Source organism: Vipera ursinii (assembly GCF_947247035.1).
Source record: "Vipera ursinii genome assembly, chromosome: 3".
Taxonomy (NCBI): domain Eukaryota; kingdom Metazoa; phylum Chordata; class Lepidosauria; order Squamata; family Viperidae; genus Vipera; species Vipera ursinii.
In genome coordinates this window covers 144,316,427-144,388,515 of record NC_139516.1, presented here as the reverse complement: position 1 = coordinate 144,388,515, position 72,089 = coordinate 144,316,427, and the positions used below count along the sequence as shown (strand labels likewise).

At 40.9% G+C, this 72,089-nt stretch overlaps 3 protein-coding genes across 3 annotated transcripts in view; 2 read left to right on the top strand and 1 right to left on the bottom strand.

The window, feature by feature from the left end:
- Nucleotides 1-8,026, bottom strand: part of RIOK1 (RIO kinase 1) — a 22,278-nt gene extending 14,252 nt beyond the window's left edge. The window contains exons 1-6 of the mRNA XM_083359350.1: nt 7,905-8,026; nt 5,644-5,792; nt 4,237-4,432; nt 2,954-3,044; nt 1,384-1,453; nt 964-1,006 (exon numbers count right to left, since the gene is read on the bottom strand). Coding sequence (XP_083215476.1) covers nt 964-1,006; nt 1,384-1,453; nt 2,954-3,044; nt 4,237-4,432; nt 5,644-5,714 — 471 coding nt within the window. The 5' untranslated portion in view covers nt 5,715-5,792; nt 7,905-8,026. The remainder of the gene's footprint in view (nt 1-963; nt 1,007-1,383; nt 1,454-2,953; nt 3,045-4,236; nt 4,433-5,643; nt 5,793-7,904) is intronic.
- A 13,523-nt stretch (nt 8,027-21,549) lies between these two features.
- On the top strand, nt 21,550-22,739 carry LOC310637282 (hemoglobin subunit alpha-A). The gene is made up of 3 exons (XM_083357633.1): nt 21,550-21,772; nt 21,872-22,076; nt 22,195-22,739. The coding sequence occupies exons 1-3, from the start codon at nt 21,678-21,680 to the stop codon at nt 22,321-22,323; spliced, it is 429 nt and encodes a 142-aa protein (XP_083213759.1). The 5' UTR covers nt 21,550-21,677; the 3' UTR covers nt 22,324-22,739.
- Nucleotides 22,740-42,111: 19,372 nt separating this feature from the next.
- On the top strand, nt 42,112-67,796 carry SSR1 (signal sequence receptor subunit 1). The gene is made up of 8 exons (XM_083357578.1): nt 42,112-42,322; nt 49,450-49,568; nt 54,255-54,342; nt 54,655-54,917; nt 55,993-56,069; nt 58,257-58,335; nt 59,122-59,215; nt 62,987-67,796. The coding sequence occupies exons 1-8, from the start codon at nt 42,235-42,237 to the stop codon at nt 63,052-63,054; spliced, it is 876 nt and encodes a 291-aa protein (XP_083213704.1). The 5' UTR covers nt 42,112-42,234; the 3' UTR covers nt 63,055-67,796.
- The last annotated feature ends 4,293 nt before the right edge of the window (nt 67,797-72,089 follow it).

The window sequence follows — 72,089 nt, the reverse complement described above, 5'->3', positions numbered from 1 at the left end:
TGAACTGTTCTCCTAGTTGTGGTTACTGCAGTGACCTTGCAGTAACATGGTCACAATCTGCAACCTTCACAACAAGCAAAGTCAATGGAGAAGCTGGCAGGAAGCTACAAATGGCAACCATATCATGTCCTTGCTTAACAACATGTGGTGATTTGCTTATGACATCATATGACAACAGGAAGTGCCATAACTGCCATCATGAAGCAACACAGTCATGTGATATTGTGCTTTAAGACCACATCACTTAGTGACTATAATTCCAGTCCCAAGTGAATGAAGGCCACTTGTACAAATACACATATAAATGTGTTGGCCTTAAAGACTACATTATTTCAGCTGAAGCAATTCTTTAAAGAAGCCAATTAATCATGGTTTATATTACTGGAAGTCTACAAATCTCTGACCTTTAATAGAGCATTTGAAGTCTTACTGAATTTTTTTCTCTGAAGGTAGAGATAAATAATGAAACTGGAGAATGAAACATCCTTTCTGAGAAAGCTTCTATTATTATTATTATTATTATTATTATTATTATTATTATTATTATTATTATTATATTATTATTATTATTATTATTATTATTATTATTATTATTATTATTATTATTATTATTATTATTATATTCAAATAATAATAATTTGGACAGAATATAGTCCAAAAGCATTAATCAATGTTGGAAGCAAACGTCTCTCCACCTATATTTTGCCCTCCCAACATCAAACCAGTAGTGCAGTAAAAAAAATTTAAGCATTTTTAGATAGGATTTTGGAATCGCCTGATAAAAATGGAGAAAAATCTAGATACATCATAACTGTATAATGTAAAAGGGGGACTTCACACTGATATTGCAATATTATGCACTGCTAATAAAGAACATAGCTGGCTGAATAGTTTCCTTTTAAAGGATAAATACTTTGAAATCTGACAATACATTTTTTACAATTGATAATTCACATCACTTACTTGTTCTACTGTTGCCCTGTCTGATTTATCTTTTACCCGGTACCTAGCAGAAACAAACATTGTATAATCCATTGTACCAGAACAAAATATAATTATCTCAACACTTAAGCAATATGTCAGCAACATGAAAATATTCCAGGCAGAAAAACAGGACAGAAAAACTAAACATTCCCCATGACTTAAAATCAGGGTCTTCATCATGCAACTCACACAGGCTTCACTCCAGCAATATTTGGGTGGTTTTCAGGAACATGAAATAGTATCACCATTAAATATGAACATGCCAAAACAAAGTTGGAAATGTAATATTATATCTCAAAACATAATGTATTAATATATTAATTGTACTACAAACCCATGCTAATCAAGTAACAGCTATATTCTCTACAACATTTATTTCTGCACATCCATATTACTTACATATCTGCTTCTCTTTGCCTAGACTTCTCTGTAACTTTATTTATAACAGAATCAGCAAAATGCAGCTTGTCTGGAAAACACACATACACACATCCCACTCTTTAAAAAGAGCTTCATCACCACTGTCAAAAAATAATGTGCATAATTTCATTGCAAACATTCCTCTAGAAAACAAGCCATACATTTACAATGTTTAAAGCACTGTTTTCAATTTATATATATATATATATATATATATATGTCTGTCAACTGTTTTTTCCTTACATTTCTGAAGCCACTCAACTTCTCAATGTCTCTAGGAAATGTGCACAATTAAAAACCACAAAATATAAAAGAACATACAAGAGAGAGAGAGACAGACAGATGGACAGAGAGTCATCCTGATGGAACAGATATAACACCATCTCAAAGGAAGTCCTCATCCTACCTTGGCCCAAAGTTAAGGGAAAGTCAGGTCTTCAAGACTTATTTAAGAGAGTTGGAGCTGCTTGAAATCTGGGGGGGGGGGGGGCGGAATTGTGGAAGGTTGAATTGTCCCAGTGAATTTGGGATTATGCAGTGGTACCAAAGGTTTTTTTTTGTGGGCCCAAATCAAAATTAATGTCATATAGACTTCAAGAAACTTGATGGCTTAATAAAACCTCTGTTTTCTAGCTGTAAACCTATAAAAGAAGCATTGTGTAATGAAGGAGTAGGTTTGTTGCATATTCTGGAATTGTTTTTGTATGGGGTGGTGATACTGGATCTACCAAGGAAGAGAAATCTGTAGTTGAAGACCCAGCAAGAGCAGGCAGGACCTGAAAGAGGGATCTGCTTAATGAGTTGGTGGTGGAATGTTTTTTGAGAACAGATCTAGATGACAGTGAGGACAGCTTGGTAATGGTGGTGGAATCCAAGAAATCCAGGTGTGGTTTGTTAGCAGTGGGCTAATGCCTCCTTAAGTAACACCAGCTGCCTGCAATTAGTGCAGGTTCGCATCCCACCAGGCTCAAGGTTGACTCAGCCTTCCATCCTTCCGAGGTAAGTAAAATGAGGACCCAGATTGTTGGGGGCAATTAAGCTGACTTTGTAATAATGCCGCTTGGGGGTGTGTGTGAAAGCACTAATAAGCAGGCATATACATAGAATGAAGGCTACTGCTAAGCTTGTAAGCCGCCCTGAGTCTTCGGAGAAGGGCGGGATATAAATGGGATTAAAAAAAAAAACCACAGTGTTTTCCAATCCCTTCTTCCTCTTTAGGGAAAGATATGGTTAACAGAAAAAAGAGAAGCTGACACACATGTAGATGGGCCTACCCTGAAAGGCACTTATGCAGGATGACCATCGCCATTTCATAATCTTATAATCCTGCTATATCGTTAGTAAAAATATGATTTGAAGTGTGAAACAGTAGACTATACGTCTATTTTTATTCTGTCAAAGAAACACAAAAAACCCAGACTTTTTGTACATCTTCCAGAGACATTTTAATAGATTTCTAGGACAGATTAACACATTAATCCATTGAATTTCATCTTTTAAAAACTATCACCTAATTCAGAACCTCTGGAACCCTAAATGGTCCACTTACCTAGACTGATTTTATTCTCATACTTTCTTAATGCTTTATCTGTAGGTGTAGACATTTTGGCTGCATTGCTGCTGGGAATCTGTTTATTTGCCTAAAAAAAACGATATGTAACTAAAACTCCATTTAAAAAACATTCTAAAGGTACAGATCACATTCACAGACTCTTAATTTGTGAAATGATAAAAAAAGGCAATTGCATGATTATATCCCCTATTATGTGCAAATTCCCCAGGCCTGCAAATCCTAGCTAGCATATATAGTCAAATGCTATTATACCTTATCCATGTATAAGGGGTGGGTTGGGGGGGGGGAGAATCTCACTAGAGAAGGAGGGAATTGCAGAATCCTGTGGCCCATTCCAAATGCATCAGTCACGATTAAAGCCACAGGAGCAAAAGCATATATACCAGCTAGCTTAAGAAACACATTTTATCAAATGCAGGAAGTATAGTAAGACATGTAACTTGACTTTTAGAAGGCTAAAGAACGTGGGAGTTTTGCACTGAACTTAGTGCTGAGCCACAGCATAACAGAATGCACCCAATGAAAAGGTACCCAAAGATTTTGACAGATGCACCTCCTTTAATTAGTTGGTGGCTTAGCAACGTATGCACCTCAAAGAACTGGGGTTTAAAATAAAATCTAGGCACATACACTAAACCACCAAAATTCCTAGATTGTTTAGCTGCCTGGAGTTTATTTTAAAATACAACTTGATTTGCACATAACAAGCTGAATTAGCTAAAATGACACAGAATTCTGGTTTACTCTTCCTCTGGGCTGTATGAATGGGAAAGAAAAGGAAGTGCTCAAGCCTCATGTTTTACATGCTTGCCATTTATACAAATAGCACTAAGCTGTGGCTCACCATCACACATTAAGACAATAATTAGCCTTACATATTATTAGTTACAAAAACTCCTGAAACTATCAGCTAGTCTCTGTAAGACGCTAGGACATTTTTTGTTGTTCAAGACAAAATGGAATACTTAAGCATTCGGACTATTGATTTTTCCAGTGCATTGTGACTACTTTCCTATAAAATAATTTTAAAGGTTCAAATTAAAATGCCCACAAGTGTAGCTTACAGCCGAACACATTGTCACATAAAGACTAAATCCACAAATTGCGGTAACCCAGGATAATGGTCTGGTTTTATAGTCATATTATGCTACAATTTGCTAGTAGGTCAAAACAAGCAATACCCACAGACATATAATTCAATATGAATCAGTGCAAATTCATCTAAAGATAACAGATACAAAAATCCACTTATGACACACCTGTAGGTTTCTTCCTCCAGCCATTGGATTTCGCTTTGTCAGCTTTCCCATATCATCATCCCAATCCCATCCCTCTTCCTCGTACTCAGAGCTGTCATCGGATTCATCCACATCTGCTTCCTCATTCAGATAGGACTGTTGCATTTTAACAACCATCTTCTCCTCCTGAGATACTTGAACAACCTGTGAGGGTTCACTATTTTTTAAAAGAAGAATATTTAATAAACTCTTAATAAGCTGATTCTATAGTGGTTTCAAAACAATGGAGACAGCATGCAATGGACACAAAGCACAACTAGTCACAAAACACCCATTTACCAGAAGACACTAACTCTCCTGGGATACTTTTTACAATCCCAGGAGGAAATTTACTAAACTCATAAGTACTGATGCAAATGTATAGAGTGATATTGGCATTTACAGTATTGTGGTTAGCTGCGAAGTCATGTCCGACCCATCGCAACCCTATGGACAAAGTTCCTCCAGGCCTTCCTGTCCTCTACCATCTTCTGGAGTCCATTTAAGCTCACGCCTACTGCTTCAGTGACTCCATCCAGCCACCTCATTCTCTGTCATCCCCTTCTTCTCTTGCCCTCAATCTTTCCCAGCATTAGGCTCTTCTCCAGTGAGTCCTTCCTTCTCATTAGGTGGCCAAAGTATTTGAGTTTTAACTTCAGGATCTGGCCTTCTAAAGAGCAGTCAGGGTTGATCTCTTCTAGGACTGACCGGTTTGATCGCCTTGCAGTCCAAGGGACTCGCAGGAGTCTTCTCCAGCACCACAGCTCAAAGGCCTCAATTCTTTGGCGCTCGGCCTTTCTTATGGTCCAACTTTCACTGCCATACATTGCAACTGGGAAGACCATAGCCTTGACTATACGCACTTTTGTTGACAGGGTGATGTCTCTGCTTTTTAGTGTGCTGTCTAGATTTGCCATTGCTTTCCTCCTGAGGAGCAAGCGTCTTTTAATTTCTTGTCTACAGTCCCCATCTGCAGTGATCTTGGAGCCCAGGAAAATAAAATCTGTCACTACCTCCATTTCTTCCCCATCTATTTGCCAGGAATTGAGAGGGCCGGATGCCATGATCTTGGTTTTCTTAATGTTTAGTTTCAACCCAAGTTTTGCACTCTCCTTCTTCACTCGCAACAAGAGGCTCTTTAGTTCCTCTTCACTTTCTGCCATTAGAGTGGTATCATCTGCATATCTTAGGTTGTTGATGTTTCTTCCGGCAATCTTAATTCCAAATTTTGATTCATCTAGCCCTGCCTTTCTCATGATATGCTCTGCATATAAGTTAAATAGGCAAGGCGACAGTATACAGCCTTGCCGGACTCCTTTCCCAATTTTGAACCAATCAGTGGTTCCGTGTCCAGTTCTCACTGTTGCTTCTTGGTCCGCATATTATTACCTGTCGGAAGTATCAGCATCATCAAATTGTCCTGGGACTACCAAGCTCATAATTTCTTCTCTGTAATTCATTACTGTTGTTACAGGATCTCTTGACGCCCTCCTGTGCTGTACTCCCAGTCTTCTATAAAATGTTTTTATATATAGATGCTATAAAGAGACAGTATATTGTACATTATAATGTATATATGGTATACTTCATTACATAGGCATTGCAAGTGATGCCTTACATAAGGTAAAGGTAAAGGTTCCCCCGCATATGCATGCTAGTCGTTTCCGACTCTAGGGGCCAGTGCTCATCTCCGTTTCAAAGCCGAAGAGCCAGCGCTTGTCCAAGGACATCTCCGTCGTCATGTGGCCGGCATGACTAGACGCCAAAGGCGCACGGAACACTGTTACCTTCCCACCATAGTGGTCCATATTTTTCTACTTGCATTTTTTACATGCTTTCGAACTGCTAAGTTGGCAGAAGCTGGGACGAGTAACAGGCTCTCACTCTGTTACGCAGCACTCGGGATTCGACCTGCCAAGCTGCCGACAAGCTCAGCGTCCTAACCCACTGAGCCACCGCGTCCCCTGATGCCTTACATAGCACATCCTAATTCTGCATGTTCTGAGTTATGTGTAACTATAACACACTATCTGTGGATAACCTGTAGAATGTAACTTGCTATATAAGCTGTCTGTTATGCACGAAGATTGATATGTATGCATTTTAATTTGCACTAAAGAGGATAATATATAAGCAAAATCCAGGCATTTTTGCAGGCTCATAAAATCATTGACCATGGCTACGTTTAAACTTTGTCAGATATAGTTTCACTTTTCAAGGGGGGAAAAAAAATCCCAACATGAAATTCCCCTCTCCCTTGCTGCTAACCTGTTTTGGTCAGGTACCTCTGATTCTGGAAGCCACTACCAAAGAAAGCATAGCAGAGATTGGTGGACAGGATATGACAATCAAGAAGCTCAAGACTTCCAGTTTGTCAATGTATTTGGGTAAGGTAATAGTAGTAATAATAATCTGCTGCCAAGCAAGAGGTATAGAGATGATCTTTTTTCCCCTTTACATTTCACCAACCTTATTCTAGCTTTGGAAATATTTATCATTATGGTCTTTTTTTCGGGAAGAATAAGTGTTTCTGTCTCAATGCTGGAACATACTGAAATCATACTAAAGCAAGCGCAAGAACTATTTTTAAGTAAACTAGAAGGAGAAGCAACAAAAACTACCTTTTCAAAAAAATATTTTCTTTTTCTTTGGCCTACAATATTCTATTTCCTTTCCAAACCTACTCATACTTCATTCCTAGTTCAAGCCGATCAGCTTGCACTGATCAGTTTTTGCCTCTGCTCCAAATTCTCAGTGTGGGTCTTCAGAGAATTGGCATTATGTCCCAAAGGCACTATTATCATTCCTTGTCATTCCTAACTCAAGCCAATGCTTAATATTTCCCAGCAGTGTACAATGGAGACTTGTATCATAAAACCTATATTCATACTGTTGGTTTGTACCTAAATTCCAATAAAATGCATTTCACAGCATATGTGTGGAACAGTGTTAACCCGCATACAATGTTTGGTGATTGAGGTTATCTGTCCTAGTGATTTACGGGCCATTGCTGCTATGACATAATTTAGCCAGACCTCTTAGCATCATATCTAAGACTGGACGGTCCTATCTCTCACTGGTGTGTGGATAACTTCAGCATCTATCGTGCTTGGAAGGAAAGCTATCAAGGAATCTCAGGGCTGAGGCTAAATTGGGAAGCAGAAAAAAAAAACATTCTGGAAGATCACTTCCGCCAATAACACTGTCCCCAAGAGACCGGTTTGATCAACACAGTATCGTAGGGGTCTTCAAACTTGGCCCTTTTGTGACTTGTGGACTTCAACTCCCAGAATTTCATGCTGGCTGAGGAATTCTGGGAGTTGAAGTCCACAAGTCACAAAAGGGCCAAGTTTGAAGACCCCTGCAGTATCGTGTGTATTCCTCTTTTCAAGACGGGGGAAAAAAACAGCTTCCCAAGGAAGTTCAAATAGGAAATTCAACTACAGAGTAGCATTCATTTCGAGTTAATGGAAAACCCTAATAGCGACCCAAAATACTTTAAATAAAGAGGAATTTACAAAGTGCCAAAGCCAGTGCAGCTTTACTCTGAAAGCAGGCTCGCTGCTGGACTTTCTGCGCTTCTCACACTGGAGGCAAGGCGGCAACTTGCCCAACATTTTAATCCAGGCACTAAAGCGCATTTTACTCACCAGCCTCGGGATCGGCTCGCCAGGAGAGATTCCGACCCACGAGGTCGGAACCCAGACGCCTTTCGGGCTCCAAGCGTCACAAGCTGCGAACTACGGCTCCTCCAGAGGCTCATGCGAGGTCGTTTTGAGAACGCGTTTCCCTAACCGCTCGCTGGGAAATACCCAATGATTTCGTTGAATTTGCGGATGACAAGTTCCCTGTTTTTGGCGAGGGCTTGGAAAGACGCTTCATTCTGAATCCTTAAAATTCGGGAGCTTCCCCCCGAATTTGGACTGCAAATACCCGAAGGAGCGCAAAATGGACTAAACTAAACTAAAGAGTTATTTCTTGCCATCTCGTGGTCATCTGGGGCTTTGCAGTTCGACGTAATTCAGATGAAGAGTGTGGGTGGTAAATAATTATGAAGGGATTTTATTATGCTTAAGGTTGATATTAGTAACATTGATATTAGTAGTGATACTTTGTAATCGTGTGTGTGTGTGTGTGTGTGTGTGTGTGTGTGTGTGTGTGTGTGTGTGTGTGTATACAGGGCTTTTTTTTCTCATAGAACACTCAGAACGGAGTTCCGGCACCTTTTTGGGATGGAACCTTGTAGGGTCCGACCCATCGCGACCCTATGGACAACGTTCCTCCAGGCCTTCCTGTCCTCTACCATCTTCTGGAGTCCATTTAAGCTCACGCCTACTGCTTCAGTGACTCCATCCAGCCACCTCATTCTCTGTCGTCCCCTTCTTCTATTGCCCTCTATCTATCTATCTATCTATCTATCTATCTATCTATCTATCTATCTATCTATCTATCTATCTATCTAGTGTGTGTAAATTTTTTGGATACTTAAATATACACACACACACACATATTTGTTTTCTGAGGTTTTCGCGGGTGTTTGTATGTAGATCTTTGGTCATTCGGGTTTTTTCCCCACATAAAATTGGAGGTATCAGGGCAACGTTTCGATGAAATCTCATCCATCAGCGTCACCAGCCTGAGGATGACGGATGAGATTTCGTCGAAACGTTGCCCTGATACCTCCAATTTTACGTGGGGAAAAACCCGAATGACCAAAGATCTACGTGTGTGTGTGTGTGTGTGTGTGTGTGTGTGTGTGTGTGTGTAAAGGTAAAGGTTCCCCCGCACATGCATGCTAGTCGCAACCGGTGCTCATCTCCGTTTCAAAGTCGAAGAGTCAGCACTTGTCCAAGGACGTCTCCGTGGTCATGTGGCTGGCATGACTAGACGTCAAAGGCGCACGGAACACTGTTACCTTCCCACTGTAATGGTCCCTATTTTTCTACTTGCATTTTAACGTGGTTTCGAACTGTTAGGTTGGCAGAAGCTGGGACGAGTAACAGGCGCTCACTCTGTTACGCGGCACTCGGGATTCGACCTGCCAAACTGCCGATCTTCTGATCCACAAGCTCAGCATCCTAACCCACTGAGCCACCGTGTGTGTGTGTGTGTGTGTGTGTGTGTGTGTGTGTGTGCGCACGCATGCAAGCAGCTTTGTAGGTGCCTTATGTTGGGCAATTAGTTATATAAAAGCAAATGTTTCATCCTTTAGGTACAGGTGATTGCTTACATGTAAAGATCAAGGTAAGGGGAGTTGCAGATGGAGCCTGGGTTGCTGTGTATGAGTCATCATCTAGGAATTATTTTTCTGTAACTTTTGGTTCCTAGTACCAAGACTGGATCTCTTTGTTCTGGAAAGGTATGAAAGGTGGAAGACATCTTTCCTGGTTGTTGCCTTCATCTCTCTACCAGCCAGATTTTTTATTTTTGATCAAAATAAAAGTTATTTCCTTGTTGAAACCTTGGCTCAGAGTTTCTTTGGCTCCTTTAAATTCCTGAGTAACACTGGAGCAATTGTGAGGCCAAGTGTAAAACCTTACTACCATAATGACACTTCAATAAAATAAAAAAATGGAAAAATATTTTAATGAAACTTTGAGTGCTTTATTGTTTTTGTATACTCAAATGGAACATATGTTCAAGTAGATATAGGATTACATTGCTTTGGGTATAAGTGCAGTTTGAAATAAATATAGGTGTGATAAAATATAAAAAATTGTATATTAATATATTAGTATAGTATAGTGTAATATTATAAATAAATATACACTATAAATATAAATATACACTATAAAATATAGTGTGGATAGTACACAATATAATATACAGTGTGATAATAAATATACTTATTTCACAAAAACTATTCCACCACACCTTTCCTTGCTTTCTTTTTTTCTTGTTGACAACAGATTGGCTGTCACGTTAAATGTCATCTGCAATGTTAGCATCCTTACTGATATTGAACTGAACCACAATGTACTCAACCCTATTTGGGGGTTTGCATAACACCCTGAATCATAATTGACAACAATGATGGACTGGATTCACAAGACAAACATGCACTTGGCTATATTGTTCAGCCAAAGCTGAACACATGTTGGCATTTCTGTTTTAGGCAACGGAGCAGTCAACCATTGCTTAGCCATACTAACTCTTGGAAAAACAAATGCAGATGTCTCTGAGCATTTCCAGTTTGGAAAGTTTACAATTTGGAATATATTTTAAGAATTCCATGCATCCCTTCTTCTAGAAAACCTTCATTCCCCCCTCCCCCAAGTTATTTGCAAGCCCCAGTAGAGTTGAATATACAGCATTGTACAGTATGGAAAACTGCCCAGCATCAAAACTCATTTTTTTAAAAAAAAGTTTTAAAAACCTGTGTCTGCTACCTAGTAAGGAGGCCAAACTAGAGTGGCAAATTTGGGTAGATATGAAGGCTTGTGACCATCCAACTACGAAATGCTACTTCTTCTTTAAGGCTGGCTTTTTTAACAATTATTTCCCCCATTTTGATTCCAGAGAAGTTCCTTAACTGAGACAGTCAGTATAAATATCAAGGTTAAGGGAAAGATTTCACAGCTGTGGCCTAAACATAAGCAATTCTGGGCTGCAGAAATTCAAAATATTAGTTGGCAGAAAAAATGATAGAGAATACTGAAGCCTCTGAACTTTCATCTAGGGGTGGTTCAGTTTTGATAGCCTTATAAAAGCACTTTAAAAATTAATAAAACAATTCACCATTTCCTATCATGAAATGTAGTGCTAGCTATCACTTTGGCTGACATCAAGGTTGGAACAATTCACAGAGGTAGTGTAACTCCCTCTGAAGGCCCTCTGCTTGAACACTAGTAGGCTTCCCTATGCAGTTGGTTGGCTTCTGTGAGACAGACCTCTGGACTAGATAGGCACCTCTCCAGCACTGCTTATCATCTGTTCTTACAAATTTTATAGCTTCCATGCACCCGCTGCTTCAGCCAAGGCTCTCAGCCCCTTTAGTCACAAAAAAAATTCAGACTTAGTTTGGTCAATAAAGGAATATCATTGAAATGTTTACTTAATCCAAGCTGCACTATAAAGATCTTTAAGGTCTATTAGCCCATTTCTTGATTACACCAACCTGACCTTGGCTGATTTTAAAAAGCTCAGCAAAGTCAGACCTCAGGGTTTTATGAATAGAAGACCAAGAGTGGGAAATCAGAAAAAATAATAATTCAGAAGCAGTAATAGGAAATATTTCTGCCAAAAACATTACAAGGGTCCAATGTCTTTAAAGTCATAAGGGACCAGATTTGACTGGATGGAATCTTTAGTGTTTCTTTATTAATATGGAGATTTAAAAAGCCAGGTAACATCACAGTAGTTTGGAAAAGTTTGGCCTGGATGAAAGACAGGATACACTCAGGATGGTCAGCTGGATTGCCAGCTGGGTGACTTTGGGCCAGTCACTCTCTCACAGCCCAACTCACCTCACAGTGTTGTTGTGAGGAAAATAGGACGAGAAAGGTGTGTTGGTTATGTTCACCGCTTTCAGTTATTTGTATAAATAATACAGAATACAAATATAAAAATGAAATAAATAAATATGAGCAGATGATCTGAGTAGCCAAAAATATTGTTTAGCCAGAAAGCCTCTGTACTTATTTCAATGCCTTTTGAGAAAAATTAACTAAGTGCTCCATAATGTAGTATGTCAGGAGTATAATTTATGCTGAGATGCAGCTCAGACACATTCAGGAGACTCAATGGAGCTTGTGTGTATATGATTTGGGGTGGCCGTGAAGTTAAGTATTGTAAAGCAAACACCTTGGGTGGTAAAGCTTAATTGATCTATGGATTAACTGAAATGAGATTTTCCTGTAGAGACCACTCATTTTTGTTTTCTTTCATTATTGTTTCTTTTGGACAGCAAAGTGTTCTGATCAGAAAAATAGTTATATTCTATGCTTAATTTTAAATGCTTAATTTTAAATGAAAACAATTTAGAATATGTTCTATTTTCTGCTTCAGGATGGGATCTGCCCTCCCTTCTCCAAGATGGAGTATGCAGAGCTGGGGTTGTGTCTAGACTGAACACGAAGCCTAAGCCTTAACAATTTTGAATCTCATTCTGAGGCCCTCTCAAAGTACAAGTGGTGGGCTTATTAGGGGCTCTGCTTCATGGTAGAGGTGCCCCACTCATGCCATTGCCAAAAAACTGGGGAGAGCCTCCTTCTCTTATCTGCTCACAACAGGAGCCTAGAACACAGCTACTCCCAGGCAGTGGCTCTGGGTGGGGCAACTGTGCCATTGATAAGCAGGTGGGGCCTGGAAGTATCTATCATGCTGCCCGGAGGCCCAAGAAGCAATGGATGTCACCAGCCAAGTTTAGACTTAGTTGCCTAACCGAATAAAAGGCACAAATGATTGGTTTCACTCAGCACAATAATCTTAACCCATACTTATAAGTCAAATAAAATGTTAAGCCATGGAAACATGCTAAATAGCTTATGACTAACTATGGTTTAATTGATTACATCACAACTGGCTGGATTGACCAACTCCAGCCTGCTGAAGGTAGACAAATCACTTTAATCCTGTTCCTGATGAGCAATGTTGCTTTCCCTTTTCCTGTTTGGTAGACAATGTTATTACTCTCCCACACACACACACACACAAAAGATCACAGACTCCGTTATTTTATACAAATTGCTTAGCAGCACTCCAGCTGGATCCTTAAATCAGAAACAAGCATGATCACGATTATATCATTACCTCCAGGAAAGGCCCAAATTATTCCCGGTTTAAGAATCACTGGACTGGATGATAGCAAAATTTCCAGTACTTCAGTGTTCACCATTTAATGGTTTTGGATTTTTGCAGGCGAAAGCTAGATGGATCTACTTTAGTCAAGTAGATGAAAACACTGACTGAGAATTACGGTAATTTACAGTCCAAGATCCACCTTAGGTCATTTGCTATACTGACACTAGCTAACCATACAAGATGTCAGAAGTATGTAATATAAAATATTCCTTTCTGTATTGGAGTAGTCACCTAATACAGCCATAATGAGAAAATCTAATTTAGCCTGCCTTTCTGTAAGTATCAGGAACCTTCAAACCTTTGAGAGTTCAGGAGTTCATGAAAATATGAGCAATATTGTCACTAGGCCTACGGACAATTGTTAATATCAAGAATACAGAGGAGATGGACCCAGCATAGCTACCACTTCCCATTGTTTGACTCTCACCATAAGAGAAATCCCAGAGCAACTGCAAAGCTAGAAAACCAAAGAAGAAAGCCATCTTTTGCTAGACAGCTTTGACACTGGTGGTGCCTCATAGAAAGCAAACTGAGAAACATCAGATGGGCTGATTGGACAAAAAGATGTAGCTTTAGAAGCAAATAGGGTTTTTTTATTTTTATTTTATTTTATTTTGGGTATGGTCAGCAAATGAAACAGAAACTCTACCTATCCACAGAGGGTAATCCAGTCCTTAAAGAATACTTCTTGTCCACTAGTTTCCATGGGACCGAATGAGGGTACTTCAACAAATGCTAGGAATGTTAATAAAATGTCTAGGCTATTTTCAGAAAGACAGTTTAATCTAGGATTACAACTTCCATTCCACAATGTAGGGTTTTTTTTCCTCACAGTCCCTCTCCCTGCCCCCCCCCCAATATATTCATTCAATATACTATGATATAATGGACGTGGTGGCTCAGTGGGTTAGGACGCTGAGCTTGTCGATCAGAAGATCAGCAGTTTGGCGGGTCGAATCCCGAGTGCCGCGTAACAGAGTGAGCGCCTGTTACTCGTCCCAGCTTCTGCCAACCTAGCAGTTTGAAAGCACGTAAAAATGCAAGCAGAAAAATAGGGACCACTATGGTGGGAAGGTAACAGCGTTCTGTGCGACTTTGGCGTCTAGTCATGCCGGCCACATGACCACAGAGATATCCTCGGACAAGCGCTGGCTCTTCAGCTTTGAAATGGAGATGAGCACCAGCCCCTAGAGTCGGAAACGACTAGCACACATGTGCGGGGGAAACTTTACCTTGACCTTTATACTATGATATACCATAATATGCTTGTATTTTTGGCTTAACTTAATACAGGGGTGACCAATATTGACAACTTTAAGACCCAGACATGCTGACTGGGAAATTCTGGGAGTTGACATCCACAGTTCTTAAAATTGCCAAGGTCAGACAGCCCTGATCTGATATAAATATAGTTCAGGTTTACTGGGTAGAATGACCCCAGCTAGCTGTAGTTTATTTCATAAAACAAGGTTAAGCTAATGATGGTTTAGTATGATGCGTGAAATCAGTCAGTGGCAGCCATTCCCTTTCACGCCTGGGAAATAGACTTCTGCTTGCTTATCAGGGACCTAGCCGCACAGTCCAGAGCCACTGCCCAGACACTGAGCCAAGCCTCGCCTTGCTACAAATTTATTTATTTATTTATTTATTTATTTATTTATTTATTTATTATATTTTTATACCGCCCTTCTCCCGAAGGACTCAGGGCGGTGTACAGGGCAATAAATACAAAGCAGGATACAAAAGTTAAAAGTGATTAAATAAATGCCCAAGGTTAAAACAATAATTAAAACGTATTTAAAACCCCAACCCTAACCCATCAGACCAGGTCAGACTGCTCAAATAGATACGTTTTTAGATCGCGCCGGAAGGAGCGAAGGTCGGGGGCCGTCCGGAGCTCAACCGGCAAGCGGTTCCATAGGTCTGGCACACCCACAGAGAACGCTCTCCCCCTGGGGGCCACCAATCGACATTCTTTGATCGGAGGCACCCTGAGGAGGCCCTCTCTGTGGGAGCGCACTGAACGGAGGGAAGTTGACGCCGGCCTTAGGAGAACTCTGCTTCTATTCAGCCTTGTTAGCCTATCCTGACCCTCATCATCATGATGTGTTCTTTACAGCTGGTGCCCTGCAAATCAAGCACATGCATATCCAGAAAAATAGTGATGGGGGAGCCATTTGTGGTATTTGTGGCCCTGAGGGCAACTTATAAAGTGTTATGAATAAGGCAGGGGGGAAAGGTAATACTAACATTGCCATGAAGTTCCAGCGATTCTGTTGATGAATGAAGACAGGTACCAGGGATATGTAGGCAGGGATATGTAGGTACCAGGGATATGTACCAGGGATATGTAGGCAGGTGAATAACTATGTCCCCCAGAAATATCTCCTTGGCGTATTTATTTACTATATTTATATTTCAGGTTTCTAAGCCATCCATCTCCCTCAAGGAAGGACTCTGGGCAATGATGCTTGTGCACAGCCTAAAGCCTTTACTTCTTCTTCCTCCGTATAGCAAAGAGTCCCCAAGTGAGATTCTCTTTCTTCTACCACATACTGTGCCTTCTCACTACCCTAGATAAATGAATTGGAATTAGTGCAGAAAAAGAGAGGAAAAAGAGGGCTGTGGTAGTGATAGTCTAGCCCCCACCCAGCTAGCCAAGGGCTATCCTCCCAGCCTTAACAAGAGCCCCTTATTCCTCAGTAATGGATAAAAGTCCCCAAAGGGGATCCTGGGAGAAGAGTCAGATGGGCAAGACGAGCTTAACTCTTCCAGTCTCAGTCACATCTGCATCCCATAGACCAGGGGTCGGCAACCTTGGCTCTTTTATGACTCGCGGACTTCAACTCCCAGAATTCCCGAGCCAATTCTGGGAGTTGAAGTCCGCGAGTCATAAAAGAGCCAAGGTTGCCGACCCCTGCCATAGACTGTCTTTCACCTCTGGAATCTCTTGCATTACTGCTCTTTGGACCCTTGTGGCAGTCCTTAAAGGGTCACCATGTGACTTCATCCGATTTTATGAACTTTTTTGTGGTAGGCATATTTACTAAATCAACAGTCTCCAACCTTTCTGGCTTGGCGAATCGGTGTTGGCGGCGGGGGGGGGTGGATGGTTTTGTGCACATACACCGCTTTCACAAATGCAGCTTTGCGTGCGCACACATGCATACATGCACTGGCCCACCATTTCTGTGGCCCGGTTCTGAACGGGCTGCGCCTGGCACTGGGCCATGGACCAGGATGTTGAGGACCTCTGCATTAAATAGTCTGTTTTCCCCAGTTGCATTTTTTGCCAGAAACTGGAAGTAAATGCTGGAAACAGCGAAAGCCACCCAAAGTCATGATCACATGACTGCAGGATGCGGCAGATGGCCATCAACCCGAGATGGTTACCCTACCTGTGCCAAAATGCAATCGTGGAACCATGGAGGGTGCAGCCATCAGAACTTTGAAAACGGGTCTTAAGTAGCTCTGGGGAGATCCATGGTAACCTCCAATGGTCACTAAGCAGTGAGTTGTTAAGTGAGGATTGCTTGTAATGTTTTGAAGGAGCCAGACCAAGGAACGGTTTTTCAAAACTTGTGTCTGCCCTCACTTTCTTCTGTAGTGTCACCATCTTCCAGTCATGCTTAGGTATGGCGCGCTTCTTCCTGGGAATCACATGTCTGGTGTCAATCATCCTGACAATCTCCCCATTATACAAAAGTGATTGTGGGGATAAGGAAGCCTTTCACAATAGCAAAAGAGAAGTTGCTACTGATTAAGGTGCTGCTAGGAGACTGTGAGTTCTAGTCCTGTCTTAGGCATGAAAAACTGGCTGGGTGACTTTGGGCTTAATCCTCCCTCCCTCCACATAACTCACCTTATTGGCTTGTTGTGGGGAAAATAGGAGAGGAAGGAATATTGTGCAGTTTGCTACCTTACTTATAATGTAAGAAAGGCAGGATAAAAATAAAATGAAATAAATAAATGTCACATGCATTAATCTTGAGGAGAAGGACTAATAATAATGGCTCAGAAGAACCTCATTTTTTTCATTTTATTAAATTTATATGCCGCCCTTCTCCCTGAGGACTCAGGGCGGCTCACAACAATAAAAATTAAAAAACATAGAGTAAAATTTTTTAAAAGAGAATTAAACAATCAATACAAAATTACAAAACAATTTAACCCAGTAAAAGCCTAATTAAAAATCATAGTCAGTTCAGGCCCGCTTGTTGGAACAACCACGTTTTCAGGTCACGGCGGAAGGACCGAAGGTCAGGGGCCGTCCGCAGCTCCAGAGGCAACTCATGCCAGAGGGTCGGCGCGCCCACAGAGAAGGCTCTCCCCCTGGGGGTCGCCAGCCGGCATTGCCTGAGGAGGCCGACTCTGTGGGAGCGAACCGGGCGATGGGAGGTTGACAATGGCAGCAGGTGGTCTCGCAAGTACCCTGGGCCTAAGCCATGCAGGGCTTTAAAGGTTATTACCAGCACCTTGAATTGCACTCGGAGGGTAACCGGAAGCCAATGCAGCTCGCGCAGGAGTGGTGTAACATGGGAGTACTGAGATACTCCCATAAGCACCCGCGCGGCCGCATTTTGCACCAGTATATTGCACTAGAGCCTCTGGGTGCTCTTCAAGGGCAGCCCCATGTAAAGAGCATTGCAGTAATCCAGGCGAGAAGTGACGAGGGCATGGGTAACTGTGCATAGGGCATTAGAATAGAATAGAAGCTGGAAGGGACCTTGGAGGTCTTCTAGTCCAACCCCCTGCTCAAGCAGGAGAACCTACACAGTCTCAGACAGGTGAAAAATCTCCAGTGATGGAGCGCCCATGCTTTCTGGAGGCAAGCTGTTCCACTGGTTGATTGTCCTCACTGTCAGGAAGTTTCTCCTTAATTCCAGGTTGCTTCTCTACTTGATCAGTTTCCAACTATTGTTTCTCGTCCTTTCATCTGGTGCTTGGGTGAATTTATCCTTTTTGTTGGTTTTGTTGATTTCTGAGAGCAGCCTGCAGAGCACTGAAGGTAAATGCAGGTAACTTCAGCTAGGATGCAACTTTTTTAAGCCACAGGTTGGATGGCGGACTTGAATGCAAGCCAAGGAGGCCCTGAATGGTCCATTAAAATTTTCCATGAAATGAAGGACCTAGTTGTAATAGCCATAGTTGCCCCCATTTTACGACCTTTCTTGCCACAGTTGTTAAGTGAATCATTGCAACTGTTAAGTTAGTAACATGGTTGTTAAGCGCGTCTGGTTTCCCCATTGACTTTGCTTGTCAGAAGGTCACAAAAGAGGGATCACCTGATCCCAGGACACTGCAACCGTCATAAATATGAGTCAGTTGCCAAGCATCTGAAGTTTGGTCATCTGACCATGGGGAGGCTGCAACAGTTGTAAGTGTGAAAAATGGTCATAAGTCCCTTTTTCAGTGATGTTGTAACTTTGAACAGCCACTAAATGAACAGTTGTAAGCTGAGGACTACCTGTATATTATTATAAGACTGCCGCTCTTTTCATAAGCTAAACTAAACACTTGTTTTCCATTTCTTGGACTTCTCATTAGTCAGACTTTGACTAGCTAATCAAACACAAATAAAGGGATTTTATTGCCACGAGTGCCAGTTCAACAACTACTTTGTACACATAATAGCTTTCACTAACTTCTGTGTAGCTGCATGCTCTACAGAGATAGCATGAAAGCTGCTGTAAGAGAGAGGGAGCAATCTACCCCAGAAAGAACTTGTACTCCTCTGCTTAACAGCAGACAGCCATATACCAGAGTCCCCTTTGATCCCTAATAAATTGTACTGTATTTCAACTAACTTCAACTCCACTATCTATATTTTCCCTTTAAAAAAATGCTTATCAAGAAAGAGCAGTTCTGGACTGGCTCAAGTTGCAAGCCTGTCACCTGTTCCTCATCTTCAAGTGGGCATCGGTTTTGCTTTAAACTTCAATTTCCAGAAAGGTAATATACTAGTTAGTGTAGCTGGAAATCTTCATAGCGTTATGAATGATCCCGTGAACAGATCTCCAGCTGCTATGTAGATTGTTTGCAATTAGTGACTGGTCAGAGCATCCCCTCCAGATCAGGTAAGGCAGTGAGGGGCATTTGATAAAAAGAGGAGGATATTGACATTTAGACAGGACAAAAATAATAACAGAATTGGAAGGGAACTTAGAGGTCCTCTAGTCCAACCCCTTGCTCAAGCATAAAACCCTATACCATTTCAGACAAATGATTGTCCAATCTTTTCTTTAAAGCCTCCAGGGTTGCAGCACTCACAACTTCTGGAGACAAGTCGGTCCACTGATTAATTGTTCTGTCAGGAAAATTCTCCTTAGTTCTAGCTTGGTCCCCTCCTTGATTAGTTTCCATCCATTGTTCTTTCCTGCTTTCAGGTGCTTTGGAGAATAGGTTGACCCCCTCTTGTTTGTGGCAGCCCCTGAGATATTGTAACACTGCTATCATGTCAACCCTAGTCCTTCGTTTCATTAAATCAAACATACCCAATTCTTCTCATGTTTTATCCTCCAGTCCCCTAATCATCTTCATTGTTCTTCTCTGCGCTCTTTCTAGAGTCTCAACATCTTTTTTATATTGTGGTGACCAAAACTGGATGCAAAGAATACCTAGGTTCTAAAGGACTCAACCCAAAGAGGATAAGATGAATGTGTGGGCCATTTGAAGTTATACCAGCAAGAGTGATAAAAAGAAACTGTTGCACACTTCATGTCTATGGTGATTCTCAGTCATCCAGGTCATAGTTTGGACCCAAAGATACTTTTTTACGAGGCAACTGGACTTCCTTGTTTTTCTCTGAAGACATTTCACTTCTCTCATCCAAGAAACTTCTTCAGCTCTGACTGGATGGCGGGGGATGGATTGCCTCTTGAAAAAGCATCTCTGGGATGCTGTGCCCTTCATTTTCATAGCTTGCTACAGAGTAGGAGGCGAAGAGAGACAATTCTCCTTTAGTCCCTCTAAGCAAGGCTCTGGGAGCTCTGTAGAGTAAAGTTCCCAAACCATGTTAAGCATGGAAGCCCACTACAAATTCAAGGCAGATTACTGTACTTGGAAGTGATGGGGCATGTCTGCTTTTGCAAAAGTAGGGCTTCCATACGTGGGCTACAAAAATACAAATGACTGCTAGATGGCAACAGAGAAATAGGATTTCTTGTAACTCTTTACTGTCATTTGACGGTTGCCAGTCCAAATCTGGTAGCTCGAGTTTCTGCTTCCACTACAAGTGATCTTTTTTTTTCCCCTCCTAGGTTCACCCCATCGGATAGGGTAGCCCCTTGCAAAGAAAGGATTTGACTTTTCCACTGTGGAACATCACTGACCTAATGATGAAGAAACTTCTTTCAATATGCCCCCCCCTGCCAAACACACTCACCATGGTGGCTTCACTCATGCAAAATGCTAAACCATAATGCAGCTGTTTGGTTTTTGCACTCAATGTTGTGGTGTTTGTAACTTACTGAATAGGGACACTATATTCAGTGAAATATACCGTAGTGCCCCTTTCTCCTTCTGGAGACTTATTTAGTACAGGCAACCGATGATGCTGGTTTCCATGCTGTAAGTGAATCCAGCCAGTGGCAACCATTCATTCTGGGCTTGGGATTTAGAAAGAGGCTTCAAGACAGCCCGGCTGCTAATCAGCCTCACCTGCCCCACCCTAGGAGCAGCTATGTCCCTGCAGCTGCTTTGTGTAGATAAGGGGAGGAACCTCTCCCCACCTCCTGGCTGCTGCTCGAATTGGGCATCTTCATCACCCCCTATGAGCAAAGCCCACCCCCCCAGCAATTGGGTAGGTGAGTTTGGGATTCCCTACTTTGAAAAAGAGCTCCAGGAGGGGATTTTTCACCCCCTCCTCTCATCAATAGGACAAGGAGATGCACTCCATGGGAAATGTGCCGATAATTCCATCTCTTGGAGAATACTTGGAGACGGAGGGATGGTGGTGGAATAGGAGGACTTGTCTCCAAACTAACCTTTCTTCCATACCCCCAAACTGGATTTGCCGTCATGATCTGAACTGGCTTCAGCCGCCCTTCTCTTTGAGAAAGACAAAGGCTCTGTCAAAGCTGACCTCCTCTCTTCGCCCTACACCAGGGGTCTTCAAACTTGGCCCTTTTATGACTTGTGGACTTCAACTCCCAGAATTCCTGAGCCAGCAAAGCTGGCTGAGGAATTCTGGGAGTTGAAGTCCACAAGTCATAAAAGGGCCAAGTTTGAAGACCCCTGCCCTACACCTTCTCAATTTTCCCAAACGCCCTCCTTCAGGAACTCCTCATCACCGTCTCCCAGGGCTTCCAGATCTCTTCTGACGGAGGAGACTTCAGGGTAGACACCGCGGGGGCGGGGGGCGGGGGGGGCTTCCCGTTTGAAGGAACACCGTCCCATTTCCAGACACTGGCACGGGTGGATGATGGCTGAGGACAGACGGGGGAGGAAGACAAAGCGAGAGGCTGGGATCCCCTCCGGAGAAGGCTCGCCAGCGCCTTTACTCCCCACCCCGCGAGGAGGGGGTGTGGTGTTTTGGGCGGGAGGGCGAAGGCGTGCTCCGCTCGGCCTCCCCCGGCCTGATAAAAGGGCAGCCCGGCTGTCGAGGGCACGAACCTGCCAAGATGGTGCTCAGCGAGGACGACAAGAACAGAGTGCGGGCCTCCTGGGGCCCTGTGGGCAAGAATCCCGAACTCTACGGGTCTGAGACCCTTACCAGGTAAGCCCCCCCCTTTTTTCCCCACTTGCGGCTTGCGCGAAGCTCGCCCCGGCGATGCTGCCGCCTCCGGGCTTCCCTTCGCTCTCGCTTTCCCCGCAGGTTGTTCGCAGCGCACCCAACTACCAAGACCTACTTCCCCCACTTCGACCTGAGCCCGGGCTCCAGCGATCTCAAGGCTCACGGCAAGAAGGTGATCGACGCGCTCACCGAAGCTGTCAACAACCTGGACGACGTGGCGGGAGCCCTTTCCAAACTCAGCGACTTGCACGCCCATAAACTTCGCGTGGATCCCGCCAACTTTAAGGTGAGTCGCCTTCTCCCAGCAGAATGGAGGCGAAGGAGGGCGCATGGGAATCCCTGTAGCCGTCGAGGGCTTGGGGTGGCCTTGCCTCTCTTAACGGGCACCCCTTTCCTGTCTGCAGCTGCTGGCCCACTGCCTCGAGGTAACCATCGCCGCTCACAACGGAGGGCCGCTCAAACCCGAAGTGATTTTGTCCCTTGACAAGTTCCTGAGCCGAGTCGCCAAGGTGCTGGTTTCCAGATACCGCTAGAAAGAGAGCGCACACCATGCCTGTGCACGGAAATAATCACCCTCTTCCCCTCCGGTCTCTCTCCTACTTCCTGGATCACCTTGTCAACATCTCTTGCCTGCACATCTTCTGCTCTGTGGGGTTCCCTTGTGGAACTCTACTTTGGGTGTCTCCTGGAGCCTGAATTGCTAGTTGCCCAGTAGCTAAATTGACCAAGCCCAGGTCCGAGCTCTCTGCAGTGGGACTGAGCAACTGAAGATCTTTGGTGGGGGCTCCTAAATGTGTGTGGATAATTTTCAACCACCTTAATGTCATCCACCGCCATTACTTTCTGAGCTGGTTCTACTTCCACTGTTGTGCCAATTATCGATTCCATTGCTTTCTCTCCCTTGTTGAATCTTCATTATTGCAACAAACAATAAAAGCACAGGAAAAGAGGTGCAATAGCGTTTTTCAGTGTCTGTCTAATGTTCCAAGTCATTCTGCTGCGTTGTTAGTACTGCATGTGCTTCTGAATCGGGCAGAAAACCTTTGTCTTCTTGAAATGGGTGGGCAGAATGTAGGAAAGGGGTCATTGTTGATTTGGGGGCACCAATTGCAGGAAAAATGTGTCAAGTATGAATGAAACAACTCAAATGTATGGCCTTTGTTTGGAAATGTGTATGGCAACTTAGAGAATTTGGGGGAAAGCTTAAGCAAATTAAGCCAAAAGCAATACTTGGATTTGCATAACATTGTAAAAATTACACTCAGGTTCATCGAAGTAAATAGTTGGGGGTCAAATAACAGCAATACTCAAATAAAACATCATGGCTAAAGATAACGGCCTGGTTCACACAACATGCTAAGATGAGGACTGAGTTCCTGTAAAACTTCCCATCAACTTATTGTTGATAATAACAAATTATCAAAATGTAGTTTTTTGATCAGCCTGGCCCTAGCTAGTCCAACACACCAGTCTCATTACTTATAACAGCATTTTCTGGGATGTTCAGGCGAACATATTTAAGCAAAGGACTATAGGGACTTTTAACTGTCACTTTTTGCAGTTGGACTTTCAATAACAGGCATCCATATGAGCAAGGCTTATTCTAGAAGACCTTCTCTCAAGAGGGAGAATGTTCCTACATTGGTGAATGCTAATTATTTGGAACATGAAGCTCGTGTTCCAAAGTAGATGTTCAAAAAAGAAATTTTGAATAAGAAAAGATGTGGCAGTTTATGTCCATTTTGTAACAGCACACTTAGAATGAAGATGTTGTAGTATAAAGACTTTTGTGGATCAGCTGGGAGAGCCTAATATGAGCCTTGGTGCACTCTAGAATGGGATAGATTACAAGGTGGGGGGAAAAAACTGGACTGCTAGCAATATCTAGACATTGTAAGTATTGCCGAGGAACTCTGTCCTTTGCCAGGAGTTCGATCCTGATTGGCTGAAGGTTGACTCAGCCTTCCTTCATTTCTGATGACCCAGATAGTTGGAGGCAATATGCTGACTAAACTGCTTAGAGAGCGGGAGTCGGTTTTCAATTAATGTTTTTTAGACAGAAAGGGAATTTTTATATTCTAAATAAGTGAAAGGCAGTTTATTGACATAGGAGCCAATTAAAGAATTAAACAAATTCTAGAATTCGTTTACTGAAAGAATTAGAAACCGAACTAATATTTTTGACATTCATTCATTCATTCGATAAAGCTAATTGCGATCGACAATTTCCACAACTTAGAGCTTAAGCAGATGGCGATGACCCACCCCCTCCCTGCACAGTCAATTTTGCCATACTGTACAGTGTAGGCTATAGAAAAGAAGCAAAATAGGATTTCGGGGGACCGCCAGCCCACAGGATAAATGGATGGGAGGCCAGGCTCTCCTGATGCCGGGATGCTGCATTTCCGGGACTTTTCTCCTGCGTGGTCTTTCGCCACTTAGCCTTAGACTTGCAGGGGTGGGCAACCTTGGCTCTTTTCTGACTCGTGGACTTCAGCTCCCAGAATTCCCGAGCCAGCATGGAAGTTGAAGTCCACGAGTCAGAAAAGAGCCAAGGTTGCCCACCCCTGCCTCAGAGATACACCTCGTTCCTCACTTCCGCAACGAAGCCGATGAAGTTCCCCAAAGAGACATAACTTGCGGTGGTTGCGGTCATTGTGGTTGGTGGACAGGGTTGCCCAAATGCCGGGGCCAAACTCCTGCGAAGAGGACGAGGCAGAAGATTGGCGTCTGGGGCCAAGCGAGAGAAGCCAGGCGAGGTCTCGGCGGGCCGGGGGAGCCGCGGAGCGCCCGAGAAGAAGCGAGCGGGGAAGGAAACCAGCGAGCACCGCAGCGGGAGGGAAGCGGGTCTGGCGCGGGTCTGGCGCGGGCTGCCGAGGCGCTCTCCCGTCCCAGGAAAGCTCTCGGGTGAAGAAGTTGCGGCGTCTTTCTGAGCGGCTCCAGGCGGACGGCTGTTGCTCTTAACTGCCCCGGGCACCTTTGGAGCCGAGAACGAGTGGAGAGCGCCGCCCTCTCTCTCTCTCTCTCCCCCGAAGCCATAGCGCTCTCTCCCGCGGAGCCTGCAAAGAAAAGAAAGAAAGAAAGAAAGAAAGAAAGAAAGAAAGAAAGAAAGAAAGAAAGAAAGAAAGAAAGAAAGAAAGAAAGAAAGAAAGAAAGAAAGAAAGAAAGAAAGAAAGAAAGAAAGAAAGAAAGAAAGAAAGAAAGAAAACCTTTATTGTCAAAGTACAACATGTGTACATTGAGATTAACTGAGCTTCCCCCGTGCTCTCTCCCCCCAACACACAGTGACAACAAACCCTCCATCTTACCACACCATGTGAACCAACTACACCACACACCGGCCTCCCAAGTCAATTCTGCATAAGATTATGTCCCATTTAAAAGCCTAACAGCCCACGGATAAAAGCTATTTTTCAGCCTGTTGGTACGGCTGCCTGTATTCCTATATTTCCTACCGGATGGTAGGAGAGTAAAGAGATACCGTCCAGGGTGTGAGTTATCCCTGAGAATCTTCCTCACTCTTCCAAGGCAACGAGCCCTGGCGATGTCATCCAGTGGTGTCAGGGAACAGCCCACAATGTCTTGTGCTGTGCTCACTACCCTCTGTAATACTTTCCTGTCCGAGGCTGTCAGACCAGCATACCAAACCACAATACCATACAGAGGACGCTCTCTATGGTAGACCGGTAAAAGAGGGTCATTAGCTGTTGTTCTACCCTGTTCTTCCGCAAGATCCTAAGAAGCTGGCCGGCCAGGGACCTCTGGCTATTGGGTGAAAGGAGAAGACGGGCAAGCCCTGCAGGGCAGCCCTCGGATCTTTGCATCTTGCTCCCTCCTCCAGTTCTGCCCTTAGCCTCGGTCAGGAAGCCTCTGGAGGTGAATCCCTGTGTGTTTGTGGCCTTGTGCTGTGCTGTGCTGTGCTAAGGAATACTGCAAGGTGCCCAAGGAAACCCCCCCCCCGCCCCGGTTTTCACTCTCCTGTGAAATACTGGGGATGTAATGTTGGTCTTTATTTCCAAGAGGTTATTCTGATGGCGATCAGGCCCTTAATTTTCCAGAGAGGACAGGTAGTCCTCGACTTACAACAGTTCATTTACTGACCGTTCAAAGTTACAATGGCACTGAAAAAAGTGACTCGTGACTGCTTTTCATACTTAAGACCATTGCAGCATCTCTATGGTCACTTGGTCCATCTGATCCTTCCTTAATCTCTCAGCAAATTTAGTATCATTAATTATGGTATTTTTCTGAATTAGTTTCTAGAATTGGGAATAGAGAGCATAATGCTAGAGTGGCTCCCTTCATTTTTCTAAGGCTGAATGGGGAGGAATAGATTTTGATTCAATCCAAGCAAGCCAGACTTTGCTACTTTACGTCTGAATAGAGTAGCACTCTCCCTCTCACAGACAGACCTGGTACACAATTAGGAATCTTACTCTATTTGCTTGAAGAACTGGTGGCAACTGAAGTCAAGAGACCTTTCACACAGCCTCATCTTGTTATGCCCATTCCTAGACTGGGAGTCTCTGCTTAAGGTCACCTCCAAAGAGAGAGCTTGCATCACACTATAGGGGGGTTATTTTTTAAGACAATATGGCAGTTATATAATTGGTTCAGAATGCAGAGATAGAAGTAGTACCATTACTTTGTGAGATGCACTGTTTTTCTATAGGCTTCCAGGTGCAATTCCAGATGCTGATTATTATCTATTAAGCCGTTCACGGTACATGTGCTGTAGTTTCTATGTCTCCCATAACACGAGATCTGACAAACTCAGTAGGCTTTAGGCCCCTCCAGGAAACAGTGCCGTCTAATGGGACCCAGGAAGTGTGCCTTCACTCTCATGGTGCTTGCCTTTGGAATAGCTCCTAAGATTTGCATGGTGTGTCCTTGCTGCCTTTAAACGCTTGTCCCACCCCCCACCCATCCCCGGGTTAGGATCATAGATGACCGCAAACTGGAAAATTACTTTAGGATTGTTAAAATGCTTTACGCCCTTTGGGGCCCTGTTTTCATGCTGTATTATGGTTCTTTTATGTTTACTGTTTACCATTTTTTGCTTTTAATCATAACTTAGACACCCAGAGTCATATTTTGCAAGCGGGGCAACCATACTGTGCAAATCATTTAAATAAATAAATATTCTGAAATAATGGGAATCCCTCATATTCACACTTAGATCTAACTAATCTTGAGTAACATATTTTTATCCAATTTTGAGTAAGACGCTTTTACCCAACTTTATTCATTTACACAGCTTTTGAAGTAAACGATAACTGAGTTCACACATTTGTGCTAAATCATGGATTATTTTAACTAAAGCTTGTTAAGTAATCCCCAATGACTGAGTTCACATATAACCCATGCTAGTTATAGCTCATGGTTTATAAACCAAAGTGTCCAGATTTACATAATCCATAAGCCAAAACTAGACAGATCACATTACTACTTAGCAGTATTTTTTCATTAAATACCTATTATGAACTCACCTCAAAATCATGATCTTCAGATGATTTCATATTAATAATCATCTCTCTTAGAGCTGCTATCTCTTTTTTATGGTCTTGTAACTAGAAATTAAAAGGGGACGCAGTGGCTTAGTGGGTTAGGACGCTGAGCTTGTCGATCAGAAGTGAGCGCCTGTTACTCGTCCCAGCTTCTGCCAACCTAGCAGTTCAAAAGCATGTAAAAATGCAAGTAGAAAAATAGGGACCACTATGGTGGGAAGGTAACAGCGCTCCCTGTGCCTTTGGCGTCTAGTCATGCCGGCCACATGACCACAGAGACGTCCTCGGACAAGCGCTGGCTCTTCGGCTTTGAAACGGAGATGAGCACCGCCCCCTAGAGTTGGAAACGACTAGCACGCATGTGCGGGGAACCTTTACCTTTACCTTTAACTAGAAATTAATAATGTTATACATAGGAAAATGATCAGAATGGTGCAACCATTGGTTTTCCTTGGATATTCCATGGAAGAAAGGTTGGTGAAGCAAGATAGGAAGAATCTTGCTTTGGTGTTGGAGAACATTCCTGAGAATACTGTGAACAGCAAAGTAATCAGACAAATAGACCATCATATAAATCAGAGTTGTCACTCAAGGCACAAATAACCAGGCTCAAATTATCCTACTTTGGACACACTAGGCCAAGCTAGTTGTCTGGAGAAGGATATAATGCTTGGAAAGACAGAAGGGGCATGCTGCGGTACTTTCTAATAAACAGGCAAAGCCAGAGCACAGAAATGGTCTCAGGCCACCAAACGTTGATTTAATCTGAATTATGATATAAATTAATCTAATTACAAACAATATTATCCGTCATGTATTAAATACATTTTTGACTTTAGTTACATTGCAAATTAGAATTTGCTAGTGAGTTCGGGAGGGGTTATCGAGGCTACAGCCGAAGTGTTAGAAGACACCTGTGTTCCTAAGGCATCAGTTACAGGTAGTCCTCAACGATCATAACTGAGGCAACAATTTATGTCGTTAAGTGAGACAGTGGTTAAGTGAGTTTTGCCCCAATTCATGACTTTTCTTGCCACGGTTGTTAAGTGCCACGAGACAGAAAAGAGCCAAGGTTGCCCACTCCTGCCTCAGAGATACACCTCGTTCCTCACTTCCGCAACGAAGCAGATGAAGTTCCCCAAAGAGACATAACTTGCGGTGGTTGCGGTCATTGTGGTTGGTGGACAGGGTTGCCCAAATGCCGGGGCCAAACTCCTGCGAAGAGGACGAGGCAGAAGATTGGCGTCTGGGGCCAAGCGAGAGAAGCCAGGCGAGGTCTCGGCGGGACGGGGGAGCCGCGGAGCGCCCGAGAAGAAGCGAGCGGGGAAGGAAACCAGCGAGCACCGCAGCGGGAGGGAAGCGGGTCTGGCGCGGGCTGCCGAGGCGCTCTCCCGTCCCAGGAAAGCTCTCGGCTGAAGAAGTTGCGGCGTCTTTCTGAGCGGCTCCAGGAGGACGGCTGTTGACCTTAACTGCCCCGGGCACCTTTGGAGCCGAGAACGAGTGGAGAGCGCCGCCCTCTCTCTCTCTCTCTCCCCCGAAGCCATAGCGCTCTCTCCCGCGGAGCCTGCAAAGGAAAGAAAGAAAGAAAGAAAGAAAGAAAGAAAGAAAGAAAGAAAGAAAGAAAGAAAGAAAGAAAGAAAGAAAGAAAGAAAGAAAGAAAGAAAGAAAGAAAGAAAGAAAGAAAGAAAGAAAGAAAGAAAGAAAGAAGAAAGAAAGAAAGAAAACCTTTATTGTCAAAGTACAACATGTGTACATTGAGATTAACTGAGCTTCCCCCGTGCTCTCTCCCCCCAACACACAGTGACAACAAACCCTCCATCCTACCACACCATGTGAACCAACTACACCACATACCGGCCTCCCAAGTCAATTCTGCATAAGATTATGTCCCATTTAAAAGCCTAACACCCCACGGATAAAAGCTATTTTTGAGCCTGTTGGTATGGCTCCAGGCGGACGGCTGTGGCTCTTAACTGCCCCGGGCACCTTTGGAGCTGAGAACGAGTGGAGAGCGCCGCCCTCTCTCTGTCTCTGGCCCGAAGCCATAGCGCTCTCTCCCGCGGAGCCTGGAAAGGAAAGAAGCTGGCCGGCCAGGGACCTCTGGCTATTGGGTCGGATCTTTGCGTCTTGCTCCCTCCTCCAATTCCGCCCTTAGACTCGGTCAGGAAGCCTCTGGAGGTGAATCCTTGTGTGTTTGTGGCATTGTGCTGTGCTGTGCAAAGGAATACTGCAAGGTGCCCAAGGAAACTCCCCCGCCCCGGTTTTCACTCTCCTGTGAAATACTGGGGATGTAATGTTGGTCTTTATTTCCAAGAGGTTGTTCTGATGGTGATCAGGACCTTAATTTTCCAGGAGAGGACAGGTAGTCCTCGACTTACAACAGTTCAAAGTTACAACGGCACTGAAAAAAGTGACTCATGACTGCTTTTCATACTTAAGACCATTGCAGCATCTCTACAGTCACTTGATCAAAATTAAAATGCTTGGCAACTGACTCATCTTTATGGCGGTGCAATATTAAAATATTGTCGTAATATTTGCTGCCTCGTTGTTGATCACTATGCTGCCATAGCCATAACACCCTCGACTGGTAGTCTCTTGTTTATTAGTGTACAAGGAAAAAGATTTCACCTAGCTTTGTTGCCTCACTTCCACTTCCAGTTGATGGGGGGGGGGAATCATCAGACTGAAATAATAGATGACAAAGCATTGCAGGCTTTACAGCCTTTGAAGCTGTAATAGCACAGATCTAAAAGAAAAGAATAAAACCTTTCCTCTGCCAGGTGGCTCCTCTCAGATTGATTTTATGGCAAATCAATATTTAATTTTTGTAGAGCTTTCTTTGATATATTCAAACATACACATCCATAAAAACTGGACTCCCTTTCTATGCATTTTAAGATATTGTAGGTTTTATTCACTTGAAACTATAATAGGACAGTAATGAAATAAGAAAGGAAATTCCACTGTTACACTGGTAAGCTGATGAGTTAAGATTGTCCAACTTATAAGTTGGGGATAAAATGAGAGCAATTTTGTGCAACCAAGGATTTATCAATCTACCACCAAGCTGGGAGAAAAGTTACATTATCTTGAAATGTCACTGTCCCTTTTTTTCTACTGAGACTCCTTGGCTGAAATACTTCCAAAGATTCTCAGTTAAAAGGTCTAATGGTGGAAGAAGATGTGAGAACTTGGTCTTTGTGCTAGGCCAGGGGTAGGCAAGCTTGGCTCTTTTATGACTCGTGGACTTCAACTCCCAGAATTCCTGAGCCAGCATATGTATATTATTGAAAATTTTTATAGTAATAAAAAAATGACCTGCTTTCTTCCAGCATGGATCTGCATTGGAAAGCAAAGCAGTAATTCAAGGTTTTTGATACTTCAACATTCACTGGAGGAAACAGGATGTCCTTAAATAAATTTCAACCAATATAGATGCTATACATGCTATAAAATATTGGAATAATAAGTGCCTGGTCATAGGGTTATCCTGTCAGTAAGGGAGTCATCTTAGTCCCTTATTATATCTGTACTCATCTGGAAGAATCAGTTAACTGAGGATCAAGTAATCTGTGTAATCCATCCATTTCTAACAATGCTATTCATTACTTTCATTTCATTTTTAAGCACACAGTGAAAGGAAAACGTACCATATTGCTTTCACCACCACCAGATCCTATAGTAAGAAAACTTGCTATCATTGGTGACTCCTTTACAATGGACCCCAATAATGATTCCTTCAAAATGTTATGTGTATCTTGCATTTCTGCACATGATCGAAAATAATGTTAAATAAGATCTTTGATAATCAATCTATACAAAGTTTCAATAGTTTCGTTCTTCCAAAATTCTGTCAGGGCTGTCTTGGGACAAACTGAGCCCCAGTATAGAAGGGTTACTTCAACCTTAGTTATTTACTCTGGAGTTTGAATAGTGCAGTTGCAATACTCCTAGCCTATAATGTTGGTCTTTAAAGTCCTTTCAGGGCCACAAGACCACAATATCTTTCATTAGAAATTTCCTTCTAATTAAATTATTGACATCATTTACCATACAAACGAAATATTGTAGTACATTATTGGCTTTATCTTTTTAGATAGAGATTTTTTCTCAAAAAATGCACTCTAATCAAAAACTTTTACATCCTCTTTAAGGTATAATTCGCCATTGTAGTGGACTATTGTCTTCAAACTATTGCTCCCTCCTCCAATTCCGCCCTTAGCCTCCATCAGGAAGCCTCTGGAGGTGAATCCCTGGGTTTTTGTGGCATTGTGCTGTGCTGTGCAAAGAAATACTGCAAGGTGCCCAAGGAAACTCCCCCGCCCCGGTTTTCACTCTCCTGTGAAATACTGGGGATGTAATGTTGGTTTTTATTTCCAAGAGGTTATTCTGATGGTGATCAAACCCTTAATTTTCCAGGAGAGTAGTCACTGAAAAAAGTGACTTGTGACTGCTTTTCATACTTAAGACCATTGCAGCATCTCTACGGTCACTTGATCAAAATTAAAATGCTTGGCAACTGACTCATCTTTATGGCAGTGCAATATTAAAATATTGTCGTAATATTTGCTGCCTCGTTGTTGTTTCCTATGCTGCCAAGGCATCACACCCTCAACTGGTGGTCTCTTGTTTATTAGTGTACAAGGAAAATGATTTTGCCTAGTTTTGTTGCCTCACTTCCACTTCCAGTTGATGGGGGGGGGGAAATAATCAGACTGAAATAATAGATGACAAAGCATTGCAGGCTTTACAGCCTTTGAAGATGGAATAGCACAGATCTAAAAGAAAAGAAAAGTATAAAACCTTTCCTGGCAAATCAATATTTAATTTTTGTAGAGCTTTCTTTGATATATTCAAACACACTAAGAAAAACCAGATTGCTGAACAAGGAGTTGGCTACTTCTGCTATAATATGAGGACATCTACAGTTTCCTTTGATCAATTGCTGCTGCATTTTATCTGGAGCAGTAGCTGTCGAAGCAAAAACTGTTTGCAACGTTGACATCAGCATCTTGTGTCTTGAGCCCTAGTTAAACAGATTAGGTGACCCAGGGCTTTATAAACCAATCAATATGTCTCCTAAACAAAGCCACATATATGTAGCAAAGAATGAGATTAATATTCTGAATATTACACAGAAGATTGTGTGGACCTTATGAGAAATTCTAATCAGGATAAATAAAATTCATATTCATATGTAACCAAATGTAAAAAACAAATGTAATGGACATCATGAAAAGCATATGGAAGTACTTTCGAAAAAGTATAATGCTTTGTACTTTAAAGGGAATTTTATTCAAAAGGGAGTGCAGTTTAGCAATGTTCTCATAACCCGCTTAGCTTAGCACTAAGTACATCATAGTCCTCTCAGTCAATTTGCTTCTCAGCGCAGCTCTCAATTCAAGCAAAAATAAGAGAAAAAATGAAATAACTCAAGTTTGTAAAAGCTGATATTTCTTGTAGTATTTACTCATCTGATCCTACTGATCTCTTCTTTGTCTATGAAAAACAACAGCAATTACTTAACATCAGTTAACTAAAATTATTTTCCTCTACACTTTTTTTACATTACATTCTAGAAACTCTTTGCATTCTAAAAAAACCAACCCCTCTTACCTAGCATGAAATGAATTTGAAATCATTGTATATCCTACATATTCCATCAGAGAAGAACTGGACAAAACGTAGTGGGTGAGGAGAGTTAAGTAACTGTTACCAAATTCATCCACCAGCAATCCTAAGCAAATCACTAATAACAATAATATAAGATGTCCTGCTGAACCATTCTACAGAGTTTACAAGAACGGAAAGAAAGTAAAGGATTAAAGAAGAGAATTTTCATGGTGTCAAGGCCTACTGTAACACTGAAATAAACAAAAGAAAACAATATGGAAAGAATAGATTTTGATTCAATCCAAGCAAGCCAGACTGGCTACTTTACTTCTGAATAGAGTAGCACTCTCCCTCTCCCAGACAGACCTGGTATACAATTAGGAATCTTACTCCATTTGCTTGAAGAACTGGTGGCAACTGAAGTCAAGAGACCTCTCACACAGCCTCATCTTGTTATGCCCATTCCTAGATTGGGAGTCTCTGCTTAAGGTCACCTCCAAAGAGAGAGCTTGCATCACACTATAGGGGGGTTCTTTTTTAAGACAATATGGCAGTTATAATTGGTTCAGAATGCAGAGGTGGGAGTAGTACCATTACTTTGTGAGATGCACTGTTTTTCTATAGGCTTCCAGGTGCAATTCCAGATGCTGATTATTATCTATTAAGCCCTTCACGGTACATGTGCTGTAGTTTCTATGTCTCCCATCCCACGAGATCTGACAAACTCAGTAGGCTTTAGGCCACTCCAGGAAACAGTGCCGTCTAATGGGACCCAGGAAGTGTGCCTTCACTCTCATGGTGCTTGCCTTTGGAATAGCTCCTAAGATTTGCATGGTGTGTCCTTGCTGCCTTTAAACGCTTGTCCCACCCCCCACCCCCCACCCGGGTTAGGATCATAGATGACCGCAAACTGGAAAATTACTTTAGGATTGTTAAAATGCTTTAGGCCCTTTTGGGCCCTGTTTTCATGCTGTATTATGGTTCTTTTATGTTTACTGTTTACCATTTTTTGCTTTTAATCATAACTTAGACACCCAGAGTTATATTTTGCATGCGTGGCAACCATACTGTACAAATCAAATCAAATCAAATCAATAAATTAATAGGTAAATAAATATTCTGAAATAATGGGAATCCCTCAATTCACACTTAGATCTACTATGGAAACTAAGCAATCCTGAGTAACATATTTTTATCCAGTTTTGAGTAAGATGCTTTTACCCAATTTCATTCATTTACACAGCTATTGAAGGAAACAATAACTGAGTTCATACATTTGTCCTAAATCATGGCTTATTTTAACTAAAACTTGCTACGTAATCCCCAATGACTGAGTTCACATATAAACCAGGCTAGTTATTGCTCATGGTTTATAAACCAAAGTGTCCAGATTTACATAATGCATAAGCCAATACTAGAGAGATCACATTACTACTTAGTAGAATGCATGAACTTAATTCTTTCTTTATGTACCTGAAGCAGAATGTTAAAGCATAATCTTTACCATCAACAAGCTTATGGTTCATTATATGTAACATTATTATAATTTCTGCCAAACAGTGCTGAACTATGTTAATAAATAAAAACAAGTACTCAGACTAATCATTTGTATGTACACAAAGATTACTATTAAATTATTATATATTTTTGGAACAGTTCAAAATAAAAATATAGTTGTAGAAAATCAGGTGGCATATAAATTTTATGATTAATACTTATGTATTAACTTGAGAACATTGGTTTTTAAAATTACCAATTGTAATAAAGGACAAATTCTTCTTCTTTGTCTCTTTATTTTCCCAGCATACTTTCTCTTCTATCAATTTGCACAATTCCTTATGTCTAAATGCACATTTCATCACTTTTTTCAACCCAATTACTGTATTTGATAACATTCTAAACCACCTTTATAGTTGGTTTACAATATCATCTGAATTCAGAGAATGGGTCAAGCTGCTGTTAACACAGAACACTTTATTCACTAACATAAACATTGTTTTTCAATACTCAGTATAGAATATCATCATGGCTAGCTGAATCCTCTGAGAAGATTGCACAAACTTTACCAGAATAGAATTGATTTGCTACAGCTTCTCTGCTGTTTACTCTTATTTTTTGCCCCTTATTAAAAAAAAGATTTTGAAAACACAGAGGCTGCAGTGTGTTGTTTTTTACAAAAATAGTCATCTCTCTCTCTTCTATCTATCATGTTAAATTTGCTTATTGTTAAACAGAAATCACATCTCAATTTTTTCATTAAATACCCATTATGAACTCACCTCAAAATCATGATCTTCAGATGATTTCATATTAATAATCATCTCTCTTAGAGCTGCTATCTCTTTTTTATTGTCTTTTAACTAGAAATTAATAATGTTATACATAGGAAAATGATCAGAATGGTGCAACCATTGGTTTTCCTTTTCACCAAGAAAAGTTGGTGAAGCAAGATAGGAAGCAGACAAATGGACCATCATATAAATCACAAGTTGTCACTCAAGGCACAAATAACCAGGCTCAAATTATCCTACTTTGGACACACTAGGCCAAGCTAGTTGTCTGGAGAAGGATATAATGCTTGGAAAGACAGAAGGGGCATGCTGTGATACTTTCTAATAAACAGGCAAAGCCAGAGCACAGAAATGGTCTCAGGCCACCAAACGTTGATTTAATCTGAATTATGATATAAATTAATCTAATTACAAACAATATTATCCGTCATGTATTAAATACATTTTTGACTTTAGTTACATTGCAAATTAGAATTTGCTAGTGAGTTTGGGAGGGATTATCGAGGCTACAGCCGAAGTGTTAGAAGACACCTGTGTTCGTAAGGCATCAGTTACAAGTAGTCCTCAACGATCATAACTGAGGCAACAATTTATGTTGTTAAGTGAGACAGTTGTTAAGTGAGTTTTGCCTCATTTCATGACTTTTCTTGCCACAGTTGTTAAGTGAATCATTGCACTTGTTAGGTTGATACTCCAATTGTTAAGGAAATCTGGCTTCCCCACTGACTTTGCTTGTCAGAAGGTCGCAAAAGGGGATCACATGACCCCGGGGACACAGCAACCGTCATCTGAATTTTGGTCATATAACCATGAGGATGCTGCAAAGGTTGTAAGTGTGAAAAATGCTCATGAGTTACTTTTTTCAGTGATATTGTAACTTCAAACTGTCACTAAGCCAAGGACTACCTGTATGGACCTAGACCACTTACCCTCATAAGTAACAACTAACCCTACCTCTTTTGCCAATTTTTTTTTTTTAAATATCAGTCTCTTCATTTTTTCTTTTAATTCAGTTTCCAGAGAGATAGTCATCATCTTCTCTACACAAGGTATAGTTCTCCCCTGGCATCTTTCCTGTGAAAAACAATCAATAACTCATGTTGAAACACAAGAAGGTATCAGTTCTGAGAGCAGATAATTAATTTAAACATTCAGAAATGGTGTTGCTAGGAAATCTATTGCTGTGTGTTTGGTGTCTGATAGGCATTCCCAAGCTGAGCTGCCTTTGCCTATTCACAAATTAGCTGTCAGAAACTTCTTTTGTGGAATATAAACTAGTTAGGATGTTTCTTACCATGGTCTTCAGTTTACCTCTGACTTCTTTTCTGGATACTTTTTGTTTAAAGTATTGGGCTATGTAGTCATTCAGAAATTTAATTTCCTAAGAATGACTGTGGACCAATGAGAAGTCCTAATACTCCAGGGGGAAAAAAGGGTATTGATGATAGGTGCGTTTCAGGATTCTAGAAATGCATTATTTTTATGTATGCTGCTCTGGAAAAGGCCACCAACTTTACTTGCTGACTTTGTCCTACCTCTTGTCAGTTTGTCTTTCTCATTACAGTATTGAAAATGTTTATAGGAATAAAAAAATGACCTGCTAGTGTATCCACTGTCTTAGAAGTTTCTTATCCTATTCAATGCATAGATATAGCCAGATATTAGGAACTGGATATTGGGAGACAGAATATAGTATTTCTTCCAGCATGGATCTGCATTGGAAACCAAAGCAGTAATTCAAGGTTTTTGATACTTCAACATTCACTGGAGGAAACAGGATGTCCTTAAATAAATTTCAACCAATATAGATGCTATACATGCTATAAAATATTGGAATAAGTGCCTGGTCATAGGGTTATCCTGTCAGTAAGGGAGTCATCTTAGTCCCTTATTATATCTATACTCATCTGGAAGAATCAGTTAACTGAGGATCAAGTAATCTGTGTAATACATCCATTTCTAACAGTGCTATTCATTACTTTCATTTTTAAGCAGACAGCAACTGGAAAACGTACCATATTGCTTTCACCATCACCAGATCCTGTAGTAAGAAAACTTGCTATCATTGGTGACTCCTTTACAATGGACTCCAATAATGATTCCTTCAAAATGTTAGGCGTATCTTGCATTTCTGCACACGAGCGGAAATAATGTTAAATAAGATCTTTGATAATCAATGCATTTTTACCCGATCTATAGAAAGTTTCAATAGTTTCGTTCTTCCAAAATTCTGTCAGGGCTCTCTTGGGAAAAAACTGAGCCCCAGTATACAAGGGTTACTTCAACCTTAGTTATTTACTCTGGCATTTGAATAGCGCAGTTGCAATACTCCCAGCCTATAATGTTGGTCTCTAAAGTCCTTTCAGGGCCACAAGGCCACAATCTCTTTCATTAGAAATTTCCTTCTAATTATGTTATTGACTTCTCTCTTAGTGAGAATAAAATTGTCCTGATCCATCATTTACTATACAAACGAAATATTGTAGTACATTATTGGCTTTATCTTTTTAGATAGAGATTTCCCCCCCCCCAAAAAATGCACTTTAATCAAAACCTTTTACGTCCTCTTTAAGGTACATTTCACCATTGTAGTGGAGCCTTGTCAAAAGCAGGGGTCTTCAAACTTGGGAATTGAAGGCACGCTGGCTGAGGAATTCTGGGAATTGAAGTCCACAAGTCATAAAAGGGCCAAGTTTGAAGAACCCTGGCCAAAAGGAATACTAAGAAACGTATCCATGAATAAAGAAATCAGAAATTAGTATAGCACTACATTAACTGCCATGTTGAGTTGAAAAGAGCTAACATTCATTTCCTCAGCATTAGGGAACCTCCAGCTATGGCTCAGCTAGTGTAGTATATTCACAGTATTAATGTACTAATTATTTATGTCATGATTTTCAAGTGATGAAGGAGTAGCTTTTCTTTTTGCCCACCCAGCATACAAGGCATTAAAGTCCAGGGACTAAAGACTGGATCCAAATCAAGACTTTCCAAGAGGACAAGAGTTGCCTCCACGCCTGCAATTTAAAGTAGACAAAAATCTCTAAATGCTTTACTGTGAGAGGATGTTGCAAGTTGCTAGTATACAGGTCAAGAGCTCAGGGAAGGGGAAAATATTCAAATTCTTTCTTATACAACATGGATATCATCTTATGTTGCTATTTGCTTATGCTTATGATCTTGAGGGATCAAATTTGAGATTTATTCCCAAATTACTTACAAGTATGATATTTCAAAAAGATTAAAACCCACACAACATCACAGGAATGCATGCTTCAGAGTCGGAACAACAGTATGTGAAAAACAGAACTACAATACACATATATTTTCTGTGTGGACAAAATATAGCAATATACCCTCTGGTCACTAGATTCCACTTCCAAGATGGTGTCTACAAGTGTTACCATAACCCAACATCCTTTACAGCAGTTTTTGATCTTTTAAACAGTAATTACACAAAGGGTTTTTTAAATGTGGTTATATCTATGAGAATTACTCAATATTTCAGGAGTTGGGCAAGTCAGACAAAAAGAAAGTTCAACCACCGTCTTTTCTCCCTAAGCAACAATTAATAACTGAGGAAGATGTTGTGTCAGTCTTCATATGATAGTTGAAGGTTTAAAAATGATTAATATTTGTATTTCTACTTTTCAAACATTTGTGAACGATATGCAGATGAGATTTGGAATTAGGGACCTGTCGGGTTCAACCAGTAGGTAATTTTCTAACCCTAACTAACCCAATTACTTTGGCATCATAAGCATTTCTGAAGAGAGTGGTCAGAATTATGTAAGGCTGCCTCCATGCTTAACTTGATGATTGAATTAACAGGTTTTCTGGATCTACGAAATAAGTCAAACCATAATCCCCCCCCAAAAAAAATTACATCAACCTAGTGTGCTTTTAAGTGCAGCTATCACTTAACTGATCTTAACTGATTGAGCTTAGTGTGATTTACTGCCACTTAAGCGCATAAAGCACTAAGCTCAAATGTAGTCTTTACTTTTTCCTAATAATTTTGTCTTCACATGTTCCAAGTTCCAATTATAGTTGATAATACATAAACGGGGAAGGGAATGATTCATGCCCTTCCATAGCTTTCTTTTTTATTGTCATTATTTCTAATATCAAAATGTAGACCGTTTTCTGGATCCATTGAGACTGTCCCAGGCTTTTCAGAGGAATCTGCTAATTATTGCTCTGCTTCCTCTTCAGCTGTGTGTATGTACTTTTCTTCAGAAGAAGTCACTAACTGATTCTTTTCAAAAGCCGTCTTTGTGACATCATAAGGAACTTTTGTCACCACAGGAGAACACCAAGAAAATTCATCTTTTCTAACAGAACCTGCTAGGTAGCTTGGTTTAAAAGCCTGGAAGAAATAGTTATCTTTAATGGAGAAATAAAATCCCTCAGAGTCAAGCATTTCTAGGATAAAACTGGCTCAAGAGTAATTTCTCTACATTGCAACTGGGTCAAAAGTGAATTAACTCAGCTGTCAAAGAACAGAATATTGGTTCACATGGATAAAAAGCTAATCCAGGAGTGATGCAAATATGACGTGTAGTGTTTATAGGTAAAAGTCTAGCTGGGTGTGAAACATTCTGTTTTAAATACATGAATCCAGGATGTAAATTTTGAGGTTTATCACATTCTAATACTAATACCCTTTCTTGAATCTAACAGCTCCTGTCTCACAACTCATTTGTTTATACTTTTTATACCATTCATATTTGTTTGTAGTTTCTCTGAAGGATTAAGTTAGTTTAAAACATGCTGTGCTTAGAATAATGAACATATATCTCTCCAATAGTAACTGGGATTTTTCTCTGTTAGGTATTTCCCTTTGTTTGGGTTCATTTTGCCATAATGAATGGATTTAAATTTATTGATATTCTGAAGAATATCTAGAATAGCCTTCCATATTTAAATCTTCAGTGCCAAAAATATATTGAGATATCACTGTGGATCTATTAAGTGTGTCCTAAGGAACTGGATGTTCGATTATGATGAAAATTTCATATCAGAATCGCTTCTGACTGCCTGTGAACTATGGATTGCTCATTGTAAATGACTCAATGATTGCTTCCTGTTGAATAAAAAAGATGGTAAGAGGAATACAAGATAGATTGGTATCAACAGAAAAAAGAACCTTAACAAAACAAGCAAATATGGAAATTTACCTGGTGTCTACTTCTAGAGCTTGCAAAAAACTTGCAGTCCTGATAAAATGTTCTAAACTAATTGCTTATACTTGGATAACTGAAGAGATTGAAAAGTAAACATGAGGAAAGATAAGATTTTATACTAGTGATGATCCAAGAAGATGTATTAAAGATGAATCAATAGAGCTATAGCTATTGACCAGCAATGCTTGTGGCATGTTTTTTTCTCTCCCTGAAACCACCCTGGCATATATTTGTGGCTGCTGACACTTTTTTTTTAAAAAAAGACACCAGGCTGAAGCAATTGTCTTCACACTTCAAAAATACAAAGATTTCCATCAAAGAAATGAAGCACTAGAATAGTTTTCAAGTCTCCAAAAGGAAAGTTGACAAAGGTAAAAAAGTGTAGTTGATTGACAGTAATAAACAGGAGTTGGTCATAAATAATATATTATGTACCACTGGAAGTTAGAAGAGGTGTCAGCTTTCTGTGTAATAGAATAAACACTATGATTGAAAGTTAGGACAGGAAATGCAGAAGTGTAGAAGAGAAGACACTCTTTCTCCTTTAAGAAGACAAAGAGAAGCAATGGTTGATGATTGGGATAGATTGTCATGAAGAATATTTATGTGGTTGCTAGCATTCAAAAATGACTTGATGGCACATAATCAGTCTATCAGCGAACCTCCAACGTATCACTCTTGAGTTTCACAGCCATGCCACTGAGGTTTAATGAAAATAAGCCCAATGGGGGATCTGGGGAATGACCAGGCTGTGGAAGAGTGTCCGTGGGGTAACAATTTCAGTAAACTCTTGGGGTATTTTCATATCCATGCCCCAGGGCAGGGATAGGCAACCATGGCTCTTTTATGACTCGTGGACTTCAACTCCCAGAATTCCTGAGCCAGAATTCTGGGAGTTGCTGGCTCAGGAATTCTGGGAGTTGAAGTCCACGAGTCATAAAAGAGCCAAGGTTGCCTAGTCCTGCCCCAGGGCAACGCAGAGCATAGTTAGGGCATTAGTTAAAAAGTACACGCACCATTATTAAATTTTCAGATAAAGAACGGTTAGGAATGGTAATGTTAAGACTTCACAAGGATTCATAATAAACCAAATTAAAAATAGGATTTAAGAAAAAAAAAACCAAACCTACAACTAACTGTAGCCTGTATTCAGAAAGGCTGTTCTGCCCCCAAGACCAACTGGTTGCGATTGGAAGCCCGATGTTTCAATCAAATTCGCTCTATTGAGTATCTGAAATTCAGATACCACTGAATTTCATCTAAGCCGCCGTTGAAAGGAAGAAAAAGCTTAAATACCATACGCGCATACAAAAATAAAAATATATATTTTTTCGCGGAAATATATTTTTCGCGGAACAAATCGGCCAGCGAGGTTTTTTTTTCTTTCCTTTTCTCCATCTTCTTCAAAGCCCTGAAAAGTTTAAACGCAACCCCGACCTTTACGGTACAGCACGTGGCGAAGGTAACGCGCCTGCGCCGTGCCAAGATTTTCCCTCCCCCCCCCCAGCCCGGAGGTCAAGAAACGCGGTGTTTGAGGAGAAAGCTTGCGAGAGCCCCACTGCGCATGAGCGCCTGCGGACAGCCACGCGTTCTTGAGGCAAGCCCTCCCAACAGAGGAGTGACGTGCCTCTGCCTCCTCCTTCCAGGGGAAGACACGTCTGCTGTACCGTTCCATTGGAAGAAGAAGGCGGGGTTTGCGTGCCTGCTCGGGTGACGTCAGGGCGTCGCGAGTCAGGAAGGCGGGGCGTCGGCCGGATGGAAGCTTAGCGCCATTGCTTAGTGGCAGGGGAGGAAAAAAAAAAAAAGTAGAAGCTGCCACCGAAGGCGCTAGTCGGTTCGCGACCATGAGGCGGTCCCTGCCCCAACTGCTGGTGCTCGTGCTGCTGGCCTTCCCCGCCGTCCTCCTCCTCGGCGGCGCCCGATCTGGCCCAGGTAGGAGAGAGAGGGAGAGAACGAGGGCTGAAAACCAAGACGACGGTTGGTCGGAGGGCGACCGTTGCAGGCTGCCGTGACGCGCGGGCCGGAGGGCAGGCGAGGCGATGCGCGGGGGGGGGAGGTAGGGAGGAGAGGAGAGGGAGGTCGTTAGTATTGGAATAGGAACAGCGCGTGAGGAGATTCTTTGGAGTAGTCGGTGGGTCGTCGGAAAGCGTACCTCTCTGTCCGGGGACTGCTGTGGTGGTCTGCATTGCACATACACACAAACACACACACCGCTCGGGGCTGACTGCATTGCACACACACACACACACACACACACACAAACACTCACACACACCGCTCGGGGCTGACGTGTCAGATCCCTCCACCGACACCCTTGATTTTCATGAATGACTTGGTGCTCAGTTTAACGCAGGAGTAGGCAACCTTGCCTCTTTTATGACTCGGGGACTTCAAGTCCCAGAATTCCTGAGCCAGCACAGCTGGCTCAGGAATTCTGGGAGTTGAAGTCCACGAGTCATGAAAGAGCCAAGGTTGCCTTGTTGTTAGTCGTGTCCGACCCATCGCGATCCTATGGACAATGTTCCTCCAGGCCTTCCTGTCCTCTACCATCTTCTGTAGTCCATTTAAGCTCACGTCTACTGCTTCAGTGACTCCATCCAGCCACCTCATTCTCTGTCATCCCCTTCTTCTCTTGCTCTGAACCTTTCCCAGCATTAGGCTCTTCTCCAGTGAGTCCTTCCTTCTCATTAGGTGGCCAAAGTATTTGAGTTTCAGCTTCAGGATCTGGCCTTCTAAAGAGCATTCAGGGTTGATCTCCTCTAGGACTGACCGGTTTGATCGCCTTGCAGTCCAAGGGACTCGCAGGAGTCTTCTCCAGCACCAGAGTTCAAAGGCTTCAATTCTTTGGCGCTCAGCCATTCTTATGGTCCAGCTTTCACTGCCATACATTGCAACTGGGAAGACCATAGCCTTGACTATACGCACTTTTGTTGACAGGGTGATGTCTCTGCTTTTTAGTGTGCTGTCTAGATTTGCCATGGCTTTCCTCCCGAGGAGCAAGCGTCTTTTAATTTCTTGGCTACAGTCCCCATCTCCAGTGATCTTGGAACCCAGGAAAATAAAATCTGTCACTACCTCCAGGTTGCCTTCCCCTGGTTTAACGTCTGGTGCAGCTTCTGACAAAAGTGACACGTGCTAAAACCAAGTCTCTGTCTGTCTGTCTGTCTCTCTCTCACACACTCACACACACAGACTCTTACACTCACACTCAGTCTCACACACTGCTTTAAATGTTGACAGGCGTAGTGTGTTGCTTAAGGCCCGCGACGTCGCTGTGATTGCTTTTTCCTTCCCTCTCTGAAACCACATGCAGTTTTCTCTTCAGTCATTGTGCTCATCTTTGGCCTTTAAGGACCGCAGCAGAAAACTTTTTAAGTAATACAAGTAAGGTACTCCTTCTAGCCATTGAGCAACGATCCAATCGTTTCTTTCCTGTCACTTTTTATTTTAGAAAGACGAGGAAAAGGTAGAGGTTGTGAGACTTGTTGAAATGCTAACGGCGAATAGAAGTAATGCAATGTGCTGCCAGTTGTCCGGACCTCAGCTGACAATTCTCGTTGGATAGGTTAGGGTAGGGGTCTTCAAACTTGGCCCTTTTATGACTTGTGGACTTCAACTCCCAGAATTCCTCAGCCAGGCAGGCTGACTGAGGAATTCTGAGAGTTGAAGTCCACAACTCATAAAAGGGCCAAGTTTGAAGACCCCTGGGTTAGGGTGAGCGTAATTGCAGTTAAGTTATTTTCAATCTTAATGGAATTAAAAGGTTTATGTTAACTTGTGCTTTTTGTGGCATTTGCCCCATTAAATCAAGTTTTATTGAAATAATTTTAATAACTGGCACCAATTACTATATTACAAAATAATGGAAATCTTAAAATTGCTATTCACTGCCACCTGAAAATCAGTATGGCTGCACTTGTTTGTAGATAATGTCCTAGGCATGCTCTGGTGTATCTTAGACAAAGGTTTAAAAATTCAGAAAAAGTTGCTGAAATTATGTGAATTGGTACTAGTACTAGCTCATATTCACTCTTTGGCAACGTAGTCGTTCTCCAGATCTCTTGGACTGTATTTTCATTGTACTGGGCTAGCATGGCTGTGAATCCATAGGATAATACATCTGAAGGAAAACAAGGTTGGAGGACAAAAACATGTGTTTCTGGCCTGTTGTGAGAGTTGAGCCCTTTTTGCATATGGCTGCAGTGTAAGTTACTATGTGTTGCTGAGCATGCTGGCACCATGTTATGCATGCCATAATATTTTAGTTACCTGAACAACCTGAGAGAGAATAAAGTCAATACTTCTGATCAAATTCATTCATTGAATATGCATTATTCATTGGAACGGTTGTATACATTAATTTCATTTTTAATAATTATGTGTGAATGACTGTAGTTATAGTAGAATGCCTGTATTATATGTCTTTTAGTTATTTCCCCAAGCAAGATCTGACTGAGAATTAACTTAATTACACAAATGAATGCTAGAGGATTTCATTTTCTTTTAGCTATCAAACATTATTCAAGCTTTTTTTTCCCTTGACAGTAACTACTATATTTATACCAGAAGAGTGGAAGTTACCAGAACCCTAAATTTTTTAAAATTTGTCTGGCTGCCTTAATAGATGTTCAGTATCCTCCACTGTGATGCCACATCATCATTCTTTCTAAAATACATACTAGAGGCTTTAAAAAACCCCTGAAATGAGCTGAAGTTTTAGATGCCTGTTGTGCTTCTTTTTAGAGAAAACATTAAAGAATATTTGGTTCAAACAATAGCTAGAAATAAATAAGTGAAATATAGTTTAATCTGGGAAATAAAATACTTTACATATTTTGATATACTAGTTCTTTATTGTGGGTTTTATGAAACCAGCATTTTGAAGCTACTGCTCATATATGTTATGTGCTGTAAGCCGCCCATAGTACCTTTGAAATGAGATGGGCAGAAAATATATATTTAAATAAATAAATCTGCTCAATACATTGAAAATCAAATTATCGATCTTCAGATTTCATTGGTCAAATTGAAACGTACTAAAATTTTTCAGCAGTGCTTGCTTGGACTAGATTTTTTTTCTAATTAATGTCATAATATTAAGGGAAATTTGATTGTTTCTTCTCCCTATAGAAAGTTTGCTTTGGCCCCTCTTATTTGAAGATGTCCTGAAATCCTTTATTGCATTTTTTTTTCATTTAATGCTAGTTTGTAGGAACAAGTTCGTAGGAACCATATTTTTCTATACATTTTGAGATCATGAAAAGGGTACCCTCATAAATAGTTATCATTGGTAGCTAATATCTAATTACAAAATATGTATATAATAGTTTTTAAAACCATTGAGCTACAATTTTTATGTTAAATAATTTTTATTTTCTAAGAAAACATCCAGATTATATGGAGCTTAGAGTAACTATTGGTCATTTGAGCTGTGCTTGAGGCTGATACGACAAGATGATGGTCCATCCCCTAAAAAAAAATTATCCTTGGATCTAATAGTACAGTACTGTACCACTTTTTTCTCCAGTCTTCCCTTTTTAGGGAAAGTTGTTGGGAAGGTATTAGGTGCACAATTTAAGGGAGAAGGAGATTATTTGGAGCTTTTTTAGTCAGGATTCACAGTGGACTATGGTGCCAAGGTAGCTTAGGTTGCACTTGTGGATGAGCTTTGATGATGTAGTCATCTTTGTTCTCCTGGATCTTTCAGCAGCTTTTATTACCATCATTTAGTACGTTCTTCTGGACTGGCTTAGAAGGTTAGGAGTAGGGGGATGCAGAGTAGTGTGTTGCTGTGAGTGTCGTTCAGGGCCAGTTCCAGTCAGTGTTGGAGAGAGTTGAAATCAGAGATTTCTTATATGAGTGCCTCAGGCTTTGTTTTCTCCCCACTCCTGTTTAATACTTAATGAAACTTCTGGGCAAGGTCAGCCCCTGGATTTGGATAACACCCTCAGTGGATAACACCCTCCCTGAATAGTTGGTTAGAATTACAACTTAGGTCCCTGGTGGCAAACCTATGGCACGTGTGCCACAGGTGGCATGCAGAACCCTCTCTGTGGGCACGGGCGCCTTTGCCTAGGCCACAGGTCTGCAACCCGCAGCTCCGGAGCCGCATGCGGCTCTTTCAGCCGTTTCCTGCGGCTCCCAGTCCTCTGCCATGTGCAGTCCAAAAAAAAAAAGTGAGACTAAAAAAGTTCAACCAATCAATTCAAATATGCAGGGTAGATGCATATCTCTCCTTGGCTCCACTCTTCAGTCAAACCCTGTTCTGCACATGTGCGCATGCACACACATTTTTTGCGGCTCCCAGTTTTTCCTTTTGTGAGGGAACCGGTTCTGAGTGGCTCTTTCACTGTCTCAGGTTCCTGACCCCTGGCCTAGGCCTTCAGCTGGGTTTTATAAAGCTTCTTTACTTTAGACCTCTGCCGCCGTGTGGAGAGAAAAAAAAAGGTTCAATCAATCAATCAATTTCAACTTCTTGCGGGGGGGGCAAGAATTGGAATTGATTGTTTGAACTTTTTAGTCCCACCCAGTCTGCCGTTACCACCGCAGCCACGCCCACCCAATTGGCCACACCCACCCAATGGGCCATGCTCCCAGCAGCCGACGATACATAAGTGGGTTTTGGGCTGCAGCTTGGGGGCTCGGTCTGTAAAAGATTTGCTATCACTGACTTAGGTCCTCTTGAATTCATGGCTCCTGCTCAAAGGGCACCTGGCAGTCTTGGTGGAGGTGAAGCTTTAGCACAAATCAGCTTTGTTGTGTCCATTCTTGGGCCAGAAGACTCTGTTTGCTATCCCTCATGCTTTAGTCACTTCAGGATTGGATTATTACAGTGAGATTACATAGAACTTACCTTGAAAAACACTCTGAAGTTTCAATTGTCCAGAATGCAGCCATTCTGGGCAATGTTAATCCATGCTGCATGGCTATTGCACAAACTGCATTGAATCCCAGTATGTGTCTAGGTGGAGTTCAAGATCCTGATTGTCACATTTAAAGCCCTAGCTGACAAAGGACTAGATGACTTGTGGGACTGCCTATTTCTGTGATTTCAGTCTGTTTCACCAGATCTGACAGGCTAGGTATACTCTAGCTCCCTTCTATTAAACAATGTCATCCAGTGGGACCTGGGAGACATGCCTGCTCTCTGCAAAAGCCACCTTCTTGTGATCCAGCCCTTCCAGAAGGCTTTGAACACCTGGCTGTTCCTCCAAGTATTGAGCTTGGATATCAGAGGAGGCCTGTATAGGTTTGGTTGTGTTATGGATACCGTTTGGATATGGTGCCTCAGTTACTGTATCATTCCTGTACTCTTTTTGTTTGTTGCTGGAGGTTTTTATGGGGTAATTTTGTGGATGTTGTTCACCATCCAAGTTGGGTATGTAAAATGGGTAGCCCATGTAAGTTTTCCATTAATAGTAGTAAAAATAATAACAGAGAACACCAAAGAACATTTTAAAGAACACTTTATACCACCAGGCTTTGCAGTGTGTTGTGATTGGGTAACCAATGCCATCAACCCTCATTAGGTTGTTTGCTGAATTATATCAGTGCTTCCAAGTAAAAGTATAAGTATTATTAAAATTAGTGCTAATGCCACAGGTTATGAAACAATTCTCCCAAACTAGAAGAAGATTCAGGTAAAGTAATTTAATTCAGGGTTTGTTTGTTTTTTTAGAAATTGGTAGTGATGAGGTAGGAAGACAAAACTGTCTCAAGATCATTTGTAATAGAAAATATTTAAAACAAAATATAAAGCAAATAATATTAAGAAATTTAACAGTATTGTTAAATTGTTTTTTGTAATGTTAGAGTTGGAAAGGGGAGCCTGGATTCATTTTGAACGCGAGTGCCTCCTACTAAATTATTCAGATCCAACTTAGGTAAAATATTTCTACAGAGGAAATAAGCTAAATACATATAGTCCTTGACTTAACAACCACAATTAGGACTGGAATCTTGGTTGTTGGGCGAAACAGTTGTTAAGACATCATGTAACCCTTGCTCAACAACCACAAGGCAGGCCAGAAATGAGCTGGGGCAGCACTGCAGTGTGGCACAAAGCTGCAGCTGGCCCTGGAAGTCTCATCCACCCAGGCCTGGCCTTGCAGGGTGACACAAAGCTGCCATGGTCTGGGAAACCTCGGCCACCCACCATCAGCACTTAGGAGAGCAGGGCTATTGCACCTCCTGCCACTCACTTATCTCCTCCCCGTCTATACCCTTTTGACCACTCTTCACCGCAGCTCTTCAGCAGTTTCAGCCAGCCTCAACTGCCTCATGCCTCAACTTCAGCCCTAGTGCTGCTGCTGCTCACAACCAGCCCTGCCGGCCCCCAATTGCCCCCCCCACCCGGCACTTTACAGCGCTTGTTTTGCTCTGTTCATCTTCAACTGTTTTTCTCCTGCTACTGACAAACCAGCATCATTCTCCATTCTTCTGTAGGAAGGCGCTTCTGCAAGTGGAACAATTTATGTGCACTGCTGGGCCTTGTAACTGGCCAAATCAACCCAAGTCTGGTGGGGCAGGGAGTAAGGGCTCAGGCTCAGGGCTGTGACAGGTTTCTGCATGTCAGTGAGGCCTGTAGCTTCCCAGGGTCTTCCTCACACCCTCAGGCACCTCCATGCTCCGCTTAAGGATTCAGTTCCAGTCCCGGCATTCCTGGTTGTGGTCATTTGTGGGAAGCTGGCAGAGTGTGTCAGAAATCATGATCACACAACCATAGATGACTGCGACAGTATAATCATGAGCTGGCTGCCAGGAACTCTTGAGGAGCAGTCATAAACCCCCTTTGTTCAACATCGTTGTAACTTAGAATGGTTACCGAACAAATGGTCGTAACTCAAGGACTATCTGTACTGTGAAGTCATTTTGAGTACTGTGATTTCAAACTGCAATATAACTACAATAATGTAAATGAAATAACGCGTGTGGTAGCTTGCAGAATAATTACTACATTAATATATATTAATTGTTGTATACCTTTGAGTAGTTTGATTTTTTTTTGTTTTCTAGTGCTTTTTTCCAGTAAGAGCAAACTTTCATTTTCATTTCTCTAGGTTCCAGTTTGCTTGTGGCTGCCCAAGATGCTACTGAAGATGAAGAAGCAATAGAAGATACAATAGTTGAGGATGAAGATGATGAAGCTGAAGTTGAAGAAGATGAACCCACAGAATTGGTACAGCTACAAAAAATTTAAATTTCATGCTGATGTGTCCTATCAGCACTATTTGAACAATAGATATGTTACCAAGAGTGTTCACAATGTCACAGTTGTGATGTTTGTGGGTCCCAGCTGAAATAGAATACACTGTACTAAGTAGTTGTGCTAGCTGAAATATGTAACAATAAATATTAAGAGGCATTATGCAGGTATAGTGAGATAAATTAATTATACATATAATGCCAAATGTTATAATGTAGTAAATCTAAATAAAAGTCTGATTTGATGAAATAGCACTCTGACCGAACACAGTTAAGATCCTTTCCTAGATGTTATCTTGTGGCAATGGAGGTGGCAAAGCGCGCTTACTTCACCACCCTCATTGCGTCCGCAGATAACCGCCTGGCCGCCCTGTTTAGGGTGGTCCGCTCCCTTTTAAATCAAGGGACGGGAGAGGACCCCTTACGAGGATGGGCTGAGGAATTTAGTAAATATCTGGTGGACAAAATTGCTCAGATTCGGGCTGGTCTGGACTCTGACTGGGCAGTATCTGACGAGAGGAAAACGATGAGTTTGGCTGAGAACATTTGGGAAGAGTTTGATCCTGTGACTCTGGATGAAGTGGACAGGATCATGGGGAAATTAAGTGCCACCACGTGTTTGTTGGACCCGTGTCCCTCCTGGCTGGTCTATGCCTCTCGGGAGGTTACACGAGGCTGGATCCTAGCAGTTATCAATGCCTCACTAAGTGAAGGGTACTTCCCTGCCGCCTTGAAAGAGGTGGTGGTAAGGCCCCTCCTTAAGAAACCTGCATTGGACCCAGCTATTTTAAATAACCTCCATCCTGTCTCCAACCTTCGCTTTCTTGCGAAGGTCGTTGAGAGCGTGGTGGCACGGCAGCTCCCTTTGGTTCTGAAGGAAACTGAGTATCTGGATCCGTACCAATCGGGTTTCAGGCCCGGGTATAGCACGGAGACGACATTGGTTGCGCTGGTGAATGATCTCTGGCGGGCCCGAGATAGGGGTTATTCCTCTGTCCTGGTCCTATTAGATCTCTCAGCGGCTTTTGATACCATCGACCACGGTATCTTGCTGCGTTGTCTTGAGGGGTTTGGAGTGGGACGCACCGTTCTGCGGTGGTTCTCGTACCTCTCGGGCCGTTCGCAGACGGTGTTGGCAGGGGGGCAGAGGTCAACCCCTAGGACCCTTAGTTGTGGGGTGCCTCAGGGGTCGGTACTCTCGCCTCTCCTGTTCAACATCTATATGAAGCCGCTGGGAGAGATCATCCGTGGCTTCAGGGTGAGGTATCATCAATATGCTGATGATACCCAGCTTTTCATCTCCACCCCGAACCAACCCAGTGATGCCCTCGATGTGATGTCCCGTTGCCTGGAAGCGGTACAGATTTGGATGGGAAAGAACAGGCTCCAGCTCAACCCGGCCAAGACTGAGTGGCTTTACGTACCAACATCTCGTTTAGTCCAAGAGGTTCCATCTTTGGTTATAGGAGGAGAGATGTTACCTCCCGTTGATAGAGCACGCAATCTAGGCGTCCTCCTGGATTCACGACTCAGTTTTGAAGATCATATTGGAGTCGTGGCTAGGGGGGCATTTGTCCAGATTCGTCTGGTACGCCAGTTGTGCCCCTTTCTGGACCGAGATGCCCTACGCACAGTCACCCACGCACTCGTTACCTCCCGTATAGATTACTGCAATGCTCTACATGGGGCTGCCCTTAAAGACCACCCGGAGGCTTCAGCTGGTGCAGAGTGCGGCTGCAGGGGTAGTGATGGGAGCAACCTGATACTCCCATATTACACCCCTCCTGCGTGAGCTGCATTGGTTACCGGTTGCCCTCCAGGTGAGATTTAAGGTGCTGGTACTTACCTTTAAAGCCCTACATGGCTTAGGCCCAGGATACTTGCAGGACCATCTGCTGCCGGTAACGAATTCCCATCGCCCAGTACGCTCACACAGAGAAGGCCTCCTCAGGGTACCGTCGGCTAGACAATGTCGGCTGGCGACCCCCAGCAGGAGGGCCTTCTCTGTGGGAGCGCCAGCCCTGTGGAACCAGCTCCCCCATGAGATTCGGATGGCCCCAGATCTCCAGTCCTTTCGCCATGGCCTCAAAACACTCCTTTTCCACCTGGCTGACCTGGACTGACAGGGATTTTAATTATGTTTTTAATTTTTAACTCTAATTTTTAATTTATTTTAATTTTAATTTATTGTACAGAGGCCTTTAATTTTAATTTTATCTTAACTTCTGTATTTATTGTATGTTATTGTTGTTAGCCGCCCTGAGTCCTTCAGGAGATAGGGCAGCATATAAGTCCCAATAATAAATAAATAAATAAATATGTTTTACGAGTTTAACTATTTTGGTTCAGTTACTTTACAGTGATTTTTGATAGAGGTAGGCAGTGCTCATATAAAATTTATATCTCTTAATATAGTTAAAATATAATTAATTTGATTCCATATGGTTTAGGACATCAATACATTTTGTAGACCATTGGCTACTCAATTTGGATTACAACTGAGCTTTAAGGAAGCACTTGATTAAATGCTAATACAGTTGCAAGAAAAAGTATGTGAACCCTTTGGGATTACGTGGAGTTTTGCATGAGTTGGCCATAAAATGAGCTCTAAACGTCATGTAAGTCACAACAATAGAAAAACACAGTCTGCTTAAAATAATACTACACAAACATTAGCTGTTGTCATGTTTTAATTGAACATAAGATGGAAACATTCACAGTGCAGGGTGGAAAAAGTATGTGAACCTTTGGACTTAATAACTGGTTGACCCTCCTTTGGCAGCAATAACCTCAACCAAATGTTTCCTGTAGTTGCAAATCAGACCTGCACAATGATCTGGAGTAATTTTGGACCACTCCTCTTCACAAAACTGTTTCAGTGTAGCAATATTCTTGGGATGTCTGGTGTGAATCGCTCTCTTAAGGTCATGCCACAGCATTTCAATCGGGTTGAGGTCAGGACTCTGACTGGGCCACTCCAAAAGGCGTATTCTGTTCTGTTGAAGCCATTGTTTTGTTGAATTACTTGTATGCTTTGGGTCATTGTCCTGTTGCATCACCCATCCTCTGCGGAGCTTCAGTTGGCAGAAAGATGGTTGTACGTTTTCCTGCAAAATGTCTTGATAAACTCTGGAATTCATTTTCCTATCAATGACAACAATCCGTCCAGGCCCCGAGGCAGCAAAGCAGCCCCAAACCATGATGCTCCCTCCGCCATGTTTTACAGTGGGGATGAAGTTTTGATGTTGGTGTGCTGTGCCTTTTTTTCTCCACACATAGTATTGTGTGTTTTTCCCAAACAACTCAATTTTGGTTTCATCTATCCACAGTATATTTTGCCAGTAGTGCTGTGGAACATCCAGGTGCTCTTTTGCAGACTTCAAACGTGTTGCAATATTTTTTTGGACAGCAATGGCTTCCTCCGTGGTGTCCTCCCATGTACTCCATTCTTGTTTAATGTTTTCCTTATTGTAGATGTGTCAACAAAAATGTTAGCATGTGCCAGAGATTTCTGTAGGTCTTTAGCTGACACTCTAGGATTCTTCTTTACCTCATTAAGCATTATGTGCTGTGCTCTTGCAGTCATTTTTACAGGACGACCACGCCTAGGGAGAGTAGCAACAGTGTTAAACTTTCTCCATTTGTAGACAGTCTGTCTTACCATGGACACATGAACATCAAGGCTTTTGGAGATACTTTTGTAACCCTTTCCAGCTTCATGCAAGTCAACAATTCTTGATCATAGGTCTTCTGAGAGCTTTTTTCTGCGAGGCATGGTTCACATCAGACAGTGCTTCTTGAGACCAGTAAACCCAAAACAGGTGTGTGTTTTTAAAGGGCAGGACAGCTGTCAGCAACACACTGATTGGAGTCAAGGTTGGCTCACTCCTGGCTCCAATTAGCTCGTGGAGAAGTCATTAGGCTAGGGGTTCACATATTTTTCCCACCCTGCACTGTGAATGTTTCCATCTTATGTTCAATTAAAACATGACAACAGCTAATGTTTGTGTAGTATTATTTTAAGCAGACTGTGTTTTTCTATTGTTGTGACTTACATGACGTTTAGAGTGCATTTTATGGCCAATTCATGCAAAACTCCACGTAATCCCAAAGGGTTCACATACTTTTTCTTGCAACTGTATATTCAATGTTATTGAGCTGACTGCAGCAAATTTTCAGTTTTAACAATCTTGTCGTCTGGTTTAGGATTATCTGATCGATTTGGTAAATATATTTGGTTTTGTTATACAGTAGTCTATGCCTGTTTCGTTACAAAATCTGCATCTAGTTCATTATCTAAGCCAAGGGTTTTCAAATTTTCCATTGAACCTATTAGAAACTAAATTTCTCAGAATCCCTCATAAAGACCGTCATTGAAAATTGGCTACTTTGGAGTAAACCTCTTTTGAGGGATCCTTTGTGTTTCACCAAATCTCATCATGTTCTTGTGCAAATTTTGTGTTCTCCAGAACACAGTTTGAAACACTCTGACCTAAACTTTATTTTTGTAATTACATCTTTAAAAATCCTAGGTTTGGGGCAAATTAATGTATTTGTATATTGAAGTACTTTTATGTGGGAGTATACAATAAACATATATTCTGGCTATTCATTGCTTCACTGTTTCTCATAGGCTTTTCAAAACATTATTTTATATTAGACAGAGGAGAAAGAGGAAGATGATCTGTCAGGAGAACCTAAAGCATCACCTAATGCTGATACAACAATTTTGTTTGTGAAAGGAGAAGGTAAAACATACTTTGAATTGCAATAGTGGTATATATCTGTAGCTCGGGTGTAGGATGAGGGTGAAGGTTGGTTTCCAAAAGTTTTACCAGGTTAGGTAACATCTTCATCGGTATTTAGTGGATGTCTGTCAGTGTTCTACTTATATCAGGGCTTCAGGTGTGGGAGTGTCAAGTGAGGGTCTTGTGATGGGCCAGGTGTGAGTCATACTTTGAATTCTACATCAGGCTAGCTTATCTTACCTATTTTGTTTTTAAAAAATAAAACTTAAAAATGAAACATTAAAATAATTCATTCTTTTCCCCCCCACCTAGATTTTCCAGCAAACAACATTGTGAAATTTTTAGTAGGCTTTACTAATAAGGGTACAGAAGACTTCATCGTAGAATCACTGGATGCTTCATTCCGGTACCCACAAGATTATCAGTTTTTTATTCAGAATTTCACTGCTCTGCCTCTAAACACAGTTGTTCCACCACAGAGACAGGCCACATTTGAATATTCCTTCATTCCTGCAGAGCCGATGGGTGGCCGTCCCTTTGGACTGGTTATCAATTTGAATTACAAAGATCAAAATGTAAGTGAGGATATGGAATTTGTGTTTTTGTGGCAATGTTACTTGATGTTAATGCAAAAATTGGTTAGCCAGTTAGTCTCACTTAATCCTTGGGCAGCAGTGCTGCTAGTTTTGCTATCTTGTATAAAGATTTGTGCTGCTAGTTCTGCTATCATGTATTAGGATGATTTTTGAATATTATAAATTATGACTTTTTTAATGATATTGGCTATGCAAAATCATGCATTTTGAGAAAGTTAATAGGACAATGCATTTCAAAATTCCATGTTTGCCTCGCCCAATAACATCCATATCAGTTTATATGCTTGCATATTTCATATCCTGTTTGGATCACTATGGAGGCATATTTTATTGAGAGTATTACTGAATATTCTATTACTTCTTAGTTACAGTATTTTGCTCACCTGATCAGCATTCCAGTAGAAAGCGTATTGTTTCTTTAATCTTATCCAAAACAATTTCATAGTACCACTGTGGCTTGAAGAGAAATACTGTTTTAAAAAGTCAAAATGAGGTATTAAGAGCTGCTATTATAATTTATAAGGCAATTCAGTACAACCTATAAGCCTCTTTCAGCATCAAACTCTCTTCAGGCTAAAAAACACATCACTAGAATTAGATAGTAAACTGCTAAATAACATTCAGTCTTCCACCAAATTAAGAATGCTAAACTTCTACTAATGTTTATGTAGTTATAAACCTATTCCATTCACCAAAAATAACTTGCATCTGAATATTTAGGGAAAATAGAAAAATTATCTGAAAAATCTCATCTTCTATAGTGAAATGAGTAATTCCTTCATTTATTGAAACATTTGGCAGCTGAAAAAATAAGTTTAAAAGTTCAGCTGCAAAAAGATAGGCAATCTCGAACAGTTAAATACCATTCATACTTTGTATCTATGTCTGTCTATCCAAATATAACAATAAATATAGATATAAATATAAAGTTTATTTTGCAGAAAAACTAGAAGCAAGTACAAGGAATATACCTTTTTTTTTCTGGAGTCCTCTGTAACAATAGTGCCATCTGATGGCCTGAATCTAATAGCTTTGTTAATATGTCTCATTTTAGGGGAATTTCTTTCAAGATGCTGTCTTCAATCAAACTGTTACAATTATTGAAAAAGAAGATGGACTAGATGGTGAAACGTAAGATTATTCTGCTAATTAATTTTTGTGATGGTGATGACCAGACTTTTATGCTACTATAAAAGAACATGCATATTCCTTCAGGTTTTGAAAAGGTTAAGATTTTCCTTGTTTTTTAATCGCCAAACCTTAAGAGAGACAGAAAAAGCAGCTTGCTATCATGAATACTAAGGAACTATAACATATTGTTTATCCTTCATTATTTATTAAATCATTGAACCTGATTGAGATTAGCAGCTGGCTGTCTCACCAAGGTTATTTAGATAGTGATATCATATATTAATTTATGATAGAATAATCTGGGCATTCCAAATACTATTTGAACTTGTTGGACCTAAGGAAGTGAACAAGGTCCTTAAGACTTTTGAGTTCAACCACTTGCTCTTAAAACCTATGCACAAAATCCATGTTTTGTGAAAGCAGTCCAGAGGGTATTGTGTGAGTGGATCATAACAATGGCTGATTTTTCTCTTGAGTGAGTAGGTTGCTCGTTTACCTCTTAAGGAGATCTTAGGTTGCCCTCTGCTCAAGAAGCCATTGCTGGAGCCTTCGATACTGGGCAACTTTTGTTCAGTATCCAACTTTCCCTTTTGATGGAAGGTGATTGTGCAAAGACTTTGGAGGGCTGTGGATGAAATTGATTATCTTTATCCTTTTCAGTAAAGTTTCGGACCTGGGTATGGTTGCACTTTTGAATTATCTCTGGCACAGATAGGATGATGATAGTGCATCCTTCCTTAATTTAATTGACCTTTGGCGGCTTTTGATACCATTGACCATGGTATCCTTCTGGTTTGACTCAAGATTGGGGCTGGGCAGCACAATGTTACACTGGTCACCTCCTTTCTCTTGGTTAGTTGATTCTAGTTAGTGCTGATTGGGGAGGATGGATCTCGCCCTCAGCCCCTTCCCTATGGGATGCCGTAGGGGTCGGTGCTGTTTCTCTCCTATTCAGCATCTACATGAGATAGCTGGGTGAGTTCATCCATCACCATGGGGTGAGGTATCATCAATATGCTGATGCTATCCAACTGTGCATCTTTGCTCTTGGCACATTAAGTGATGCTGTACATGTCTTATCCCAGTGTGGTACCTGAGGGTCTGGATGGGGAACAGGAGGCTTCAACTGAGTAGCTTTGGGTTTGAGGCCTTCTGGTTCTAGGCCTATAGTATCTTTAATGCTTGATGGGATTGAACTACCCCAGATAAACCCTGTGTGCAATATGGGAATCCTCCTGAATCTTGCTTGAAGAGCGGGTAGTCGTGCTAGGAGAGCCATTCATAAGTTCATATTGTGTGCCAGTTATATCCATTCCTGGATCGAGGGGCTTTATTTATCACTCATGCTCTCGTCACCTTCTGATTAGATTTTTGCAATGCACTCTACATGGGGCTGCCCCTGAAGAGTATCTGTAAACTTCAGCTGGTGTAAAATGCAGCAGAGTGACCACTTGTGTGTATTTCTGGTAGAGTACACATGACACTTCTGCTTGGTTACTAATTTGCTTCCAGAACCAACTCAGTGGGATCTTTAAAGCCCCATATTGCTGTATGGGTCCAAGTTATTTGACGGACTTCCTCTTTCTGATTTCATCTGCATGTCCCACCAAATCCACCAGAATGGGTATGTTACAGGTTCTGTCATCTAGGGAGCTCCATTTGGCAGTCCGTAGATGATGGGCCTTTTCTGCTATGGCACCCACATTGTGGAATTGGTTACAAAATGATTAGGTCAACTTTGTCACCCCTGAGCTTTCAAAGCTTCCTCAAGACCTGGTTATGCCAGCAAGCTTGAACCCAGAGGATGGGTGAATTTGTGAGGAGGCTCCATTGTTATTAATATCCCGTGGCTAATTTTCTATTTTCTTGTTTTAGTTCTGAGTTTATAGTTTTGAATGGTCTTTTAATAATTATATAATAATTTTGGTAATAATTCTTTTAATTTACTGTTTTATTGAATTGTTATCTGCTGCCAGAATCACTTTCTGTGAGATGAGCAACTATATAAATATGATTAATAAATACATAAAATAAATATATTTGGGGACAAATCCTTGGATTATTAGGAAAACCTTATATTAGGATATCATCTGTCCTGCATAGTTTCTGAGTGTTCAGAGATTTTTTTTAAAATTTTGCCTTAAAAGAATCAAAATCTTACTAGACTTTCTCATCTTTCTAAATAAGGATCTTTATGTATATTTTCCTGGCGGGACTTGGCCTACTTGTCATTGTCGGTCTACATCAATTGTTGGAATCTAGGAAGGTAAGTAGCTAGTTTTAATTATTTTTCCCCCTGACTTTAGAATACTGTCATTGTTTCTTCTAAGCTGAGAAGATGGTCTGTAGCATCATCTGAATATGTGGATTGATGTAGGACTGTGAAATTTGTATGCCTTACTTCAGGGTCCTCAAACTATGGGCCATGAGGGGTTTACATCTGGGCCATGAAAACGGCTGGCGAGCACATGCACATCCTCACTCACTTGTGCAGACCATTCCCGCACCCCGGTTCCAGTTGGCAAAGCTGGAAACCTTGGGGAACTTTGCCTTACTCTAAATTTCATAGAAGAAAGATGATGTCATCTGGCTTGCTAGTGCTCTTCTTATTAAATCTTTAAAAAATGTACATACAGGAAAATTAAGACAGGCCAATAGAGAGCTAATTGTATCGATGCTGCTCAGTGCGGAAAATAGTGAAAAATTCCAATCAAGTCAACACCTTTATGTCTGAAAATTAACTTTTGACTAGAACTGTAAAAAGATTACAAGCTGAATGTCTTCCACTGACATCAATAATTTAACAGTTGCAGCATTTCAAAGGAGCCTTTTTATATTTGAAATGTAATTGAAATGATAAAGAAATGATGAAAGGGAGACAATTAATGAAATAACTATTATAAAAGTGGATTTCTAATTAATGTAGCTGTTTTAATGGTTGGATAATGCTTATTTCATTTATTGGGTATCATGCCCAAATAAATTAAGTCTCCTTTTTTGACTTTATAGATGATAATATTTTATTTATTACTTTTGTTTCTAATCCTCTCAGAGAAAAAGACCAGCTCAAAAAGTAGAGATGGGAACTTCTAATCAAAATGATGTCGACATGAGTTGGATTCCTCAAGAAACTTTAAATCAGATCAGTAAGTGTCAAAGCAGTTTGTCTATAGTAAATGTATTTGCACTGTAAAAAAGTGAATACAATATCTCAGTGGAAAAATTGCTTTCCAAATTGACTTTTTAAATATATTAGGCTATTTTTCAGTAGATTTATTTAATGGCAAGTGTAGTTGGGCAGAGCTTTAGGCTATATGCCGTGTTGAAAAAAAATGCAACAGAATTTCCTGTTTTCTTCCTGTATCTTTTCCTTTGTGTTCTGGAGATTTCCCTTCTGTCGAGCAGATTTAGAACGTTAAAATTCCATTTAGTCAGAAAGGCATCATTAGTGGCATTGTATCTATCTCTGTAATTTATGATTATTGATGACAAGTAGCCTTTGTAGAGTGGAAGACATTGTGGGATGTTAAATTTTGCTGTTTCTATTTAACTCCAAAATAAATTCAAATGCATTACATTTTTAAAATGCTTATAATCTTTGTTAACATCTTGTTTTGTTTTTCTCTGCCTTCAGTGCAAAGTAGAAGAGGTGAGATATACTTTACTGGGTTGAGGCTTTTAAAATTTTACATAGAATTCATTCATGGTGGTTTATAATAACTGCATGTAGTAATAAAATAATACCAAAGTTTGAAGGATGTCACCAGCTTTAATACAAACTTGGCAAATAGCTGTTGCATATTTTGTAGGAGTATTAAATAAATCTTATCCAATTAGAAGTTGAAATATTTTGTCCTTAAAGGAGATCATGCCCATTTCCAGTCTAAAATTGGAGTATGTTCAGCATGCTTGGAATACCCACCCCATTCTTTCAAAATTATTTCCACTCTGTTCATTCTAGCAGTTTGTAATGCTATGAGATTTACTTCTGTATTTTTAAGCATGTATTACATGCTTGATATCTGCCAGTTCACTAATTTCTGATTACTTAAGAGGCTTATTTAAAGTGGAGTTATATTTGTCAGACCAGAGTTGCATCAAAAATGAATATGATGGAAAGGACCAAGAAATTTATAAGTTAATACCCAATGTAAAATATAAGGCTGAAGTTGCAGTCCAGTACAATTTTTCCTGGGCTGTATTAAACCTGCAGAGTTTTAATTTCAAGAGTTTTGTGGCCATAGTCTAGATAACAGATTTCTAACATTTTATCAGCAACTGCAACTGGCATCTTCAGAGGCACCTTGCTTATGTTGCTGGTGAGATATCAGGAAATCTGTTGTCTACAACATGGTCACTAAACCATTATTTTATTTTGCTTTTCTCTGAAATTGTACTACACAGTAGGAAAAATGTACACTTCACTGGCTAACAGCCATGTTCCTTTTTTATTTGTATTTTAAAAAAACTCAAATTGTATCATTCCAAATTTTATCTTTACAAGTATTTACAATCGCAATTGAGCCTGGAATACATGGTTGTGATATTGTGGTCATTAGTGGAGTCACCATGTACCAGACTTGATTTTATGACTGTTTTTATGATGGTCATTACACAAGTCACCGTGTCTGTTAAATATGCCCTGTGGTTGTTAAGTGAATCACATGGTAATAGTCTGAATCAGGTAATCCAGTGGGCATTTTTTATTGGAAAATAGAAAATGGCAAAATACAAGGCAAAATGTTATATCAGGTCTCTTTTCTAGAGGACATAAAGGTACTTAAACATACGTACATTGTATTCCCTGAATAGATAGTTTTAAAATATAAAATATTTGAAATGTAGACTATCTGCTTTCATTCAGCGCAAAACTATTATAAATAGTTTGCAGTAATAAAAGTATCTCTTAATGTAGTCTTTCATTTCTGAACTCTACATACTGTATTAGAACTTAAATGACAGTTGTTATTTCTGCAGAGAAAGTAACATCTATTGCTGCAAGACTTACTGTTTCTTAAAGTATAAGCTAACTAAATGGATGATAGCTTAGTGAAGGTTTAATCAGCAATGATATTCAGATGTGTTTAATTACATTTCTTGTGCTGGCAGAAGTGCCAGGATGTTGGAGTCGAAGGGCACCAGTTTAGGGAAGGCTGGCTTTAGTGAGACTTGCTGGCAAAATAAGAGAGGCAGGATTTCCTTATTTAACTTTTAAATGCATTAATGTACCACTACCATAATTCAGAATTAGAAATCCCCTCTGTAATGTTCACTTTGCTACAGTGCTTAATATATAATTTCCTAAGAAAATATGAGATTTTCTTTAAAAAAAACCCAAATAAAATTGCTAACAATTTTCAGAAATTTCTGTGGCATATTTAACATTATTGTCTTATATTAATTCTATATTATGAAATTAAGGAGGTTAGTGTGTAGAAATTCATTATGAATTTTGAAAGGAGATTATAGAAAAGACTTAGGTTGACTAAACTTAGTATTTATGTTTTTGTTATGGCTAGTATGTGGGCAATTAACACAAGAAAAGTCTCTAATGCTGCATTAATTGGTGCAAACATATTAAATAATTGGTTGCTCCAGGAGCTAAATTAATTAGCATGACATTTTCTGTGAGAGCATCCGAAGCAAGCAGTGATGAAGTTGAGGATATGGCCAGGCAAAATACTGAATAGAAATGGTAGAGTTATAAAAATTGGCAGAATGCAAAAGGAGAGTCAAAGTAGGTTTGGAGCAATTTGTTACTGGGAGTTAACAGATAGTATTAGATTGCTAGTCCTGCAGTATGCATCAACTTTCCCCAGCTTATCAGAAAAAGACTGCTATTGTATTTAGTCAACATGATTATTCTGCTAATTACAGATTCTGCTGTTATTGCGGTACTGTGAATTGCCAACTTTTAGAAGCAAACCCAGCCCCCAAAATAATTGTGGCTAGATAAACTAAAATACAAAATTATAAGATGATTGGTTGCATTCAGACTTTTGTTCAAAGGATGCTGTAATATGTGGCTCCTTGAATATTGATTTGGCTTTTTTAAAAAGTGTAATAAGTTAGCGTAAACCACATGGCTAGTGTAATATCATTTTGCCATATTACAGCATCCTTTCTATTTTAGTGCAAAGTATAGATAGGATAAAAGGGACGCGGTGGCTCAGTGGGTTAGGACGCTGAGCTTGTCGATCGGAAGGTCGGCAGTTTGGCGGGTCGAATCCCGAGTGCCGCGTAACAGAGTGAGTGCCTGTTACTCGTCCCAGCTTCTGCCAACCTAGCAGTTCGAAAGCACGTAAAAATGCAAGTAGAAAAATAGGGACTGCTACGGTGGGAAGGTAACAGCGTTCCGTGCGCCTTTGGCGTCTAGTCATGCTGGCCACATGACCACAGAGACGTCCTCGGACAAGCGCTGGCTCTTCGGCTTTGAAACAGAGATGAGCACCGGCTCCTAGAGTCAGAAACGACTAGCACGCATGTGCGGGGGAAACTTTACCTTTACCTTTTATAGATAGGATATTCTCAAACATGTGGATGTGAAGATTGTTTTTCAAACTGGCTGCCCTGAGCTACAGAGGAAAATTGGGCATCCTTCTTCCTTATAACCACTTACCATGGACTATACATTACTGCTGTTGAAAGTAGAGGAAATGAATTGGGCAAAAGGACTTCATTCACTCAATGCTGCCCCATTTCCAGACCAGAGCTAGCCCTGAATATCTGGTTTCCCATTATTTTAGGGCACATAAGAGATAACCGTTGCATGTTCCTAACGAGTGCATACCATATTTTTGAGTGTGGTGCTTGCATAATAATCTTTTAAATGAATAATGTATCTTTTGTCTGCCAAAGAATTTCCTTTAACACATAGTGTTAAGTGAGGGATGTTCTCTCTTTTTTTTAAACTGCAGATAAAGCTTCTCCAAGACGGTTGCCACGCAAGAGGACACAGAAAAGATCAGTGGGCTCTGACGAGTAAATTTTGTTAGCCCAGTCAACCTTTACTAACCCAGCCATCAAAACCCTCCCTTACTGTTTGGCTTGAATTGGGAGTTGAAATATGCTGAAAGCCATATTGACTGAGGAGAATACTATCAAATATTTGGACTAAGCATTTAGTTGTGTTCAGAGAACATTGCTAAAAATGCACTTCAAGTTCCTTTTAAAGAAACTTTTAATTGCAAATCATTGTGCTTTCTGAAATGTGCCTTCAGAGCCTCTTCATAATGCTGATTTGTCATTTGCATGCTTTTGTTTGATTCTTTTGTCACAAATGAAAATGTCATTTCCCATCTTGTTCTAATTGTGTCCTGTTCCACAAGGTCTTTATGCATTTTCTTATTTAGTACTTGAGTCATTGATCTCACTCTTTGCTACATGTACGTAGCTATTTTTAGTACACATGTCGAACCTCTCATAAAGCACTGAATCGGAGTTTTGTATTCTAAAGGCACAAGCAGGAGTAACTTAGCAGTATTTTTAAAATGGCTGCTGATGTTATAAAGTGCACAGAATCTGAGATCCCATATGTTCTTGCATATATGTCCAATATTCTCTGTAGCAGCTGCAATTCTGAAATTTGGATTGTGTGCTCTTTTTTGACATCTGTCTTCTCTTGATTGCAATATAACTGCATTTGTAACTGTTGGTAATTTTACTTCAGTCAAGTGTTCTGGTGGTTTGACCAGGTGAGTTTTGAATGCTAGTTCAAATTGTTTAAAATTGAGCCTCATCAGTATAAATTCAGGGATTCTCCCATCATTCAGGAACACAATCATGGATAACAAAATCTGTCAAATTTCATGGATAAAGCTGGATATAAGGTTTGACATATCTGAAAGTTTCTTTGGATAACTACTTGTAAACCATTCAGCAGAATTGTGCTCTTCTGTTTCCCATATTTGATCGTATATGATAAAAGTTTTGAAATGACAGTAAAAATGTAACTTACATTTTATTTTTGCATTTTGTGGTGCTTTTTCTATTTTGAACTCTTAATTTCCAGTTAGCATGAGTATTTGAGAACCAAAGCTACATTAATTCCATAGTTTGTATTGTTTAATTTTGATATCCTTGGTCTGTAATGTGAATATTGCTAAAATATAGTATTCTGTTACACCAATACAATGAAATTCATTATCTATAGAAGAATAGATTAGAAGCAGTATTAAAGCAGTGTGTTAATTCCTAATACAGTGGTACCTCAGTACTCATCATAAAGAAGCAATGGATGGAAACTAGTCAAGGAGAGAAGCAACCTAGAATTAAGGAGAAACTTTCTGACAGTTAGAACAATTAACCAGTGGAACAACCTGCTTCCAGAGGTGGTGAATGCTCCAACACTGGAGCTTTTTAAGAAGAGACTGGACAGCCATTTGCCTGAAATGGTATAGGGTTTCCTGCCTGAGCAGGGGGTTGGACTAGATGACCTCCAAGGTCCCTTCCAACTAATTATTGTTAATAATAATAATAATAATAATAATAATAATAATAATAATAGGTTCTGGGAGGCATGATTGGTACCAAAAACAATGAGTATCAAACAAACTTTTTTGCATAAGGAATAATGTAGTGAGTTGCAAGACAGTCACCAGTTTTCCTTAAATCTGGCGGCGCGGCAGTAGATCGCAGTGGCCACTGCAGATCCAAAGTGGTGCTATCTTTTTTATGTGGTAGCTGTCTTACACAACATATGGATGTTGGAGCAACTGGTGTTTACGTGTACCATTGTCAGACATTATGGAAACTCAGAAACAACTCCCAACAACTTCAATAACATTATTACTGAAGATTTGCAGAGAAAGCTGCATAACCTCGGCTTGCTCCAAAGCCCAGGCCTTCAGACCCCGGCGTCACCAGAAGCCGACGGATGGAGGAGGGGGCATCGGAAGCGGTGTGAGAGGAAGCAGAAGCGCAGAAAACAAGCGGGTAAAGGCTAGGTTAAAGGCTAACTTTAGTCGGCCTGCTTTACCATCTATCTTGCTAGCAAATGTTTGTTGCCTGGACAATAAATTAGATTACATCAGACTCCAGCAAGCTACACGGTGTGAGTACAGACATTGCTGTGTCTTTTTTACGGAGACATGGCTGAGTGATAAAGTTCCGGATGCTACTATTCAGTTGGATGGGTTAGACGCATTTTGTGGCGATAGGAACGAAGCTCTGTGTGGTAAGACCCGTGGCGGTGGACTGTGTGTTTACATCAACACAGAATGGTGTATAAACTCTGTCCTCGTTTCCACCTACTGCTCACCGCTTGTGGAGTTTATGGTTGTGAGATGTAGACCTTTTATTTACCCAGGGAATTTACCACTGCTTTTATACTCGGAGTGTATATTCCACCTAGCGCTAATGCTAAGGAAGCGCTCTGTGTACTTTACCGGCCTATCAACGAACTGCAGAACACACCCTGATGGATTATTTATTGTTGCCGGAGATTTCAATCATGCAAATCTCAGAACTGTGCTCCCTAAATTTCATCAAAATGTGGACTTTGCAACCAGAGGAGAAAACATGCTGGATGTTGTTTATACAAACATCCCGGGTGCATATTGGGCGAAGCCCCACCCCCACCTCGGTTATTCAGACCACAACTCTGTTATGCTAATTCCAGCATACAGACCACTCATCAGGCTAGTACGGAAGCAGGTGAGGACCTGGCCAGCAGGAGTCATCTCTGCTCTTCAGGACTGCTTTGAATGCACTGACTGGGACATGTTTAGGGAGGCTGCAACCAACGGTGACTCTATTGACTTGGAGGAGTATACATTGTCAGTGACCAGCTATATCAACAAGTTCATTGATGATGTTACAGTCTCCAGGAAAATTATTTTACACCCCAATCAGAAGCCGTGGATAACTGGAGAGGTGTGTAATCTATTGAAAACTCGAGACTGCATTCAGGGCAGGCGATAAAGCAGCCCTAAGAATAGCAAGAGCCAAATTGTCTCGGGCCATCAGAGGAGCAAAGCGTGCACATGCTCAGAGCATCCACCAATACTTCACAGACAGTGGCGACACACAGCGTATGTGGCAGGGCATCCAAGCCATCACTAATTACAGAATATTACCATCTGCCTGTGAGAGCGATGGCTCACTTCCAGATGTGTTGAACAGTTTCTACGCCCATTTTGAAGCAGAGAACAACGTGACAGCAAGGAAGACCACACCTCCTTCCAACGACCATATATTTTGTCTCTCCACTGCTGACGTGAGGAAAGCCCTAAGTAGAGTCGACCCATGGAAAACTGCGGGACCGGACAATATTTCTGGTAGAGTGCTCAGAGGATGTGCAGACCAACTGGCAGATGTTTTCACCGACATCTTTAACATTTCTCTGAGCACCACTGTTGTCCCAAAGTGCTTCAAGACAACGATCATCGTTCCCATGCCAAAGAAACCATCTGTGTCTTGCCTCAATGACTACCGTCCCGTTGCACTTACTCCCATCATCATGAAGTGCTTCGAGAGGCTCGTCATGAGACACATAAAGACCCTGCTGCCCGTAACATTGGATCCACTGCAGTTTGCATACCACTCAAATTGTTCCACCGATGATGCCATCTCTACTACACTCCATCTAGCTCTCATTCATCTAGAAAACAAGGACTCATACGTACGTATGCTGTTCATAGACTTTAGTTCAGCATTCAACACTATTATTCCCCAACACCTGATGGGGAAGCTGGCCCTGTTGAGCCTGAACACCTCCCTCTGTAACTGGATCCTGGACTTTTTCACTGGAAGACCTCAGTCAGTCCGAATTGCGAATAACATTTCTAACACCATCATACTGAACACTGGGGCCCCTCAGGGCTGTGTGCTCAGTTCCGTTGTTCACCTTGCTGACACACGACTGTGTAGCAATGCACAGTTCGAACCACATCATTAAGTTCGCTGATGACATGACCGTGGTGGGTCTCATCAGCAAGAACGATGAGTCAGCATATAGAGGAGGTGGAGAAGCTAATAGACTGGTGCAAAGCCAACAACCGGTCTCTGAATGTAGACAAAACAAAAGAGATGGTTGTTGACTTCAGGAGGACAAAATATGACTGCTCTCCGCTGAACATCGATGGCTCCTTCGTGGAGATTGTAAGGAGCACCAAATTTCTTGGTGTTCACTTGGAGAATCTCACTTGGTCCCTCAACACCTGTTCCATAACAAGGAAGGCCCACCAGCATCTTTACTTTCTGAGGAAACTGAGAAAGTCACAGCTTCCACCACACATCCTCACAATCTTCTACAGAGGGACTATTGAGAGCACCCTGAGCAGTTGCATTACTGCCTGGTTTGGAAACTGCACCGTTTCAGATCGTAAAACCCTACAGCGAATAGTGAGGATGGCAGAGAAGATCATCGGGGTTGCTCTTCCCTCTGTCATGGATATTTACATCACACGTTGCATCCATAAAGCCAGAAACATTGTGGCTGATAGCACACACCCCTCATACACACTTTTTACTCTTTTGCCGGACATCCAGATTGTGTAACAGTTTCTTCCTACAAGCCATTAGAATTTTCAATACGAAGAAACGAACTATAAATACTTGTATTTGTAGTTTTTTAAGTTTTTAGTTTAGAGTTATGTGTAGTTGTGTTCTGTTCTTTTTTGATTCGTGTCGTCTGATGTAGTACCTTGGTCCTGGGGAAACATCGTTTCGTTTCACTGTGTACTGTACTGTATATTGTTGAAATGACAATAAAGTCTACTACTACTACTTCTACTTCTACTACTACTTCTAACCAACAAATTCTAGCTTCTGCATTGAGTACCAAACAAATGAGTTCCGGGACAAAATTTTCAAGTCAAAATGAGTTGAGTACTGAATTTGATGAGTTTCAAAGCAGTTGAATACTAAGGTACCACTATATTTATTTTTATTTATTTATTTTAATTCCATTTATATCCCGCCCTTCTCCGAAGACTCAGGGCGGCTTACAAGCTTTGATTCTTTTAACCTTGGCCATGGAGCAAATAATTAAATAAAGCAGGAATTCAGGATATGAAACTGAGACATAATTTTTTTGTATCATCCTCATCTCAGAAGATACTTGAGGGACTCAACCAAGTCTTGGAAGACTGTATGTTATTTCATTACTTACTTGAAACAGCTGAAAAACTGGTATCCCTATTTTAACCTTCTTCTCTGAAGAGGTGTTTTAAAACTAATAATTTGTACAGTATTGCTCAGTGTTCTATTTGAATATATTTTCTCTATAGCTTAGAGAAATTTACTGAATGGATTATGATCACAAAAGTTGCATTTTAATTATATTTTAAAATGCTTCTATTTATGAGAATAATTATTAATAAAGCTGTTCATGCATAATAAATGAGATGAGCAGTCTGCTACTAAGGATTATTGAACAAAGATGACAGTTCTGACCAATTAGTCATTTTCACAGAGGTGGAGAGATGTGTCCATCCCTCTTTATTGCTGAGGTTGGGGCTAATAGTAAGAAGACAGCAAATAACTAGTAAAGCAAATACAAGAATGAGAGAGCTTAAGTGACTGGGAACTATGCATTGTCCATTTCTGAAATAATTACTCATGAAGGAATAGGACAAAATATTTTCAAGTTTCTTTTTGGTGAAAAAAAACTGATTTTGTAAGATAGTTTTCTGTATTAAAATAGTTATTAACCACCCTAAAATGTAGAATTATTTATCTATTAGTAGAGAACTTTTCCAGAGTATTAACAACAGGTACAAGTCTAGAATTTTTCAAGACTGAGTTAGAAAATCCCACTCAAATTTAATTGAATGCACATCGCACTAAGCTGAATTGTGGTTCATTTGGTTTTCCATTAATATGATCAGTCAATTCACCCTAAGATGATCATTATTTAATCTAGGTCTGGGTGGCATTTTCATACTTGGGGCAGTAACTTAGGCATGCATGTATGTACAGTGGGTAGAAGTGTGGCATATGGACCGTGTCTTATTTTAGAGTTTTTTTTTAAAAAAAAATCCATATGAAGCCTGTGTTAGATTTATATGAAATTTTGCTGTTTTTCTTTTCAAAAAGAAAGATAAACTAGGCTGTCCTGGACAGAGGGGATTGAATGCTTTAGTCTCATTAAAATCAAATCAACTGTCCCATTAGTCTAATTAAAATCAACATATTTATTGATTTTAATGCAACCTAATCTGGATTTATACCAATCTACTTTAAACAATCTTGCTTTGTCAAATTCTTCTTACTGCCTTAGCAGTGTTTCTGCAGTTGAAAGCTTCAGGCAAAAAAAACCCATAGTATACTAGTTAATTTATTATTATATCAGAGTGAACTTTAAGCGTAGTGTTGTAGAGTTGTAATTGTGGAATACTGGTAGAAATTCTATGGTTCACATATAAAATGTTTCCTTATTTAAGAGCATATTTAGAACAATCTTTTTTACCCTTAACATTTCTAATTTGTTTAACATTTTTTGAACAACACTGGAAACTTTCACGTTCAAAAGTGCACTATTTTCATAAACATTAATTTGAACTGAACTGAGAAATTAATAGACAATGCGATCCCTTACATACAGGTATTGCTTTTACATCATTTTGGAATTGAGTCTGAAGCCATACCATGAAGTTGTTATATTTAAGACTGAGGAAGTACCTACTTACGTTGTTGTAAGCTTGAATGCTATTATTTCCAATACCCTTTGAGTACCCTACATCCAGGCTAGAGATCAATACAACTTACTAGTCAGCTGAATCTTTTGATCTGTTGACACCAGTAGTCTAATGGCTCTAAAATCTTTAAACCTTGTCCAGATGATTGCCCTGGCTTTAATTACACAAATGTTACATAGAAATTTCATTCAAACAATGTGCTTGTACTTGGAAGAAATCAAATACTCTTAATACTGTACTTTTGTCCCTATTAAGGTTTGTCCTTCTGAACTACCACTTAACTAGAGTTACAAAACGGCACTATGGGGTGAGATCATTTTACAGTGTGAAGATTCTTAATAATAGCGTGTCCCACATAGCTTCCCACAAGAATTTGTATCTACTGCATGATTATCATTGCTGCTTTCTGGTTCCCAGAATTAGGTACTGATGCAAGCTCCTGTCAGGAATGAAGAATGGTAATAAGATTCCCACAGGATATGCCTTGTTGTTTAATGCTGTGGAGCCTGACCAGCATAAAGCAGATCCCATCCATTTTGCATTTCTTTGCTCCTTTGTACATAGAAAGAATGATTTGCTCCATATCTTCCTTTGTGCTAAGAACTCTGAGGATAGATAGGTTTCACTCAACAGGTGGAATTTTCCCACTCAAAAATCTTGCCTACTAATGCCATCTGCCTCCACAATGCCCTGTATTTCGTATGTGGACAATTTAATGCATGAGCTCAATTAGGTTGTCTATTCCGTGAGTTAAATTTTTCCTCTAGCTGTACAAAACAGATGAAATTCTTGAAAAAATTTATGTAACAATTACATGTGACGATTACTCCTAATTAAAAACCAGTTAACTGCACCTACAATTTTGGTCTGTTGAACCTGTATAGATTGCGTTGGTGGAAAAAGTTAACATACTTCCCTGGCAGTAGACCAGTATCTGTACAATAGTTGGGTCTCCAAGCCAAGCCTGGTTCTTGATGACTTCCATAAATACCCATATTCGTGAAGTCCGTACAGATTTAGCTACAGTATGCAAATTCTGTTCCATTTCTTTCAGGGCTTTTGTTTTATAAAAAATTCCACCAGTCTAACCTACACCCAGAAGTACCAATGCTAACCAGTTCTAACTCTCCTTAGGTGTTTTTTTTAATATATCATCCATCACTGTATCAAAATAATTCCAGGGATCATTCTTCCTCAACCTGATGCCTTTCAGCTGTATTTGTGCCATAATTCCCACAACTGTCTACCCACGACTGTTGACTATGTCGGTTGAGAAGTATGGAAAACCCTACATATCTGGAGAACACCACGTCTGGGAAGGTTGTGACATACAGAAAACAGAGGAAATGAGAAAGACAGCTTGCTGATCTTTTTGCTGTAGTTACTGGGATCAGCAAAGTATCAAGAGTAACCACATGGTGGAGCTATCTAGAAGCAAACTTCAGTTCATTAAACCAGGTTCAAAGAGCTAGAGCAGCCTCTGTACTGGACAGGATTACTTCCTCTAGCATGGCAGAAGTAATTGGTTGGAAAGAGAGAGCACCAATAACTGAAGGGCAATGAGCCTGGCTACTTGTTTGGGATTAGGTTTGTTGAAGATAGAAACTTACTCAAATGCATTAGATACTTTTGAGATGATAAGGCTTAATATTTCAGGCTACTTCAAATGTTTATGTATATATGTGATTATAATAAAAAAAGGTAAAGGTTCCCCCGCACATGCGTGCTAGTCGTTTCCGACTCTAGGGGCCGGTGCTCATCTCCGTTTCAAAGCCGAAGAGCCAGCGCTTGTCCGAGGACCTCTCCATGGTCATGTGGCCGGCATGACTAGACGCCAAAGGCGCACAGAACGCTGTTACCTTCCCACCGTAGTGGTCCCTATTTTTCTACTTGCATTTTTATGTGCTTTTGAACTGCTAGGTTGGCAGAAGCTGTTACGCGGCACTTGGGATTTGACCTGCCAAACTGCCGACCTTCTGATCGACAAGCTCAGTGTCCTAACCCACTGAGCCACCACGTCCCTTATTATAATATTATAATATTATAATATTATAATAGTTGCTTCCTTATATGTTCGCATCTTGAACAAGTAAGCATCAATTTATTCTCAGACCGTTTTTTTTTACACAATCTGTTTAAAGTATCAAGAAAGCTACTGTTATATTAGATATGTGGGATATGTTCCAGCCTGAGGCCTTGCAAGTAGAAGTCTCTACAAGGGAGCATTTCTTGTATATGTAGTTGCTTTTATCAGACAGCAGCTGGTAGCAGATTTTGGCAGAGAGATGTTTTTTTTGTTAGAGTAGGATGGAGACGCACTTTTCTACAATGAAAGTATTCACAAATCTAGGCCTACTAGTTCCCCAACAGATGCTCACTT

Excerpts from the sequence above, each read along its gene's own strand:
- LOC310637282 (XM_083357633.1), top strand. The coding sequence starts at position 21,678 with ATGGTGCTCAGCGAGGACGACAAGAACAGAGTGCGGGCCTCCTGGGGC. Across the intron at positions 21,773-21,871 it reads GGGTCTGAGACCCTTACCAG|GTTGTTCGCAGCGCACCCAA; the intron begins GTAAGCCCCCCC and ends CTTTCCCCGCAG. Across the intron at positions 22,077-22,194 it reads TGGATCCCGCCAACTTTAAG|CTGCTGGCCCACTGCCTCGA; the intron begins GTGAGTCGCCTT and ends TCCTGTCTGCAG.
- SSR1 (XM_083357578.1), top strand. The coding sequence starts at position 42,235 with ATGAGGCGGTCCCTGCCCCAACTGCTGGTGCTCGTGCTGCTGGCCTTC. Across the intron at positions 54,918-55,992 it reads TGAATTACAAAGATCAAAAT|GGGAATTTCTTTCAAGATGC; the intron begins GTAAGTGAGGAT and ends GTCTCATTTTAG. Across the intron at positions 59,216-62,986 it reads AGAAACTTTAAATCAGATCA|ATAAAGCTTCTCCAAGACGG; the intron begins GTAAGTGTCAAA and ends TTTAAACTGCAG.